This window comes from Macrotis lagotis, chromosome 2, assembly GCF_037893015.1.
Source record: "Macrotis lagotis isolate mMagLag1 chromosome 2, bilby.v1.9.chrom.fasta, whole genome shotgun sequence".
Taxonomy (NCBI): Eukaryota; Metazoa; Chordata; class Mammalia; order Peramelemorphia; family Peramelidae; genus Macrotis; species Macrotis lagotis.
In genome coordinates this window covers 96,773,102-96,845,190 of record NC_133659.1, presented here as the reverse complement: position 1 = coordinate 96,845,190, position 72,089 = coordinate 96,773,102, and the positions used below count along the sequence as shown (strand labels likewise).

General features: G+C 34.8%; 1 protein-coding gene across 1 annotated transcript; it reads left to right on the top strand.

Moving 5' to 3' along the window:
- The first annotated feature begins 21,319 nt into the window (after window positions 1–21,319).
- On the top strand, window positions 21,320–68,853 carry ATP6V1G3 (ATPase H+ transporting V1 subunit G3). Its single transcript, XM_074222294.1, has 4 exons — window positions 21,320–21,335; window positions 36,188–36,312; window positions 59,411–59,511; window positions 68,617–68,853. The coding sequence occupies exons 2-4, from the start codon at window positions 36,228–36,230 to the stop codon at window positions 68,788–68,790; spliced, it is 360 nt and encodes a 119-aa protein (XP_074078395.1). The 5' UTR covers window positions 21,320–21,335; window positions 36,188–36,227; the 3' UTR covers window positions 68,791–68,853.
- Window positions 68,854–72,089: the final 3,236 nt, after the last annotated feature.

Below are 72,089 nucleotides of genomic sequence, written 5' to 3'. Positions count from 1 at the left end.
TCAACCCCATGTTGCTGTTAAGGTGTACAATGTTTTTCTGGTTCTGCTCAACTTCCTCAGCATCCAGGCTTCCCTGAATTCCCATCCCTCCTAGTTTCTAATAAGAACAATAGTGTTCCATGACATACATATACCACAGTTTGTTAAGCCATTCTCCAATTGAAGGACATTTACTTGATTTCCAATTCTTTGCCATCACAATCAGGGCTGCTATGAATATTTTTGTACAAGTGATGTTTTTGCCCTTTTTCATGATCTCTTCAGGGTATAGACCCAGTAGTAGTATTGCTGGATCAAAGGGTATGCATATTTTTGTTGCCCTTTGGACTTAGTTCCAAACTTCTCTGCAGAAAGGTTAGTGAGTTCACAGCTCCACCAACCCACATCCCTTCCAACATTGATCACTGTCCTTTCTGGTCATATTGGCCAGTCTAAGAGAAGGAAGGTGGTACCTCAGAGATACTTTAATTTGCATTTCTCTAATAAGTAATGATTTACAGCAATTTTTCATATGACTATAGATCACTTTGATTTCCTCATCTGTAAATTGCCTTTGTATATCCTTTGACTGTTTGTCAATTGGGGAATGGCTTTTTGCTTCAAAATTTGACTCAGTTCTCTGTATATTTTAGAAATGAGTCCTTTGTCAGAAATACTAGTTGTAAAGTTTGCTTCCAAGTTTACTACATTTCTTTTGATCTTGGTTACAGTAGGCTTGTCTGTGCAAAAGTATTTTATTTTAATGCACTCAAAATCATCTAGTTTGTTTTAGTGATGTTCTCCATCTCTTCCTTAGTCATAAATTGCTTCCATTTCCATAGGTCTGACAGGCAAACTACTCCTTGATCTTTTAGTTTGCTTATAATTTTGTTTTCTATGTCTACATCCTGTAACCATTTAGATCTTATCTTGGTAAGGGTGGGAGGTATTGGTCTAAAGTGGGAGGTATTGGTCTAATCTAAGTTTCTTCCATACTAACTTCCAATTTTCCCAGCAGTTTTTACCAAAGAGAGAGTTTTTATCCCAATAACTGGACTGTTTGGGTTTATCAACGATTTAATCAACGATTACTATAATCATATCCTGCTATAGCACCTAGTCTATTCCACTTGTTCATCACTCTATTTCTTAGCCAATGCCAAATAGTTTTGATGATTGATGCTTTATAATATAATTTTAGATCAGGTAGAGTTAAGCCCTTTTCTTTTGTACTTTTTTTCATTGAATCCCTGGAAATTCTTGACTTCTTATTTCTCCCTATTAAATTCTTACAACTTTTTTCTAACTCATTAAAGTAATTTTTTTGGGAATTTTGATTGGTAGGGCACTAAATAGGTAGTTTAGTTTGGGTAGAATTCTCATTTTTTTTTATATTAGCTCGACCTATCCATGAGCAGTTGATGTTTGACCATTTATTTAAATCTGATTTTATTTGTGTGAGAAGTGTTTTGTAATTGTTTTCAAAAAGTTTCTGAGTCTGCCTTGACAAATAGACCCCCAGGTATATTTTATATTGTCTGTGGTTATTTTGAATGGGATTTTTCTTTCTAGCTCTTCCTGATGTATCTTGTTAGTCATATATAGAAAAGTTGAGAATTTATGAGGGTTTATTTTATATACTGCAACTTTGCTATAGTTGCTAACTGTTTCCAGTAGTTTTTAAGATGAATTTTTGGGATTCTCTAGGCATACCATCATGTCATCTGCAAAGAGTGAGAATTTTGTCTCTTCCTTCCCAATTCTAATTCCTTAAATTTCCTTTTTCTTCTCTTATTGCTGAAGATAACATTTGTATTACAATATTGAATAGTGGTGGTGATAATGGATATCCTTGTTTCACCCCTGATATTATTGGGAATGCCTCTAGCCTATCTCTGTTGAATATAATGCTTGTTGATGGTTTCAGATAGATACTACTTATTATTCTAAGGAACACTTCATTTATTCCTACATGCTCTACTCTTTTTAGTAGGAATGGGTGCTGTATTTAGTCAAAAGCTTTTTCAACATAAATTGATAAAAATCATATGATTTCTGACAGGTTTGTTTTGATATAATTAATTATACTAACAGTTTTCCTAATATTGAGCCAATCCTGTATTCCTGGGATAAATCCTACTTGGTCATAATGTATTATCCTAGAGATAATTTGTAATTGTTTTGCTAAGATTTTATTTAAGATTTTTGCATCTATTTTCATCAGGGAGAGAGGTCTATAATTTTCTTTCCCTGTTTTAATTCTTCTTGTTTTAGGTATCAGCACCATATTGGTGTCATAGAAATAGTTAGACAGAGTTCCGTCTTCACCTGTTTTCCCAAAGAGTTTATACAGAATTGGAACCAATTGTTCTTTAAATGTTTGAAAGAATTCACTTTTGATTCCATCAGACCCTGAAAATTTTTTCTTAGGGAGTTCAATGATGGTTTGTTGAATTTCTTTTTCTGAGATAGGGTTGTTTGGGTAATTAATCTCCTCTTCATTTAACCTGGGCAACATATTTTTTGTAAATATTCATCCATTTCACTTAGATTGTCAGAATTATTGGCATAGAGTTAGGCAAAATAATTCTGAATTTTTACTTTAATTTCCTCCACATTGGTGGTGAGTTCACCTTTTTCATTTATGATACTAGAAATTTGGTTTTCTTCTTTCTTTTTTTAATCAAATTGACCAGAGGTTTATCTATTTTGTTGGTTTTTTTTCATAAAACCAACTCTTGGCTTTATTTATTAATTCAATATTTTTTTGCTTTTGCTTTTATTAATTTCTCCTTTAATTTTTTAGAATTTCTAATTTGGTACTTAATTGGGGGGTTTTAGTTTGCTCTTTCTCTAATATTTTTAGTTGAATATTTAGTTCATTGATTTCCTCTTTCTCTAATTTATTCATGTAAACATTCAAAGATAAAATGTATTCCCTGACAGTCACTTTAAGTGAATCCCATAGGTTTTGGTATGCTGTCTCATTATTGTCATTATCTATAATGAATTCCTTCTATAATTTGTTGCTTGATCCACTCATTTTTTTAAAATGAGGTTATTTAGTTTCCAATTAGTTTTGGGTCTATATCTCCCTGGCCCAATATTGTGTGTGATTTTTATTGTATTATGATCAGAGAAAGATGTATTCCCTATTTCTGCCTTTCTGAAATTTATCAGTATGGTTTATGCCCTAATACATGGTCAATTTTTGTGTAGGTGTCATGTACTACAGAAAAAAAAGTATATTCCTTTCAATCCCCATTCAATTTCTCCTTAAGTCTATCATATCTAGGTTTTCTAACAATCTATTTATCTCCTTAACTTCTTTCTTGTTTATTTTATGATTAGATTTATCTAGATCTGAGAGTGGGAGGTTGAGTTCTCCCACCTTTAGAGTTTTGCTGTCTATGTCTTCCTATAGTTCTTTCAGCTTCTCCTCTAAGAATTTGGATGCTCTACCATTGGGTGCATATATATTCAGTATTGAAATCACTTTATTGTCTATGATATCTTTTAGGAGGATATAGTTTCCTTCCTTATTTCTTTTAATAATATCTATTTTTGTAGCTTCCTTGTCTGAGATAAGGATTGTTACTCCTTCTTTTTTTACTTAAGCTGAAGCAAAAAATATTTTGCTCCAACCTTTTACCTTTACTTTATATGTATCTCTCTGCTTCAGATGAGTTTCTTGTCAGCAGCATATTGTAGGATTCTGGTTTTTAATACACTTTGCTATTCACTTATGTTTTAAGGGAGGGTTCATCCCATTCACATTCAAAGTTATAATTGCTAACTCTTTATTGCCCTCCAAGCTATCTTCCCTCTGTTTGTAGTTTCCCCTTTTTTCACTTTATCCATATTCCCCAGTATTTTGTTTCTGAATACCGCTACCTTCAGTGTGTTTGCCCTTCTCTATCCATCCCCTCCCCTTTCTTTTCCATTTCCCTTTTTTCCTTTTATCCTTCCCTTCCTTCTGTTAGTTCCCCTTTTTCTCCCCCTCCCTGTCTCCATCCCCCTCCCCTTTCCCCCTTTTAATACTTGAAAGGTAAGATGTTTCTTAAGTTAACTGAGTGTGTGTGTGTGTGTGTGTGTGTGTGTGTAAGTTAACTTTAAGCCAAGTCTGATGAAAGGAAGATTCAGGTGTTTCTCATCTCCTCCCTTCTTCCCCTCTATTAGAATAGGTCTTTTCCACATCTTAATGTAATGGGATTTAGCCCATTCAGTCCCTTCCATCCTCCCCTCTCTTTCCTATCCCCTTTTTAAGGAGGTAGTGTTTTCCATTCTGAGTCACAGAAAATCATGAGTATCCATCACTTCTGGCTAAGTATATTCTCTCTTACAATTCTGAAGAGTTATTAGAGTCTTTCTCCCAAGTAGGGAAATAGCCAGTTTCATCCCCTTGGATAGCAATCTCATGGATAGGTCATGAGTGTCCATCACTTCTGGTTAAATATATTCTCTCTGACAGAGTAATAATTCTCAAGAATTATGAGAATCTTTTTCCCATGCTGGGATATAGCCAGTTTCATCTTATTAGATAGCAGTCTTTTTTTTTCCTTTACCCCATCCCCTTTTTTAACCTTTTCATGTATCTCTTGAACCTTCTGTTTGATGTCCAAATTTTCTATTTAGCTCTGGTCCTTTCATCAGGAATTGTTGGAAATCTCCCATTTCATTAAATGAACATCTTTTCCCCCTGGAAGAAAAGGCTCAGTTTTGCTAGATAGTGGATTCTTGGCTGCATTCCAAGGTCCCTTGCTCTTCAAAATATTTCATTCCAGGCCCTTCAATCCCTTAATGTTGATGCAGCTAGGTCCTGCAAAATCCTTATTGTGGCTCCTTGGTATTTACATTTCTTTCTGGCTGCTTGCAGGATTTTCTCTTTTATCTGATAGTTCTGGAATTTGGCCACAACATTCCTTGGTGGTTTCACCTCTTTCTGGATGGAATCTATGTATTCTTTCAATAACTATTTTGCCCTCTGTTTCCATGATATCAGGGCAGCTTTTCATCACTAAATTCTGTAATATTAAGTCCAGGCTTTTTTTTTCTTCAATGTTTTCAGGAAGGCCTATAATTCTCAGGTTGTCCCTTCTCAAGCTATTCTCAAGGTCAGTGGTTTTGCTGATGAGGTATTTTACATTTTATTCTATTTTTTTGATTTTTTGGTTTTGTTTAATAGACTCTTACTGTCTCATGAAGTCATTAGCTTCTACAGACCAGACTGTTCTTTTTTTTTAAAGAAGAATTTTCTTCATTTATCTTTTTCAACTCCTTTTCCAATTGGTCAAATCTATTTCTGAAAGAGTTTTCTATTTGACTAATTGAGGTTTTGAGAGAATTGTTTTCTTGTTGCAAGGTGTTAATTTTCTCTCCCAAATTTTCCAATTGATTTTTAAACTCCTTCCTGATTTCTTCAAGGAAGTCTTTCTGTGCTGGAGAGAAATCATGTTCTCCTCAGAGGTTCTTAAGTCTGAGTTAGTTTCTCTTCCTTCCAAGAATTTTTCTATGTACCCTCCTTTGTGTTGGCCTTTCTCATTATCCTAAGACCTTGTGTTAGGGAGGGGCTGGTTCACAGAGGTTTGGTGTTGGGATCCTTGCTAGGTAAATGAGTTTTGATGCAAGAGAACTAACCTGGTATCACATCCAAATAGCAGCCCTGAAAGAAATTGGGTTGGCAAATGAAGGCCAATTTACTAAAGTCAGAGCTGGATGCCCATTTTTCTGGAGTGGCCACTGTAAAAAAAAAGGATCACTGTGAAGCTGGGGAGGTATTGCAAACAAAATCAATTGAGTCATGACAAGCTCATGACAATGAGATTGCCACTTGCAGAAAAATGCCTCACTATTTTTAGGAGTGCCTGTTCTGCCACCATGACAATCCCTGATAAGGTTGAAAAAATTTTCTAAAGACCTGGAGTCCCTCATCATCAGTGTACCAAAAGAAGATAAACTTCTATTTCTGGGTGATTTTTAAAGCCACTGAAGGCTCAGAATACCAAACATGACAAGAAGTCCTTGGGAGGAATGGAGTCGGAAACAGCAAAAGCAATGGTTACTTACCACTGAATATTTGTGCATCTTATGACCTTCTCATCACCGACACTGTCTTCCATTTAACTAAATACAATAAAACCTCATGAATGCACCCTTGAAGCAAATTTTTTTTAATGTTCACACAGACTATTTGTGCCCAACTTGTGGTAGAGTATTCTGTGTTCATATCGGTCTGATGAGGCACACACACATAATCACAATAAAAGACCATAATATGGATTTTGCTCCTCTTTGAGAACAAAGAACAATACCCAACAGCCATTCTTGAAAATTAGAATTGTGTCCCCCAAAGTTTCTAAACTACACCTATTCTTTGACCCAAGGTTATCCCTGCTAGTACTATTCCCCCAAAACAATCAAAGAAAAGGAGGAAAGAGTTATATGTACCAAAAACTTATGGCAACTATTATATATCCTGCAATATATTGTTAACATGCAACATGAAATATTATTGTGCTGTAAGACATGAAAAAAGGAATGAGTTAGAGAAGGCTGGGAAGACTTGTATGATCTGAATGGAAAATAAAGTGAGAAGGACCAGGGGAACAATTTCAATAATAACCCTATTTTAGAGATAAACAATTGTGAAGATTTAAGAACTCTCATTGATGCAATGAGTAACCATGATTTCAGAGTTCTAATGATAATCAATATCACACACCTCCTTCAAAGAGAGGTGACAGGCTCAAGAAGAATGAAACAAACATTTTTGGACATGAACCATGTTTTGCTTTACTATGCAGATATAAAACAAATGTTTGCTCATTGAAAAATAATATAAAATGGAAAAAAGGGAATGTATTCTCTTCTCTTGTTAACAATCACGCTTCTCAGGAAAGCCTTTTTTCTTTAACTGAATGCCAGTTTCTTAGACCCTCAAACTCAATGCTACTTAAAAAGCAGTAACCTTGCAGTTGCATGATCCCATAAAATGCCTTTTACTAGCTAAATTCTGAGATCAAATTGTCTAGGAAGACTCCATCTCTGATTCCTATACTATGGAAGATGGCTTTCAAAAATGTCATTTGTCAAAATTATGTGTGAAAGCATAGATATACTCATTTTATGTGACTCATAAATGTTTCAATTTATAGTTCCTACACTATAGAGTTCTTTCTAGAAGAAAGGAAAGAAAATGAAAAAAAGAGAGGAGGGGGATGGCATTCACAAAAATGATTTCTTTTTATAAACTATTAAAAAAGTATAGATCCTCCAGCAAGAATCTGTTTCCTCAATAGTTTCAGGCAATCAACTCATGTTGAAAGCAGTCTTAGTCTATGAAATTTAATCAGATGCTTTTAGTTCTCTCAACAAGATGTCAATGGACATGTCCATACCTCCCATGGAAAAGTACAGTCTGAAGTCCCACACAAAAACCTAACTCTTGCTAAACTCATTAAATTATCCACCACATTGGTGGGGAAATCTATTTGTAATAAAATAATCTGTAATCACATTTACCAACCAATAACACAACCTTCCCTGTCTATTTACCATTTCATGTAGATCCTCAGTTTTTAGTCATAACTCAGTTGGCTCCCTGAATTTCATATTCTTTTCCAACTTTCTTACCCCAAATGGAAAAACTTCCTTCTATGTTTGGAACTGTTGTGTATGGGAGCATTGTAAATTATCATCACCTGGTGCCTTTCAGCATCAGAACCTTGTTTTGCTAAATGCCACAGGAGTGGGAGTGGATTAGGCTCTGGGAAGGATATATAAGCACTTTTATTCTGGTGAATAAAAGGAGCTCTTGGAGATCTTGATGGAGTACTTGTCTCCTTTGTAATCCTTGTCTTCCCCCCCCCCCACCCCACCCCCAGCCCCTCCAACACTTGCCTGGGAAAGATTGTAAGAGTAGAGAACTGGGACTTGACACTTCTACATCTCTATCACCTCTATTTTTTATGTGTCCTTTCTTAGAAAATCTCATGAAAATAAGATCTGCCTTGTTTAATTGAATTCATACTCCCAATATTTTGAACAATATATCTAGAACATAAGCACTTACTGAATGCCAAACCTATCTATCTATCATCATATATTTTTCCTCTTTTTTAGTGTTCTTAATTTCATCATACTAGAGCAACAGCAATGTCTGGAAAAAAATCCCTTAGAATATTCCCATCAATAAAGCTAGGTGGCACAATGGATAGACTGCTATGTTAAAAGTCTGAAAGACCTAAGTTCAAATACTTTTTCAGATATTTACCAGCTGTGTGAGACCCTGGGCAAGCCACATTATCTTCTGTTTTTCCGACTTTCCTCATCTGTAAAATGAGGATAAAAATTGCAGGGTTTCTGGGAGGCTAAACAAAAAGTTTAAGCTGTTATATAAGTATCAGATATTATGTTATTTTTAACAAACAGAAAGAATTAAAAGGAGAAATAATTTAAGCTATTTTGCCCTTGGGTGGTATGTTCTTGCTGAGACTACTAGAGTCAATAAGCTATTCCATAGTAATGAGCATGACCTACATTGAACTATGTTTATGAGGGACACAGTAAATAGAAACCAAAGTTGAAAGTGGTACAAAAGAAAAAAGAAATCTTGTCAGCATTAGCTTTGAGACTGTGAAACATATAGTACTGTGGCAGAGTAACTGACAGAGAAAACCCAAACTACTGAATCTGTTTATATGTTATTTTTCAATTTCATTTACTAATTATCACACTCTATAATAACCAAACTATTTGGACCTGTAAATCAGTTGGAAACTACTTCCAGGCCACTGAATTCATTTTGGGAATAAATCATTGGGCATAGCATATCTCTGGGGATGAAATCAATGTACTCCTGGGAGATGTAGTCTCCTTTTTCCATTCTTAACCAGGAAAATTAGATAATTTTTGCTGAACTTGCTTAGGATTGTGCACTACAAATAAATATTGGATGAGTCTAGAGAAAAGGAAGAAATGTATAGAGGATGGGCTAGATAGATGACATAGTATGGTGTGGAATAGTGGTATCAAATAGAGATTCCTGAAGGCCTTATATTGTCTTAAAAAATCATAAAAATCATAAATTAGCAAGATCTACATTGTATTTACTACATTGTACTTTACTATATTGTATTTGCAATTATCTACATTTTATTTATTTTGGTAGACATTTCTCAATTTCATTTTTATCAAGTCCTATCTGTACTGGGGAATTTTTCAGCCTGGTCTGACACCTCTGAAATGGAGTACAGTCAAGTTCCACCAGGGTAGCCAATATCTTCTACTTTAGGGAGACAGAACAGTAGTTACCAGGATAGGAAATAAGTCAAAATTTTATTGAATTTTTCCTAGGAACTCCAGACCTAACATTGAATCCCTCTACTCCTGCCAAGCTACTTCATAATGACATTTTAATTTATATAATGATGATGCGAGGAATTGACATTCTTTAAACTACCTTTCAGGATGAATGTAAAACTATATGATCAGTGTTAACATCTTATTCCTAATGATGCCTAAAATTTATTTCTATTATCCATATGGAGTATTTGGAAATTCCCAGTCATTTCCTTCAGGTAATTTTTTGTTTTTTTAACCTTCTCCTTAAAAATCTAAGATTCTTATCTTTTCATCTTGATGTATTATTCTACTCTCCATAATCTTAACATGAGTTGAGTCATGGAATCAAACTTTAAAACCACCATAAGCATGTGACCAGTGCTATCTTTGGAGTGGTTTTGTATCCTCTCCTATAATTCTCTGCTTCTGTTTATACATTTGTATTCTGTATAGGATTTTATCCTTGAATAAGCATCTTTCTGTATAATACGAGACAATATTTTCTTCCTTGATAAGGTCCCCACCCTGAAAATATGTACTCCAAGTATAATTTTATTTCATATTCACCTCTGCTAATGAAAGAGGAGTGGGGGGGAAGTCTTCTTGAAAAGTCTTCGTGAAAATTTAATTCCATCCTGTGTTTTATATTCATCATCTGGTGTTCTTAAATGATATGGGTGGTCTCCTTACCCCTATCTCATGGTGGCATAGTGGATATTGCACTGGCTCTAAAGTCAGGAGGACCTGAGTTCAAATTTGGCCTCAGATGCTTAATAATTACCTAGGTGTCTGACCTTGAGCAAGTAACTTAACTCCATTTCCTTGTAAAAGACAAAAAAAAAAGTACTAAAGGAGGAAAAATAAGCAAAACCATATATATATATGTATATATATATGTGTGTGTGTGTGTATAATCACTTCCTGATTAGAATGTTCATAAATCTCTATGTGTTCTTAGAATATACATATTAGAACAAGAATTTTATAACATTCTGTTCATAGAGAAAAGTGGTATTTCTACCTTGATAATTTTGTATCTCATATTTCTTCTTTCTCTCCTTTTTCTCCTTCCCCTACTTTCTCTCCTTGTCCTTCTCCACATATCTTCTCTTCCTCCTTCCTCCTCCTCCTTGCCTTCTTTCTTGTTCTTCTTTCTTTTACTGGTCACTGTGGTCATGTCCAAGTCAGTATGCTTTCTCTTGATTTACATTATTCATGGCTTTCATTAATAGGGACTCATCATCATCATCATCATTATTATAACTTTCACTAATAGAATTTTTGCTAGGAAACACATTATTCTTGATCTTTAATAATCTTTTGCTAGGAAAACCACACTGCTTAGGGGGTTCATATTATTTTGGCTTTTACCAGTGGGGACCCCACAATAGTAGAGAAATATGAGTAGCAGCATCAACTACAATCAGGTCATTGAGCTCCACCCGGTTTGACCAGGGCAGTATCTGTTTCAGATAGATGAATCCAACCCCACCCCAGCTGAAGCGTATTAAACTATATTACAGTTTCCACTCCACCGCCTCTGCTTCCTCTCTACTTTCTCAGCCAACACCCATCTCTTGCTGTGTTAAGAAGGAACGAGAAGGCTTTCCTTAGTTCCTCCTCCTAACACCCCTTTAAGTGTCACTTAGCATAAGTCTCTAAAATAGTGATACTCTAGTGTCACCCTTAGGTCTTTCATCCATAAAGTACAGTTCTTTGAGACTATCTTTAATAGAATAGAATATTATATTAAACTTGTAGGATACATAGGTCAAATGGTAGATAGTGGTTCATACCAAAACTCCTGAGCACAAAACTTTCAAGTTTACTATTCTAGGGAATGGAAAAAAATAAATGGAATGTAAAGCAGATCAAGACTAGCTCAAATGTTTCTGCACCTGACCATGCCTTGATGATACTCTCCTTTTATCACCCTTACTCCACTCTCCAGCTTTCCTGCTCTCATTCTCATTTCATTCTCTCATTCTCTCAATTTCTCAGTCTCTCTCTCTCTCTCTCTCTCTCTCTCTCTCTCTCTCTCTCTCTCTCTCTCTCTCTCACACACACACACACACACACACACACACACACACATACACACACACAGACCCTTTTTCTTTAGAAAATACTGGGATAATCCATCATGGTATGGATCTTCTTATATAGAAGTGAAATCCCATTAAATACATGAGATAATTCTAGCCCTCTCTTTCCCTTAGGATTGGACCAAGTTGAATCCCTTTCCATTGCCCTGGGGTAGCTTTCTCCCAAACTTTTTTTTTTCCCTCTCAGGTATTAAACTAAATTAGGGTCCTTTCTTTCAGTCCATGTATTATCTTTTACTGTGGTCACCAGATTCTTACTTTCTTCTATAATTGGTCTTAATTTTGAAGTCCTTTCCTTGGGAGAAAAAAAAGACTTTTCCTACAATCTACCATTAAGTCATAGGTTGCTCCTCCCCTGTTGGAACAATAGTTTCTAAGGCATTATTCTTGGAGGGAGAGAATATAGTGGGGAAGAAGAATTTTTTTTTAATTCCCTCACAACCTAAGGATTCCTTCTTTTCTTCCTTCTTACTGAGCCTTTTGCTGACACTAAGGTTAGGTTTGATTTAGTTTTCACTTGTAGAAATCATAGGGATCTGGATCATATCTATAGTTAGTGGGGGTAGGGGGTTATGAAATAGTACAGTTGTTTTGTAGTAGTGACAAACTTAGATTCCTATTTCTCTTAGAAAAATAGATTTGTGTTTAAAATGAGACTCCTTTTTATTAGCATAAAAAATCTCAATCAATATTTATTTTGTAAACAATTATAAACTTCATTTAATCCAGTTGGAGCTAGACTTGGGGCTTTTTCCACCACCCCAGCCTATCAGGTTTGACACTTCTTGTTAAAATAGTAGCAAAGAAATGAGCTATATAGTTTTCTTCTTTTTAGTCATTTTGGTCCTTTAAATATCCCTGATGTGCAAAATATTCCCAGATTCAGGAAGACAGAGGATGAGTGATTTTCCCACAGTCCAACACCATTAAGAGTCCGAAGCTAGATTAAACTCAAGCTTTCTTGATATTGCACTACATAGTTTCTAGTTTTAAGCCTCTTCAAAAAAAAAAGGAATAAAAAGAGGCAATTTTATACATCAAGGACCTTCTTTCTTTTATTTTTTTTTCTTTCTCTTCTTTCTTTTGGAATAGAAGCCAAACAGTGATACAGCTAGGTCAAAACATTTAGGGTGTGTGTGTGGGGGGGTTGTGTGTGTGTGTGTGTGTGTGTGTGTGTGTACTGCCAAAAAGTATGGTTGGTCCTTTACACAGGTTTATCATTTGCAAACACATCAATATTTTTGTTTTGTCACAGTAGTTCTATAATTTTCTTTTTTTAATCACCTTCAGAAATCTGATGGATGTGAGGTGGAAGCTCAAAGTTGTTATACTTTGTATTTCTCTAATAGAGAATAATATTAATACCTACCTTTCAGGATTGTTATGATGAACAAAAGACATAATATTTAAAAAGTGATTCACATAATGCTTCGTGTTTAACAGGAACTTATTCATCTTTTTCATTTTTGATACTGGTAATTTGGTTTTCTTCTTTCCTTTTTATATCAAATTAAACAAACAAAAATTTATCTTTTTCATAAAATCAACTCTTAGTTTTATTTATTCAAAAGTTTTCCTCCTTTTGATTTTTATTAATTTTTCCTTTGATTTTCAGAATTTCTAATTTGATATTTAATTGGGGATATTTTAATTTGTTCTTCCTCTAGCTTTTTTAATTATATGACCATTTCACTGATTTCCTCTTTCACTATTTTATTCATATAAGTATTTAGAGATATAAAATTTCCCCTAATAACTGCTTTGATTTTATCCCACAAGTACTACTATGTTGTCTCCTTGTCATTGTCTTGAATGAAATTATTGATTAATTCTATGATTTATTGTTTTGTCCCACTCATTCTTTAAAATGAGGTTAGTTTATTTAATTTCAGCTCTGTCTCTCCATGTCCCTTTATTGCATGTGATTTTATTGCATTATGATCTAAAAAGGATGCATTCAATATTTCTACCTTTCTGCATCTGATCATGTGTTTTTTAAATATCCTAATAAATGGTTTTCTAGCATCCTATTCACCTCCTTAGCTTCCTTCTTGTTTATTTTATGATTAGATTTCTGTATATCTCTCTGCTTCAAAACAGTATGTTGTAAGATTCTGGTTTTTAATCCACTCTACTGTCCCCTTTTGTTTCATGGGAGAGTTCATCCCATTCACATTCACAGTTATAATTGCTAACTCTTTATTCCCCTCCTTGCTATCCTCCATTTCTAACCCTTCTCATCAGTGTTTTCCTTCTGAATACTGCCTCCCTCATTCTGTGCCACCCTCTCTTTTCTTCCCCTTTTCCCCTTTTCCTTCCCTCCCTTCTATGAGTCCCTCCTTCATTTCCCCCCCTTCCCCCCCCATACTTGAAGAGTACGATAAATTTCTAAATCCATCTGGTTGTATGTGTTATTCCCATTTTGAGCTAAATCCAAGGAAAGTAAGATTCTAGCAGTTCTCACCCCTCTTGTCTTACCCTCTATTTTAATAGGTCCTTTGCACCTCTTTATGTGTTGTAATTTGTCTCATTCTGTCTCTCCTTCTTCCTGTCCCATTACAATTCCCCTTTTTTATAATGTCTTAAATTTTTTTAAATCATCCCATCAAAATCAACTTTTGTCCATTCCTTCAGCCTAAATGCATTCCCTCTAACAAAGTTATAATCCTCAAGAATTATAATAATCTTCCTACCAGATAGAGCTGTGTAACCCATTTCATCTTACTGAATTGCAGCTTCTTTCTTTTCCCTTGCTTTCCTTTTCATGTATCTTTTGAGAGTCTCCTGTTTGAAGCTCAGATTTTCTGTTCAACTCTGGTCTTTCATCAGGAAAGTTAGAAAGTCACCTATTTCATTAAATGTCCATCTTCTGAAAGAGTGAGTTCAGTTTTGCTGTGTAGTTGATTCTTGGTTGTAACCCAAACTCCCTTGCCCTCTGGAATATTATATTCCCTACCCTTCTATCCTCTAAAGTTGATACAGCCAGGTCCTGTATAATCCTGAATAGCTCCTCAGTATTTGAAATTCTTCTTTCTGTCCACTTGCAGGATTTTCTTCTTGATCTGATAATTATGGAGTTTGGTTACAATATTCCTTGGCATTTTGATTTAGGGAACCCTTTCAGGAGTTGGTCAATGGATTCTTTCAATTATTATTATGCCTCTGGTTCCAGGGTATCAGAGCAGTTTTCATTGACAATTTCTTGAAGAATGCTATTCAGGGTTTTTTTTAAGCATGACTTTAAGGTAGTACAATAATTCTTAATTTTATCTTTCCTGGATCTATTTTCCAGATCACTTGTTTTACCAATGAGGTATTTTACATTTTCCTCTATATTTTCATATTCGTGTGTGTGTGTGTGTGTGTGTGTGTGTGTGTGTGTGTGTGTGTAACTGATTCTTGACCTTTCATGGAGAGACTAGCTTCCACTAGTTCCAACCTATTCTTCAAGGCTTTTTTCTTCATTTAGCATTTGCATCTCTTTTTTCCATTTGGTCAATTCTATTTTTTTAATTTCTTTTTAGGTTTTTTTTTTTTTTTTGCAAGGCAATGGAGTTAAGTGGCTGGCTTGCCCAAGGCCACACAGCTAATTAATTATTAAGTGTCTGAGACCGGATTTGAACTCACATACTCCTGACTCCAGGGCTGGTACTTTATCTACTATGCCATCTAGCTGCTCCTGGTCAATTCTATTTTTAAAGAAGCTGTTAACTTTTCCCCCTTTTCCAAATTGCATTTTTGAAGGAATTAATTCCTTTTTGCATTTACCCAATTGTCATTTTTAAAGCGGATCACTCCCAAGATGGTTGGGAAATGTTAGAACACCTGGGGCTGTCTTTGGGCAATCTGTGCCATAACACCAGCCCTTACTGATTGGGAATCTCAAGGTTTTGCTGGTTAGATCTGGCAGTCCAGACTGCTGGTTAATTGGAGGGTCCTGGGCACCCATTCTGGAGCTTTCCAGTGCATCCACTGCACAGCTGATCCAACTCAAAACTGCAAAAGCCTCAGCTAGAGATGGCCCCAACAGCTAAGGATCTCAGCTTAGTCCTTGCCTTGCCCTACCATCTATACACTAACTTTTTGTTGTCAGTTCTGGGTACCCTAACACTCACACTCCAAGACAGACGTTGCTGAAAGATAGTCTTCTCTGTTCTTTTGTGGGTTCTGTTGTTCCAAAATCTTTTAAGAGGCTTTATTAATGTTTCTGAAAGAAACCAAGAAAATTTTAAGAAAGTTCCTAGTCTCTCACCTTCATCTTGGCCAGAATACATAGCAGGAACTTATTAAATATGCTTATTTTTCCTTCCCCATCCAACGTACTTGCCCATCAACTGAGGAATGGTTGAATAAATTATGAAATGCGAATGTAATAGAATAAAACATGAGGAAAAAGAAAGATTCAAAGACTCACAAAAAAGGATTATATGAACTAATACAGAATGAAGTAAGCAGTACCAGGCCAAAAATTTATTGTATAGCATTAATACCATAAAAAGACATTAGCAAGTGAAATAGTATAGAAAGGTAAATGCCTTTGCATATCTGTTGGGGCAGGAGACAAGTGATTAGGTAATCCATGATCACTTGAATTTCCCCCAATTCAGCTGGTGAACTCACAGAAGATGAAGGGAAAGTAATCAGGACAAGAGACTTAGTTCTTAAATTCAGAATGCAGAATGACTTATACCTTGCCTCCTTTTGTCCTTTGTAGTTCTGTAGTCAAAATCAATCAAATTAGAGGGGTATCATCTCTGATATCAGAGAAGAGAATTTTATATGAAAGAAGACAACTCTTGAGAAGGATTCATTCTTTCCCTATCAAATAAAGGTGAGAGGAAGCAAAACTTTTTCCCTCCATTCCCTTTGGACCACAATTTCTTACAACAGAACTATTTGCCTAATCGGGTACAATATAGCTGACTGAACACAGGCATAATGAAACAAAACAAAATACCTAAAGGAGATTCCTGAATTGAAAGACAGCTATCCCTAGTTATTGGGAGTTGATCTACTGAGAGAAGCAAACCAATGGAACCCAGCTGAATGATCTGTCCAATAGAGAAACATCTCATTCATCCAGAAAAATAGAACAAAGAATCCACTAGATGAAAAAGACCTCAGATCCCTGAAGTACATAGCGTTTAGTTTCCCTGAGGTAATTCTGTTCCTTCTATATATGCTTCTCTTCTAGATAAATTTTTGTATGTCTCTATTTTTCCTCATTGATGCTATATGCATTAGTGGATGAGAGTGCCTGAGATTAAAGGAAGGAGAGGGGATATTTTATTACTACTACTACTACTACTACTACTACTACTACTACTACTACTATTACTACTACTACTACTACTACTGATTTTAGTAGTAATTATTGTATTATATATTATTAATTATTATATATCAATTATTATATTAATATATTAATTATAATTATGTTTTTCTTGAGGATTGCTCATTTTTTTATCTTCATATATCTAGTCCCTTGCATAGTGCCTGTTTTTATTATTTTTCTGTCCATACCTATGATTTCATCAGCTTAAAGAGCTCCTTATTCTACCAGTGAAGATCCACATATTTGGGCAACTTTTAGACTTAGAGGATTTTCTAAGATATTAAGTGATTTGTACCTTTCCACAAAGCAAATATGCATCAGAGATTAGACTTGAACCTGAGGCATTGGGATCTCTCCATCAGCAAATATTTACTAAATGCCTTTTGATTTGAACTGAATTGTATTCCCACATTATCACTGCAGAAACTGAGTTTCAAAGAGATAACAGCCCCATAACCACATTACTAATTAGTTTTGGATAATTCTGGATTTAAATCTAGATCTTTTCTGATGGCAAATCAAATGAAAACTTGATTATATATGTATTATATGTATGTATTTGAGAGGGGCGGCTAGGTTGCGCAGTGGATAGAGCACTGGCCCTGGAGTCAGTTGTACCTGAGTTCAAATCCAACCTCAGACACTTAATTACCTAGCTGTGTGGCTTTGGACAAGCTACTTAACCCCATTTGCCTTGCAAAAACCTAAAAAAAAAACTTATTGTGAAATTATATTGACTTTAATTCTAATGAAGAGATATAGGGATGTACCGGGAGCAGTAAAGTGGCAAAGTAAATAGAGTGCTAAGATTGGAGTCAGGAAAAGTTGAGTTTAAATCTGGCCTCAGGCATCCACTAATTGTGTGATCCTGTACAAGTCCCTGTTTGCCTCAGTTTTCTCAACCATAAAATGAAGATAATAACAGCACCTATCTCACAAGGTTGTTAGAAGGATCTAATGAAATGATTTGCGATACTTAGTAACAAATTTAAATGTTAGTTATAATAATGATAATAAAAAACTGGTATTTTATTATATTCCTTTTTTTCTTGTCAGTGTAAAGACTGGAGTGGAACAGATTTTAATATCAGATTGGTTGATCCTTGATAAGTTTTGTTGATCTAGTTTATATCTTTCTTTTTGTATTCTTATAAAAAATAAGAGATGAAGAAGTCACATAAAAGAGAAGGGAAAGAGATATAAAGGAGGGGAATATATAGAGAAATTATATGTGATATGAGAACAAAATTTCTAAATAAAAAACTTAAAAGAAAGTAAAATGGACATATCACTCAGTTTTTCCTTCTCTCCAGACAATTTTGTGGAGCCACAAGTTACATAATAATTTCAATCTGAACTGGTAAAGGGAATTTCCTTACAGAACTTTGTATCTAATGAAATCACATGCAAAGACATGCAAAAAAAGTATCAGCTATAATAAATTAAAAGTAAACATTTTTATTTTGATAAATCAGTTAGTTAGATTTGAGAGATAAAATAAAGTAGGGGTTGTAGAGAAGGACCCATCCTTCTCCATCCCTCACTGAAGACACATCTTACCATCTGGAGAATTATAAGCAAGATGTTATAAGGTTGGGAGCCACTCCTTTTTTATATGCACTGTTTTATAAGTTTTATATGGATCAGTTCTTCTGACATAGAAGCCAAGTAGAGAACTCTATCATAGGCAGCTAGGTGGCCTGGGGCATGTATTTACTAGCTGTGTGATCCTGAGCAAGTCACTTAACCCTATTTGCCTCAGTTGTCTCAATTGTAAAATGAGCTGGAGTCAGAAATGGCAAGTCAACATGGTACCTTGTCAAGCCCAAATGAGTCAGATATGACTGGAACAACTGAAAACACACACACACACACACACACACACACAAACACACAAAGCCCCTCAGCAATGAATCTTTGCTGGTCTCCCAAAGTAGGGTCTAAGGCTTTCAAACAGTTGACCAGGAAAAGGAAGGGGATTCTGACAGTGTTCTTGATTGTTCATGCTATGTAAGACTTGATAGTATGGTATGGGAGCAAGATTATTATATTTGGGGTCAGAGCAGCTGGGCTCAAATACTCAACCTATGACTTAGTAACTGGATGACCTCAGAAAATCCAGTTACCTCAATTATTTCAAATTGGGCCTCAATTTCCTTATTTGTAATATGAGCTATTTGGATAAGATGGCTTCTAAGTTCTCTCTAAAACTATACATGAACCATCTTTCCTTAGAGATGGCATGACTGTTCAATCTGCACCTAGAGCATACTGGAGGCAGATATCTAGAATGGCAAGAGTAAATAAAAACCAGACCAAAGTTGAGAAATCCAGAGTAACAATAAGGAGATCTTCCCATTAGCTTTGAACTCCTCCTATGAGCATAAGGGTAGAGAATGAGAGAGAGGGAAGAAGAGTACTAAAAATAAGTCAAATAAGAAAGGGAAGTGGGCAACTAGTTGTGCAACTTTTTTTTCTGGAATGATCAACATTCTATGATGTGACTTTAATAGAGGCATAGATTAGAAATAGAGAAACTGGTCACTTGGTAACACAGCTTAATGCCAAAGAATCTCTAAGGATAATTAAAAGACTTTTCTTTTTAAATGTCTCGAAAATTTTTCAAAAGGCAGACAAGAAAATAAACATCAGATATAGAAATTTCTTATTAAAATATAATGAAGAGGCTTTACCTTTTCACCTTTTAGGATCTCTACCTAAGGTGAAAAGCCTAAGGAAACTCAAGGTAGTGGTTTAAATGGTAAAACTTTAAGATAAAACAATACTTTAGAAGAGGATAACCATAGAGAAGCAGTATGGTCAAAGGGAAAACAGATTTGCAATCATAAGAGCCCTCTGACCTTTACTTGGTGTCCCTGGGCAAGTGGGACCATAAGAGATAATTTCTTTATCTTCATCTAAAAGAGATAATGATACCTGGAGTTTCCAATTCATACATCTGCTCAGAGGATCACATAAGATAAAACTCTCCTTCATAAGAAAGAAATACAGTCATTGATGTTGCTCTTAAAACTTGCATATTCATATATATATATAATATTTAAAAATCTACATCATTCATATATATGTATGTATAATATAATCTATATTTGAACATGAATATCTCATTCTATAACTATATCACCTCTCTGCCTGAAGAAGTTTGCCTATTTATCATTCTTTTGGAGTTATACTCAATTCCTTAATTGTTCAAGGATTTTAAGCCTTTCAAAATAATTTTCTTATATAATGTTGTAGTCATTATCTTGGGCAGCTGGGTGGCACAGCAGGTAGAGTACTGAACCTGGTGTCAAGAACTCATCTTCCTTAGTTCGAACTTGGTCACTAGCTAGGTGACCCTGGGCAAATCATATAAACTGTTTTACCTTAGCTTCCTCATCTGTAAAATGATCTGGAGAATGAAATGGTCAATCACTTCAGTATCTTTGCCAAGAATATACGAAATGGGATCTTGAAGAGTCAGACACAGCTAAAAATGACTGAATAGCAACTATTATTATATTAATTGTTCTCTTTCATCTGCTAATTTCACTCTATCATTTCAAACAAGCTTTCCCAGATTTCTCTGAATCTATCCCTTTTGTCATTTCTTACAATATAATAATAGTTTATTATAGTCATGTACTATAATTTGATTAGTCATTCCCCAATTTTTGGACAGCCACTTTTCCCCAATTCTTTGCTACAATAAAAAATGTTGCCAAAAACATTTTTTGTACTTATGGGTCTTACATATCTGAGGTTTTGAGAGAGGCTTTAATCTACCCAGATTCACAGACAGTATATGTCAGAGTTTGAACATCCCAGTTCATCTTAACTGCCTTTATTACATATAGTCTGTATTATTTTAAAACTTTAGTTACCTTGGCAAAGGTCACTAGCCATTAAAGAGAGAGAGAGAATTGTAACTGAAGGCCTCCAAAGCATATATTTATATACTCATATCTTTATAAGATGAGATAAGTTCAAAAAGAGAGATCTAGCAATGTCTTACAAAAATGGGAAGAGATTGACTTCATTAGGGGAAAGAGGTATTCCCCAAACAAAGCCTTAAAGATCAAGAGAACATCAATAGACATTTGTACAAGGACTATATGCTATGCTTGTGTGAGCACCTCAAGATGGGAAAGAACAAAATAATATGAGGCAACAAGAAGCAATTTTAATTGACTAGTACCCAGAATGCATGAAAAACTGTATTTTGAAATTAAGCTGGAAAATCAAATTGGAACCAATTTGTGAATCAACTTAAATACCACACTATCAAGAATTTATATTTTATCCTATGTTGATAGGGAGTTTTTTTAATAGAGTATGACATAGCAAGTGTCATAGTTAGAAAACCATTATTCAGGTGGTATTCACTGTTTCTGTGGATTCAAAGACTGAAGTTGAAACAGTTCCTGACCCCAAGGAGCTTCTATCTCAATGGGGAAGACTGCTTGCACAACCATAAAAACATGCAAAACACAAATAGAGCAGATGATACAAAGGAATCTTGGAGGGGAAATTGAACTGACATTTGAGGAAACAAGAGATTCCAGGAGATGGAGGTAAGAAGGAGATCTACTCCATGCATGAGAGGTTGCCATTGCAAGGGCAAGAGGAACATTAAGGTAGTTTGATTGGGCTAAAAGAATGTGTGGAGAAGAATATACAGTAAGGCCAGGAAAGTCAGTAATGGATAATATATGAAGAGTTTTCATTACCATGGAGGTACTAAAAAACCACTGGAATTTGTTGAGTAAGGGAGGTGATTTGCTAAGTCTGACTCTAGAAGGAATACTTTTGTAGCTGTAGGGAGAAAAGAATGGTGATAAAAGAGATTAGGGACAAGAAGATCACTATGAAGCTATTGCAATAATCCAGGAGTGAGATGTTGAAGCTGGGACTAAGCTGCCAAGTGTGTAAGTTAGGGATGTCATAAATAAGTGAAAGTAATGGCATTTATTTAACAGCTTAACATCTGTATGGAGTGAATAAGAGTGAAAAGATGAGGAAGACCCTGAATCTGCAAACCCAGGCTAATGGCCAGATCAGGGTAACTTTTGCAGAAATAGAGAAGTTATAGAAGAGGGGTGTGTTTGGAGGAAAGATATGAGACTGTGAAGACTATTTTAACAACTACATCAAAGAGTGAAGAAAGTAAAGATAAGCGCCCCATTAGGAGGTCATTTCTATAGTCTAGAAGAAAAGTAATGAGTGATAGCAGAGAGAGAAGGAGGGAGGAATCAAAATGGAAGAGTATAGAGAAATGAAAAGGGAGATCAGCCCTGAGGGTTCTCACAGCAAATGCTGCTGCTTGACTAGCAGATGGCTGAAGAATTAGTCATTCAGAGTTCTGGAGTCTAATTCTGACTTGTATTCAGATTCAAGAGCTGTTTCAAAGGAGGTCTTACAAATGGAACTAGGAGAAAAGAGGCATATGGTAGGTGATAAGAGATAGGGGCAATGAGGACATGGCTATGTAAGGGGAAGTATGAGTAGAAATGAAACTGCAGAAAAAGGGAAATTATTAAAAATATACTGAACAGCTGCTAAATTTACAAATGTAACTTTTCAAAACATTAGTCATTAAGCTTTCAACATTGCAATAAGCAAACATGAGAGGAATTTATCAACAATTAACTGAAACAATATCAGAAAGCATGGATTTTTAGATGTCTTTTTTTTTTAAAGTTCTAAATTAAGGAAGGAAATTGAAAGCAGGTTCCTGAAATATATAATTTAGTCCCATATTGAGATGTTTCTACAATAGAGAACATGAAGAGGGAGATTAGGGTTGGAATTCAGTATCTCAATCTGCATTTTCTTTCTACTATATTGTAGATGACTGAGGGCAGAGGCTATGTCTTATTTCTCTCTGTATCTCTTTGTATAACTTCAGTCAGTCAGTCAATACACATTTATTAAGAATGGGTCAAGAAGGGCAGCTAAGTGGTGCGGTGAATAGAGCACTGGCCCTGGAGTCAGGAGTACCTGAGTTCAAATCCAGTCTCAGACACTTAAAAACTTGCCTAGCTGTGTGACCTTGGGTAAGTCACTTAACCCCAATGCCTTAAATAAAATTATTTTTTAAAAAAAGAATGAGTCAAACACTGTGTTAGAAATTGGGGGATACAAAATAAGTTCAAAAACTGCTCCCTTACAGTCTAAGGTAGCTTACAGTGTAATGGGGGAGACAATATGCCAACAACTATGTATAAACAAGCTATATACATATATATATATATATATATATATATATATATATATATATATATAGGATAAATAGGAAATAATTAGCAAAGACAATAAGGGAGGTCAATACCATAGAGTGCCAGGTCTAAAATCAGGAAAAATCATCTTCCTGAGTGCAAATATGACCTCAAATCCTATCTAGCTCTGTGATCTTGGACAAGTCATTTCACCCTGTTTACCTCTGTTTCCTTATCTATAAAATGATTTGGAAAAAGAAATGGGAAGCTTTTGCAGTATCTCTGCCAAGAAAACTCCAAAAGGGGTCACAAAGAGTTAACACAAAACTAAAGCAAATGAATAACAAAAATAGCAGAAATAATTTAAGCAGTATAATTTAGCAGGATAGTAATTAAGAAATAGTAGTATTAAGATGAATCAAGTATAGTATACTTGTACATTGTTCATTTCATTGGCATCTTAGTACTGATTTTCTTTATACTATATTTGGAGGGCAATGAAAATAATACATAGACAATTCTTTTTTTATTTTTGCATCTTCTTTCATGATATGTCTTGCACATTTCACACTGACACTCAATAATTAGTTTTCTGTCATATTGAAGTAAATCACCAAATAACTAAACCAAGCTATGCTCCTAACTATGTATTCTTAGGCAAAGCACTACATCTCAATTTCCTCACTTGTAAAATAAGAGGATTGAATTATTTTATCTCTAAGATATTGATTGAAATTATCATCTTGTATTTGTATCAACTTGTATTTGTATAACATATTAAGATTTGCCAAGCAAAAAATCTTGCTTGCTTTGACTTAAAAGGGCAATTTCAGCATCTCTATATTAAAAAATTCCTCCTACCCTAGTGATATTGTAAAGATATATGACTAAATGCTCGATTTCTTGTTACTCTAACCCTTTAATGATTATTTTGTAAGGTAGAAAAAATATTTTATATCTACTTTGATAATACTGAAACACTCAAATTATTGAGAAATGGTGACAGCTAATGTAATATTTATTCAAACAAATTATATTTCATATGATAACAGGATCTTAGAATATTAAAATTGGACCCCAGAGGACTTACAGTTCAAATTCTACCTACAGAATGTCTACCCTCTAAAATTTTGGACTGAAGTGAAAAAAAAATAAATCTATCTTTCAACTTAAACTTCCCTTTTGAAATATTAAGCCAATGATGAAATTCACCTGGAATTCAGGGCATATTTGACCTTCAATGGGGCAAAAAAAAAATCCATCTTTATTTTCACAAGTCTTTATCTGAAATTTAACATTTATTTCCATTAAAAAAAATTACCCTGAGAAGAGACCTATAGACTTCACCAGAAAGCCAGAGAGTCTAAGGTGCCCAAAGAATTGAGAACCCCTGCTGTAATGGCTCCCTTCACTGTGCTGTTCAGCAATAGGATCCTACAATAGATTGGGTCTTCTGATCAATATCTGAATTGCCTTCAGGGACCTATAGCAGATTCGGTTAAGAATTAAGAAGTCATGCTAAGGAGTGTGAATGAAACTTAATATTCAACTTGAGTGGTGCTGGTCCAGAGGAACAACAGAGGAGAGTAGTGCCATCTTCTGGAAGCTACTCAAAACTGCACAAAGAGGAAACATCTTTCAGGTAGCTAGGTAGACTCTAAGATATAGTCAGGAAAAACTAAATTTAAATCATGCATTAGACATTTACTAGCTCTTTGTGCCTCAGTTTCCTGATCTCTAAAACGAATGCTTGGGCTAAATAGACTCTAACATCCTTTTGCTGTTTTTTAATCTTTAATTCTATGAACCTATTGGAGTCAGGAGGACCTGAGTTCAAATCTAACCTCTTATAATTACTAGCTGTGTGGCCTTGAACAAGTCACTCAACCTCCTCATCGATAAAATGGAGGTGAGAATAGCACCTATCTCCCAGGTATTTGTTAGGATCTAATGAAATCATTAAAGCTTTATATGAATACTAGTTGCTGATTGTTGTTATTAATGACTTTGAAGTGATTGAAACCCCATACAAAATACTGATGTTCTGATGAATGTTACTGAATGTTTATAAGGGCACCACTTAAAAGACCCTGCAGACTGCTTTGGAATCTAGGCATCAGGAATAGAATGCTAAAGAAAGGACTATAGACTTACAAATAACACATTATATGAGTTTTCTAAGGCAATAGAGTTTCCCAGGTTTCCTGTATAAGTGTCTAGAGGGGGAGGTAAATGAAAAGTCAACACATGCTAAAAACTGAAACAATTGACTTTCCTAGTAAAGGAAAAGAAAAGGGAGAACCAAGTCAGAAATGGAAGAACCGTCAGACTGAGACAACTCCCTACCAGGCATAAAGGGAACTATGGTGCCGGATGTAAGGGGACAAGTCTTTAGTCCTTACAAGTGCCAGAAGTGGTATAAACATTTTTTACCAGCATAGATAATTTTCATAACTAAGGGTCTCCTAATTTGGAACTTTCTCTACCATGCAAATGGGATTTTCTTGGCAAAGATACTGGAGGGGTTTGCCATATCCTTTTCCAACACAATGTGTCTTTGTGTGAGTGTGTATGTCTAACAGGTTTTCTAGACTCTCTCTTTTCTTTTTTGCCTTTTTCTTTTTTTGTTAAATTTATTTAAGGCAATGGGGTTAAGTGACTTGCCCAAGGTCAATTATTAAGTGTTGACATTGGATCTGAACTCAGGTCCTCCTGACTCCAGGGCTGGTGCTCTAACCACTGTTCCATCCAACTGCCCCTAGACTCTCTCTTCAACATTTCTAAATTCTAAGTGATTCTAAGTCTGCCCCATGATTCCAAAGCAGTCTGAAAGTTCTTCTAAATTTCAGTTTCATTCATCCCAAAGCATTTATTTATACAATTATACTAAGGTCAAAATTAGGATTGTTTTGGGTAGGGTGAACTAGATTCCTATTAATGGCATTTAGAGATTTTTTCTGAATTATCATGGACTTTACTTACCTGTTGTTTAGGCATATTAAAGTGTAAGTCTGGAATATCTGTCATTTAAGCCTGAGTTCAGAAATCTAAACCTTGTTTTTAAACCAAACCCTCTTAACCAGGTCTTAATTTATGAATATATCTTTCTCTTCTGAAACCAGTACCTCCAGTATCAGTGATTACATTGATTACATTACATGTCTGTAAGGTCATTAATTTCTTGCCCAATAGTTGGAAATTTTAAGTGATGCTTCCTGGATTTCTTCCGGCAACTTCTTATCCCTATGAATCACTGAAATAGGTAGAAGGTTTATAGTTTTTAAAGTCTCCAGAGGCTCACAATCAGATCTTTAATATATTCACAAGGAAGACATTAGATCTTTGCATTGTTGTTAGGGGCACAGCTAACTGCCTCAATATCCCTCAGCAAGGAATCACCATTTCTACTACTCATCTCTTCTTCCTCCATTAGAGTTGCAGGAAGATGACATATTGCTGAACAAGAGAAATTTGGCAGATATTTGAGCTGAACTCAACTGAAACCAAACTCCTACTTTGAGAACAGCAGAAAAACTGAAAATTACTAATGAATAGTTGCATAAGAGATGCTTAACAAAGTGAATATAGGCAATTTTCTATAACTTTTCCCACACTGACTAGTTCCATTTTTTGTCATCTTTGCCAGTTTGCTGCATGTAAGGTAAAATATAAAAGTTGTCTTGATGTGATTATTCTTTTAGTTATTTGGAACAATCATGATTGTTAATAATTTGCGATTCATATTTTCAGAATTATTTATCTACTTTAACCAAATATCCACTGGAATATGACTTTTTTTGGTGTTATATATTTGGGTTGGTTTCATACATGTATTGGATATCAGACCAAGGGATATTTTAACAATAAATGCTTTGGGGGGTAAAAAGTTAATGTAGGCAATCTGTGCTATTTGGTTAATAGCTGTGAAAGCCTCACAGGATTCCACCTTACACAAGTCAAAAGAAAACTCTAGATGAGGTATGGAGCCAATCCTATCAGCAACAAATGGCAGACAACTCAGATAAGATTGTGAAACTTTAGCTAGGTATATTCAGAGAAAGGTTTTTTGCCAATTTGAACTGCTAGCCTAAAGAGATAAGCAGCAGAGTATCTTTGGAGTTGGTATGTGTGGTGTTCTCTTGGGAAAGAAATCAAAATATGAAGAGAGCAGTGATAAACCACTTCATACAACATATGTACACATAACCATTCAACCCAGAATCAAGTAGCTACCCAGTGACCAAAGTATCATAAGATTAATTATGCCTCATGCTATCAATTCCCAAAAAAGATTTACTTAAATCTCAGTTGAGATTTTGAAAGCAAATTGATGGGCATTCAACTTTGCTTCAGATAGATGATAGATTGATAGATAGACAGACAGACAAAAAGACTGACAGACCATTTTTCAGGCATTTATTCTGTACCAAGTACTATGTTAAGCTCCATATATATAAGTATAAGCAAGAAGAAAAGATTTTGCCCTTTAAAGCCTACATTCCAATAGGAGAAGACACATCATGGATAGCTGGAAAACTGGTGGAGGGTTTGGGGGAGCATGGAGAGAAGGCTTCAGGAAGTTTCATGGTGGCCTTTTTGCATAAGGCAAAAAACTCAAGTACCAAAGCTGGGAGGAGGCCAGGACTGGAGTGGGTTGGAGATTGAAGTCAGGGAGGTTAGTTCAGGAGGTGGGTCGTGGAGGCTAGTGGTTCTGATGTATGTTAGATAAGGCAAAAAGCTTATCTATCACAGACAAGGATTTAACTTTGGGGAGTTTGGAAAATTCTACCCAATTGCCTCAGAGAGATTCTTGGAGACATAAGAGATTTAAATCAGGAAGAATCAGGATGTTTTCCAGTTCTTGGACAGGTAACAAGTGTACAAGTATGGGGAAAGGGAGAGATATTGCTATTCTCCCCAGGTATCTGAAGGAGGACAGACATTAAAATTTATAAGATCCATGTCTGAACCTGGTGTTAATAACTGAGATCCTCATGAAGTAAAGGAACAGCAAGATTCCTGGCTCCTGGATCAAGATCTATAATCATCATTAGGAGTAGTATTAAAGGAGGAGAAATGACCCAGCATAAAGCAGATAAAACAGTTATCTTCAACCAAACCAGGAATATCCATGGAGGCATTCTCTCCAGGAGTGGGCAAAGATAGTATTTAAAGAAGACCAGGTCTGTGTAATATATAACCCTCCCTGATGGCTCTAGGGAGGATCCATGACAAGAAACAACACCTGGTAGGAGCTGGAGCCTCAGATGAAGGACTGACCAGGAATCTGCATGCAGAGCTACAGGAGAAACTGCTTTGAGGAACATTGTCTATTGGGAAGTAGGACTGCCTAGAGCAACACATCTGCTATTAGTTGTGAAGACCTGAAGGAAAAACCTCTAAGGGGAACTTCGGAGAACTTCAGGAATTGGCAGTTTGCTATGACTCTGGCGTTGTCTGGACGGACCACAGGCTTTTGGGAGGAGGTTATTCACCAGAGAGTGCTTCTTTTTTCCAAAGTTCTAGTTCATTTCCTCAGATCTTTCAATAAAATTTTACTTTCTTTGCTTTGTTATATGATTATCCTGCAAAGGTTGACACCAAAAAAACATGGAATATTAGGTAGAAATTTCCTCAGATTTTTCGAGTTGGGGCTATGAATGAGAGAAATGAGAAATTCTATAATTCCAGCAATCTATATGTTGAAACCATTTCACACAAGATTTATATATTTTGATTGGCTTGTTTATATACTTTTACTTAAGTGAACATTTACTAAGTAAGCACCTAAACTTAAATACCATACTAATGGAACCTATATCTTTGTCTCTAATTTTCCACAAAACTATAAATTAAATATTACTTTATATACTCAGCAACTATGAGAAAAGAGTGGCAAATACTCAAAATATTCTGAAATGCCGTACAATTTCAATTGCTGTCAGTATATATCTTTGTACCACCTGGAAATTCGTGTTTGGTGACTAAGTTTCACAATCGACTTCCTTCTTGTCTTGTCTATGGATCTGTCTGAGTTTATGTATTTAATTGCAAAATCTTGGTGAAAATAGAAACAGATTTTTTTTAAATGACAGCTTCTTGACAATAAATGCTGAAGTGTAGAAGGAAGGCAAATACAGCAGTTGAAATGATAACCCTGATAATTGCATAATAAATAGCCAGGAACATTACCTATTGTAACCATCCTACATCAGTCCTGCTGTCAACATTGTCTTCTGGTGACAACCTCCAGCTATAACTAAATTGTTCTTTAACTGAAATTGTACCAAGATAGCTAAATGACTTGCTTGAGGTGACCCAGTGAGAGGGGAAAAACATTTTTAAAATGTTTTAATACTTTCTTTAATAGTTTAGATAATTAAGATGAAGCAAGATGTTCAACAGTGATGCATACTATGTTGGTAGTAGTAGATCCAAATTAGCCATATCTTCCTAGGTTCTATTCTCTTCTTGAAATAAACAAGACTAGATACAGAATGAGTTTAAAAGCATTGAGAATGAACACTATCATGAAGCCTTTCATCATATTATGACAGAAGAAATCATTTCCTTGGTCTTGTATCTTGATCCTTCACTCCATCCTTCACAAAATAATTATAATTTTTAAAAAATTGAATTAAAGTTTTAACAAATATTTTGGAAGGATCTAATATACATTCAGACTAGAAAACTCAGGTATGAGAACCTTTCCACTAATGCAGATGATTTACTGCTTTTAAAGTTGTTTTTTCAGTCATCTCTAACTCTTTGTGATCTAATTTGCAATTTCCTTGGCAAAGATATAGAAATGGCTTGCCATTTCCTCTCCAGCTCATTTTATATATCAGGAAATTGAGACAAACAGGATAAAGTTATTTGTCTCAGATCACACAGCTTGTAAATAACTGAAACCAGATTTGAACTCATGAAGATGAATATTCCTGACTTCAAGACCAGCACTCTATCCACTACCTGCCTAGATGAATAGTAGATGAATGGATAGATGGGTAGATGAATGAATGAAAAAGCATTTTATTTACAGAGCTAGTCTTTCTTTTAGCTATTAATATTTGCAAAGTACTTTATTGTACTATTTCATTTGAGCCATGTAGAAAACCTGGAAGGAAGGTGTTATTATTATCCTCATATTACAAATGAGGGAACTGTAGCTGAGATTTGCTCAAGATCACACAACTAGTAAATATCTGAGGCAGAATTTGAACTCATGGCTTCTGAAATCAAATTCATCACACTCTGTGCATTGAATCATCTAGCTGTAATGACTGTGTACCAAAAATATTATAATAAATGGAATACAAATAGAAAGGAAAGACTACCCTTATTCTAATGAAAATCATCTCCTACTATGGTGACACAACCCATGTGAAAGTTCAGTGTCAGGATATATGGAAAAGATTAGTACTCATTAAAATTCAGGAATAAGGCAGATAGCAGTGTACATGCTTTAGCATCATTTCTGTTTAATTGCCAAAAACTGGTAGCAAGAATTATTTTCTTCTGGGTCTCCAGTACCTGTAAAGCCTTTATTTACAAGGGCTTCTAAAATCGGCAGTTATGACTACCCTTTACCTCTCTACCTCATTACTCTTTACTTCACTACTTCCCCAAGGGATCTTCTCTTATAAGAAGAGAAATCACACATGCACACACAGACACACACACACTTTGGGGAAATGTTGTCATACCAATTGTTCTTGCCATATCATTTTGGTAAATAATTGTCTAAAAAGTTAATTGAGGTTACTGGCTGATAATCACTAGAAAATATACTGATAGCTCTTGAAAAGGACAAAACTAGAAACACAACCTCACCAGAGTTACTCTCAGAACTCTGAGGGAGAATACTAGCCACACACACTAGGAACCCCAGCTGCCAGAGTTGAGTAAGTTGGGAGTGCAAGGGCAAAAAAGATAAATATAATACTAATTGTGTAGTTTAATGTCCTTCTATTACCAAAAAAGATGACCTAAAATACAATAATAATTAAACATTGACACTTTTGCTGTCTATTTGACCTTAAGCAAGTTTTTAATTTATCTGAGGTTCAGTTTCCTCATTCTTAATATGAAGGGTTTGAAGTAGAGACAAACTCACTGAAAAATTAATTCTCAAAAAAACTGTGATTAATATTAGGTTCGTGTATTTGTGGGAGAAGATGAATTAAGGCTAGACTGAAGTCAGAAATCACACAATTTTATCCAGGCAATGCTGTCTTTTCATTATCCTCCATTATGCCCCCAAAATTGCGTTAACAACTACTGTTTGGCTGACCCCTAGTCCCAGCTTCTCTTTCTTTCTCTTCCTTTCCTTTGCTTCCTTATCTCTTTTTCTTTCTCTCCTTTCCTCTCTTTCTCTTTTCTCTCTCTCTCTCTCTCTCTCTCTCTCTCTCTCTCTCTCTCTCTCTCTCTCTCTCTCTCTCTCTCCCATTTTTCTCCCCTCCCTTCCTTCCTCCTTTGTTTCCTTTCTTCCCTGTTTCTTTTCTTCCTTCCTTCCTTTCTTCACCTAGTTTGCCTGGGGTGAAAATCTTCATAGGTTTAAACCCTCTGTTGATCAAACACAGATGATTTGACCCTGCTTCCTTGGACAGTCTGATGCCTTTTTTTTACTCCAGTCCCAGAGACTCACCATATTAGTGCCAGAAAACACGTGATTTTGACTTTTTTCCTTTTCAATTCAAAACTTCCCAACCTCAAGCTATCCAGCAGTTTCATCCTCTTCATTAGCAGGAACTACAGGCATGTGACACTATCCCTGATCCCAGACCAAATTTCTCTAAGGCAAAGAATCCCTAATTTATGGTCCATCCATGAATTCATTTTTTAAAAATAGTTTGTTAACTGCATTTCAATATAATTTCCTTTCATTTCTTTATTTATTCCTTTATTTTATGTGTTTGAAAGTACAATTACTGAAAAGGGGTCCATAAGTTTCTCCAGGCTGCCACAGTGGTTCATGAATCAACAAAACAGTCAATAAACATTTATAAGACATCTGTAATGTATTAGGCATCATGCTTAACACTTGAAATACAAAAAGGAAGCAAAAGACAATTCCTGCCCTCCAGGAGTACACAATCTCATTGATGAGACAACAAAAAACTGTGACCCAAAAGAAGGTCAAGAACCTTTAGCTCTAAGGGTATAGTTGACAATAAGGCTAATTATAAAAGGTTGGTCAATATTCAGGAATTTAAATATGTCCAACATTTTTAATGTTAAAACATGTATATGTATATGGCAGAGGTTACAATTATAACTTACAAAGGCATATTATTAAAGGTCTGTAGTTAGTAATGCATATGGAAATCTCAAAATAGAAAATGACATTCTCCTTTTGAACTCTGCTTCCTGTGTTAAGCTATTGATTTATATTTAGCTTCTCAATTCTATCTAGCACCATTGCTTTCCAGTATACAACAGCCCCCATCCATAGTTCTTATCTTCCGTAATTAGAGCAACATCCAACCCCCATCCTCTTTGGAATCAGATGAATCTGTGTCTAGGCTGAATATCCTATTCTCTCTATTGTTTTCAATACAAATTTATTGAATGTGTGCCTACACTGCACTCCATACACTAATGATATTTACTATTTTCTCAACAAAACTCCCCTCAGCTCCAAACTTCACTCCCTCCCTCCCTCTTTCCAACTATTTCACCTCTATTAGCAGCAACATTGTCACCTCATTTTCCAGTCTCATTCCCAATGTAATTACTTTTCATTTAACCAATCAGCAAGCATTTATGAAGCACCTATTATATATTATAGACACTGAGATTGAAGAATACTTGCCTCCAAGGAGCCTGCATTCTATCAGAGAAAAGACTCTATCTCTGTCTCTGTCTCTCTCTCTCTCTCTCTCTCTGTTTCTGTGTGTGTGCGTGCCTCTTTCACTCACATTGTATATATCTATGTTTATGTATACATGCTGAAAATTAAACAAAACTTAAATAAATAAAAGGTGATTTGAAGTTGGGATAAGAAAGTTCTTCTATTTATTTCATTTTCAGAACTGTCAATTTTCCTGTAACATTTCTCAGAATAATTTCTTCTCACTCTAAATAGTACTCTTGTGAAATAGAACTTCTTTTCTGTCTCATAAACACTTTGCAATATTTTAATTTAGATTTATGATATCACTTTGAACATCTGAAAAACCCGCCATATTCTTCAGTGCTTCTTTGCTTTTCACTTTATGTAAAATGCTGATCCAGATTCATCTCCACCTTATAATTTCTTCAACTGGATGGTCCACTGGAGAGCTGGATCTGGAATCAGAAAGATAGTTCAAATATGACTTCAGACATTTACTAGCTATGTAACACATTTAAAGTCTATCTGTCTCAGTTTCTTCAACTGAAAATGAGGAAAATAATATAACATACTTCAGAGGATTGTTATGAGGGTAAAAATGAAGTAATTTTTTTTGTAAAGTGCTTTGCACAGTGCCTTGAACATAGTAGTCTCTAGTAAATGCTTATTTCTTTCCTCTTTCCCTTCTTCAAGCAAACTATTTTGCCTTCAGCCCACCTTTCTTCAGTCCCAGTTTCCTGATGATTTCTCTGACTTTTGTCACTGAGAACTGTACTTCTTAACCTTGGCCTCTAGAGGTATAAACACTAATTATTGTTATTTATAATAATAGGCAATATTCAGAGAGTGCTTTAAGGTTTGCAAAGAACTTTGCATACATATGAGTTGTGTGATTGAGCATGAAAGAGTCAGGATCAATATAATGGGAGGGGGAGGGGAAGGGGGAGACGGGGGGGGGGAATGCCAGGTATAGGTTTTCCTAGGTTTTCTGGGTTGGGGCTATAACCCTAAGCAAGAGGGTAGGAAAATAACCCGACTCTACTTGGTATCTGAGACTCATAAGTGTTTGATACAAAGAACACCTTTTTTTGGATTCCCTGTTCTCTTAAAATTGTAGCATTCTACTCTGTAACAATAATTAATGCTTGTATAGGGTTTAAAGGTTGTAAAGTACTTTAAATATACATACATATATACATACACACACACATATATATACATATATATATATATGTATGTATATAGGTTTTTGCAAGGCAATGGGGTTAAATGACTTGCTCAGGGTCACACAGCTAGGTAATTATTAAGTGTCTGAGACCAGATTTGAACTCAGGTACTCCTGACTCCAGGGCCGGTACTCTATCTACTGTGCCACCTAGCCACCCTCTACTTTGAATATATTGTCTCATGCGTCACTCAAAGCATCCCTAACAGGTACTTTTTATTGTTTTTCAGTCATATTCAACTCTTCATGACCCCTTTGGGGGGTTTCTTGGCAAAGATATTAGAGTGGTTTTTCCATTTCCTTCTCCAACTCATTTTACAGATGAGAAACTGAGGCAGAAAGGGTGAAGTAACTTATCCAGGTTCACACAATTAGTGTCTGAGGCCAGATTGGAACAGAGTAAGAGGAGTCTTCTTGATTCCAGGCCTGGCATGCTAGCCTCTATGGCACCTGGCCAATAAGTACCATATGTGTTACTAAAACCTTCATTTTATAGATTAGGGAGATTGAGCCTAAAACACCAGCATAGTGGCAGTCTTAGAGGAGAAGAGGAGATGTATGTTGAAAAATACAATTGACCGGACTTGGCAATAGACATGAGTTCAAATTCTTCCTCCAGAAATCACTAGTGACATTTCAGGCCTCATTATTAACAATATTGCCCATTAATAAAAATGCCATACAATGTCACTTCTATATTCATTTTTTTAGATTCTAATTTACTTTCTTCATTCCATTATTTCCTATGGCAAAAATTTCAAAGAAGAATATCACAAATTCCATAATAAGAGTTATAAAGAATGCTTACATGCTACATGTCAACAGATATTCAAAGAAAATTTAGCAGCTCTAACCTCTGAGGACTAGAAGAAGAAAGAAAAAAAATAAATATCCTTCCACTTCCAAATTTTAAAAAATCAAGTATTGCCTTCCTTTTCCAATTTTTAACATGCCTGCATCAAATAGATTAGTCATACTAAGCAAATAACTGAAGAAAAATTTGAAATTTATGATATTTGGGCAAATAAATAGATCTTAAACAATGATTTCTACAGAACTTTAAGGGGGTTCTGGGTAGCACAATGAATAGAGTTTGCAGTCTAGAGTCAAGAAGACTCATCTTTCTGAGTTTTAATCTGACTTCAGATTCTTACTAGCTATATGACCCTGGACAAGTCATTTAACCCTATCTGCTTTAGTTCCTCATATTTAAAATGAGCTGGAGAAGGAAATGGCAAACTAATCCAATATCTTTGCCAAGAAAGTCCCAAAGTGGTCCTGAAATGCTCTGTACAGCTGAACAACAACAAAGAGAACTTCAACCCAGTTCCCACTTGACAATTTGCTTCACCAATAAAGTTTAAGGATTGTGTTTACCCTGTTGCCGGTTGCTTAGATTTACCCTCATCAAGTTCATATTAGTCATTTCCTATATGACCATATTCATTCAAATCTAGTTTAATACTTCAGGCTACAAAACTCTAGAAAAGCATTGCTTTGGGAGTCAAATGACCTAGGTTCAAATACTGTCTTTGTCATTTATTATTTGACCTTGGACAAGTCACTCAATCTTTTTGTCCTCAATTTCTTATCTATAAAATGATAGGTTGGACCAGATACTAAGGTCTCTTCCAGTTCTAAATATATAAATAGATAGTAATGATGACTGACGTTTAGATTTTGCTTCAGACATTGCAAAGCACTTTATACTCATTATTTCATTTGACCCTAATAATGTCTATAGGTTTGCATTTCAGGTATCCACATTTACAAACAAGAAAATTGAGACTTGGAAAGATTAAATGTCTTGTCTGTGGTCACACACACTAGTGTTCTGTCTAAATGGAATTTGAATCCATATCTTCCTCCTGCCAAACTCAACATTCTACTCTTATGCTACCTTTCCTATTAACTGAGGTTTTTTTTTTCGTCATAAAAAGACAATTCCTCAAACTGCAAGTTCTAAAAGTCCCTAGAAATGAATTACCTTGATGTTTTGAACTACTCTCTGCTTTTTATGCATGCTTTGGCTATCTGACCTGAGCTAACTAGTATGATGCAGGATAGCTATGCCCAGAATCTGTTTGCAAAACATTCCAAGCGATGTGATGATAACTGAAAGTATAAATCTCCCTCACCACCTTCCAGGGTTCAGAGCTCGTCAAGATAACTTGATCCCAAGGACACAATGATGGCCAGTCAGTCTCAGGGAATCCAGCAACTCTTGCAGGCAGAAAAACGAGCCAAAGATAAGCTGGATGAAGCCAAAAAGAGTAAGTTCTCATTCGTCTTGATGGTTTTTGCTTTTCTAATGTTCAGTGAATGCCTAGTTTCTAAATTCTGATCTGCTCTGACTCTATGGAATTCCTTGAACCCAACCCAAAGTTTTGAAATTGAGATCTCACTGGGAGGCAAAGACTGTCTATGTCCCTACTGCTGTATGCTCCAGTTCAGTTTTCCAAGAGGGCTTGTAACTAAATCCTTAAACAGATTCCCCTCTTAATAGCTTTTCATTCCAAGATTTAAAAATATTCCAATCACATGGTTCAGCTGTCAGGAAGCTAAAATCCAGTGCTAAAATTTCTAATTCTAACTGTTTCTCTAACTGTTTCTAAATGGTTCTTCTAATTTTCTCTCCTTCATATGATAATATTGGTATAGTGCACTTGTGATTAAGTCTTTTGAGCAAATAAGTCTCTTACCTTTTGTCAGGCTCAACTTCCTCATCTGTATGAAAAGAATAGGTTGTCATGAAGGTCAAGTAAGGTCATTCAGAAAAAGTTCTTTGCAAAAATTAAAATATTTTATTGTCAGTTATTATTTTTATTGTTGTCATTTTGTTCTCTTACTTTTCAATTCAGTTCAGAAAAAATTATGCTAGAAATTATTATTCTTTTCTATATAACTAGAAATGTAGTACGAATTCTGCAATAATTAGTGTTACTATCTTAATGGGTCTGTCAAAAACTATAGAAGAAAAACTTAATAACAAGGTAACCTATTTAAAATATTCTTAGGAGGCAAGAACATGTAGTTGTACAGAGAGATGGACTCATATTAATAATAAGAGTTTTTGAAAGGCAGATGGGCTAAATTTCTCACAATTAGGATTATGATAAGTTGGAATGTGTTACCATAGGAAGGAGGGAGTGTATTCTTCTTCCTTTAAACTTAGAGGTCTTCAAGCAAAGACTGAAAGATCAATTACTGGAGGTATCATAGAAAGGAATATGGGTCGGTTTCATTGTTAATGTTGTCCAAGATCCTTTGCAACTCTGATCCTGGATTTATAAAACCTGGATTAAAATTCCCTTATTTACTATTACTATTTGATCTTGGGCAAACCACTCAAACTTAGTTTCCCTCATCTTTATAATAAGGATAATAAACAATAGCTCACTTTTTTTCTATTGCATGTTAAGGTTTATAAAGTGCTATGAGGTAAACAAGGCATAAAACATAAGATTCTGGCCCCTAGCTATTTCATATTATAATCAATGAGATAATAATGGCTATAAATGATTTTATCTCATAAGCACCATATATATGCTATATAAGTAAGGTTTTCTGTACTATAACAAATATATTAGTAAGTGCTTAATTATGAGAATAATGGCAATATTTTAACAGCATGATTGAATTCAAATTAAAATCAAATTTTAATTTGGAAAAAAATATATCATAGGAATCAACTTCATGACTTTGGGACACAAACCAGGAATTGGAAATGTTTAAAAGCATAATCAAACACAATTGAAAAATGACTAAAATTATTTTCTTCTTTCTCCTTCTAGTCTTCCGGGAATGGGAGAGATAAACTTTCAACCACAGGACTAGGTTTTAATAAATTGGTAGAATAGGCAGGGGGTGGGAGTGAGGGAATTGTTAGAAAGTCCTCAGAAACCAAAAACTTAAGAGCTCTGAAATGGTCCATATTTGAGTCATGAATTAATCACCTTCTGGAGACCCACAGATTCTGAATTGTGCTAGTCTACTAGTAAAGACAGATAGAAGAAACTATCACATAGTGATTTAGGGGATCATATTAAATTATTGACATAAAAGTTCTTTGTAGTTAGACATTATTTATAAGCTATTATCTAATTATATGACCCTAAGATTTCCAAGCAAGGCGCACATAGACCTAACTTCTATCTGACTAGTTCTTGAAGATCCACAGGAGCATAAGTCCATAGATCCAGGGTTAAAAAGGACCAAAGGTCCCTTCATTCTATACATTAATGGATAGACTTGAAATCAGGAAGTTGAGTTCAAATCCTGTCTTGGAAACTCTCATCCATGTGACCCTGGACATATTTAATCACTTTCAGACTCAGTTTTCCCATATACAAAATTATACAGATAATAATGGTATTCATTTCACAGGATTACTTTGAGGATCAATATGATTAACTTTGTAAAATGTTTTCAAACCTGCTACTACTACTACTACTACTACTACTACTACTACTACTACTACTACTATACATGAGACAATATTAGTTCATTTATAATTTTGCATATATGATCTGACCAGGTCACTTCCCTGTTCGATAAACTATGACTTCCAGGACCAAATAGAAAATCGTCTCTTTAGTTTTTAAAGTCCTTCATAGTCTGGCCTCTCCCTGTTTTTCCAGTCTTATACCATACCTCTCTCCCTTCATTCTTCCATCCAGTGCCACTGGTCTCTTTGCTGTTCCCAGTTCATTCCACTCCATTGTCTGACTTCATGCATTTTTCTTTGCCTATCTATCCTCTATGCCTTTCCAGCTCCCTCTTCATGTTCACCTCCTGAATTTTTCTAACTCCAAATCTTAACTGAAGCTCCCCTTTCAACAAGAAGCTGTTCTCAATCTTCCTTAACCATATTGCCTTCCCTCTGTGATAAACAAGGCCTTTCCCAATCAACTTTCATTCTATTTACCTTTATTAATAATATCTAATTTTTTCTGTATACATATATGTGTGTGTGTATATATATATATATACATATACACACACACACACACACACACACACACACACACATATATATATATATCTTGATTGTAATTATATGTTACAATGCGTACTAGCCTTCATGGGCCAATTTGGGGTTTTCTTGGCAAAGACACTGAAGTGATTTGTCATTTCCTTCTCTCATTTTATAGATAAGGAAGCTGAGCCAAAAAGGGCTCAGTGCCCTGCCCAGGTACATATAGCTAGTATGGCTATATGGCTATATTAGAACTCACAAAGTCTAAAGGCTCAGTGCTTAATCCATTGTGCCATCTAGCTATCCCTATATATACCTAGGTGTTTGCATATTGTCTCTCCCCATCCCCTTAGACTGTGAGCTCCTTGAAAATAATCTTCTGCCTTTCTTGTACTTAGCACAGTCTTTAGCATAGAATAAGTAATTCCTAATAAATATTTATTGACTTAATAGCACAAATACACAAACATGTATAACATTTAAAAGTTAACAAAGAAAGGGGCTGCTAAGTGGTGCAGTAGATAGCACACCAGCCCTACAATCAGGAATACCCAAGTTCAAATCCAATCTCAGATACTTGATACTTACTAGCTGTGTGCCCTAGGGCAAGTCACTAAACCCCACTGTCTTGGGAAAAAAAATTAACAAAGTGTTTTATTTCCTCAACATCATATTTTCAGGCAGCTAGTACAGGTATTATTTTCCTTATTTTTCAAATGAGAAAACTAAGACTCAGCATGGTTAAGGGACCTGTCCAGTGTTATACAGCTAAGGGATAAAGTTAGGAATCAAACCCAGGTTTTCAGCAATCTAGCACTCTATTGATTATGAGAATATTATGAATGTGAAATAATTTTGAAGATGAGCCAAACTTTGAAGCTGAGTGCATGGATTTTTTTATATTTTCTTTTTTCTACTAAAATTAAAATAATTTCAAATGTTCAAAGGAAGTCAATTCTTTCACAGACATGATATTCATTTATCTGTGTTTCCTGGAGCCCCCAAAATGTGACAATAAACTCAATTTTAATCAATATCATTGTCTTTTCAAATGTCTTTAATTATTCTTGTCCAAACTTACTGGTGAAAAGAGAAAATATTTTTCTCACTGATCATGTGGACTACTGGGAGGGGGAACAGCTTCAAATTCCAATGTAATGGCAAACAATAACCTCTTTTCTTTTTTAAATTGCTGGGAAGTTAGTGTTCTCTCCTCCCTCAAATAATCATGCACATTCTTATCTGTTTACACACTGAATCCTCCTCTGTAAAGTATAGACTATTTAAAGGCAGAAAGTGTTTTGAGTTTTGCTTTGAGAAGTATGACCTCTTAACCAGAAAGATCTAGATTCAAATTTAACCTCAGACACCTTACTCCTGTGACCTTGGGCAGGTCACTTAATTTCTCAGTGTCTTCATGTTTTCTTACTGAGGAGTTCCCTTTTAGAGAGAAATTACAGGTCTCATCTCTATCCATTCACTGTATCCCCAGGGCTTTGCACTCACAGAAGGACTTGAAAAGGTTTGACTATACAAATACAAATACAATTGAATGTATTTATAGATATTTCATTCTGGAGAATCATTTATGCGAAATTATAAAAATTGTATCAATATTTGTCTGTAATATGAACATTTTCCATGCCCACAATCTAAAACAAAAATAGGTATTTTGTTTTTTGCCAGGATTCTCTTTGAGTCATGTCTGAGTTTCTGAAAATAAAGTCAAGGAGAGTCAATAGCTGGCCCTCCTCAAAGGCCTTTCAGGAAATGTTTTGACTTCTAACAGGTAACCTTTGTTCTTGGTTTTACCCAGTGGGTGAAGGTATGCTGTTCTGCCCCAGAAAGCAGGAGCTTGGAGACAGTTTTCACTGCCTATGGCCAGATTTTCCCACACAAAAGTGGGCAGGCAACAGTTTACAGTAGCTACATAAAATACCCAACCCATACCATCCAAAGCAATGCAATTCATTCCATAGCAAATATAAATAAAACCTGACCTTCACAGCATAATAAATCTGTTATTATATAACTAACCTTTGATGTTTTACTGTCTTGTTTTTCTTTCTTTTCTGTACTAAACAGAAGTGGAATCACAAAGTAAAAGCCAAAAGGGACTTTAGCTATCATGTTTTAAAATTTTCTTCCCTATGAAGGCAAGATCAAGAGCTTGAATAATTTAAACCAGCTAACTTAGCTGAACTGAGTATTAAAATAAGTGCAGACAATATAAAAATACTTGGAAGTCTATCTGCCAAGACAAACTCAGGGATTATATGAAAACATTTACTAAACACTTTTCACACAATTAAAGAAAAGTCTTAACAACTGTAGAAATATTAATTTCTTATGAGCAGGCTGAACCAATATGGTGAAAACGACAATTTTACCCAAGTTAATTTGCTTATTTAGTTCCTTACCAATCAAAATATCAAAGAATTATTTTATAGAGCTAGAAAAAATAAATGCAACATACATCTGGAAGAACAAAAGGTCAAAAATATCAAGGGAATCAATGAAAAAATTGTGAAGGAAGGTAACAGTGCCAGATTTCAAACTAAAAGTCAAAGTCATAATCTTCAAAACAATCAGGTGCTGATTAAGAAAGAGAATGGTGGATCAATGAAATATATTATTTCACTGTAGTAAAAAGATCATAGTAATCTAATTTTGACAAATCAAAGATACAGACTTTTAGGATATGAACTTACCTTTTGACAAAAATGTCTGGAAATACTAGAAAGAAATTTGGCATACCAAATTCTCACACTATTTGTTTATCAAGATAAAGTCAAAATGGTGAAATGATTCAAACATAAAAAGTAACATCATAAGTAAACTGGGGGGCATGGAAAAACATACTTGTCTAATCAATTGTTAAGAGTTTATGACCACATAAGATATAGAAAACATCACAAGAAGTAAAATAGATAATTTTGATTACATTAAATTAAAAGGCATTTCTATAAACAAAACTAATGCAGTCAAAATTGGAAGGAAAACAGGAAACTAGGGGAAAATTAAAGCAAATTTCTCTAGTAAAAATGTCATTTCTCAAAGAGACAGGGAATTGTCACAACTTTATAAAAATAAGAGTCATTTCCCAGTTGATAAATGGTCAAAGCACATAAATATTCAGTTTTCAGAAGAAATCAAAGTCACATGAAAAAATTCTTCAAATTAGTATTGAATAGAGAAATACAAATTCAAACAACTCTGAATTACCACCTCATACTTCAGAATAGCTTCCATGACAGAAAAAAAATGACAAATGTTGAAGGGGATGTAGAAAAATTAAAATACTAATGTACTATTGGTGGAATTATAAACTAGTCTGACCATTCTGGAGACTGATTTGGAACTGTGCCCAAATGGTATAAAATTGTGCATGCCCTCTGACCTAGCAATACAACTTCTAAGTCTATATCATGAAAAGATGAAAGAAAAGGGAAAAGGACATATTTTTATACCCCAAAATATTATTATAACGTCTTTTTTGTGGTGACAAAGAATTTGAAATTGAGGGGGATGACCATCAATTGACAAATTACTGAGTGAGTGGTGGTATGATTGTAATGTATGGTGTTTTAAAAATGACAAGTAGGATGGTTTCAGAAAACCTTGGGAAAACTTATATGAACCCATGCAAAGTGCCATGAGCAGGATGAGGGAGAAACGTGAAGTTGTATATTCCTCAAATTCAAAGACTGACCACCAAAGGATAAAGATCTTTTTAAACAATCATTTATTGTAAAAATAGTACAAAAATCACTTTCTTCAAATCCCCTAGGGTTTTTAGCAATCAGCCAGCTCAAAATTGAGTTAGGGATATTATTGTCCCAAAAACCAACACAATTTAAATGTCATTCAGAGAATAGTGTTTGACACAAGAGAGATATAATTCCTCTGTACAGTATTTTCAGGACTGGTTACTCCACACCAGGGTAGTCCCCAGTGATTTCTACTTCACTGTAATGAAGTCTAGGACTAGAAAAATCCAGTTATCTTCTTATTTCGACCAATCAAGGATGTGATTCATTGGCTTAAACAATGCCTTTGTTTTTGATCTGTGGGTGTATTACTTCATTTCACTGCTTTGAAGGAAAATTCTGTGCATTTGCACTAATTTATTTTATTTCACTTTTATTTAGTCCCTCTTTACCTACCTGGAGAAGGGCAAGAGAGAACAAAACAATCAACAAACATCAATGAATATATTGTGCCAAGAACTGTAAATTTTTTTTCTTATTTTAAGTTGACCTAGAAGTTCACTGCCTAGAAGTCTAAGGAATTTTGTGAGTTCAATGAATCCTGGCAAGAATTCAATGTGATATTTAACAGTGAGTAAAACACTAAGCGATGTGTTATAAGGTCTTGGGCTTTTTCTTGCTTATATGCATATTTTGCCCTAAATATCCTTTTGTTTAATCTTCTTTGTGTAATGATTCTCAGAATATTATTTCAAAAATTTTTTAAATGCATAATTGAAGGAAATGCTAATTAAGAGTTAGAAATTAGCAAATATAGAGATGTAATTTGTTTTTTCATCCAAGATCTCTGACTCTCTGAAATGGAACCTCAAAAGATCTGTGTACCCCAGCTTAAGAATTCCTGGCTGAAGTCAATTTTCTTACTCCTAATTTTTAGTAGTACACTTTAGAAAGCATTATTAATTACATATATGTTTTACACAAAAGGTTTTTTTCCCTTTAGAAACAGCAGTAGCAAACCAGTTATATTCATGATAGATGGTTGCAGTGATTATCAAGTTCCACCATAGATTTAATTCAACTCAAGGATCATCTATTGCTACAGAGCACTTGTGAAATAAAAAAGAGAAAAATAAAACAATATAAAAAAGAGATCCTTCCTTCCCTTAGGGAGCTTACATCCTACTTTTCAGAGTTTATAGACCCCTCTGTCTTCTCAGTTTGTAAGTGAACTAGAGTAAGTCTTCTAAGATGAAAAGAAAAAATTCATCATTCTAGAGCACTCTTTCCCTTAGCTCTACACAAACCAAAGCCTGGCAAGGCCCTTATTTTGAAGGGGAAAATATTCCCTCCACTCTACTATGAAATCTATGGCAGAGGCCAAAAGCATATTGGTCCAAGATACCTTAACAAAAGGGGGATTATTATATGGATGAAGAGCTTTCAAAACAGACAGAGAAAGCTAAGCCTGAGAACTTGGAACATTTAACCAGAGGATTTGTCCTCCCAGTTGCGATTGACCCCAGTACCCCTTTGCCATTGTACTTTGCCATTGCCATCTATCTCTACTAATGCTCTCCAAGTTTAAGTTTCTCTCCCATATCTAGAGCTTGATACTTACCCTGTATGTTGTGTTTTTATTGGGTTGTTTGAGTTATGTCCAACTCTTCATGACACCATTTTGGTGTTTTCTTGGCAATGTTACTGGAGTGGTTTGCCATTTCTTTCTCCATGTCTGCTGCACACTATTTTTAATGTATTTCAATTTATCTTGTTAAATATTTTTCAGTAACCCAGTTTTAAAATTTAACATTCTTTTTTTTTAATTTTAAGTTCTAAATCCTTTCCTTCCTCCCTTCTCCCACCATTTCAGAAAACAAGCAATATGATATCAATTATACATGTGAAGTCATGCAAATCATTTTCTGCCATATATATGCTTGCCACATCTTAAAGTTCAGAAAGAGGAGTATCTTTCATTTGTCTGCCACCTAGGAAGATTGGGGGATTGTGACAATTGTGGGAATAAACAAAATCTAGATTCCATAAGGGTAGGTTAACCCTCCCCCAACACGAGCATACCCAATTCATGAGGGATTTTATTGGAACAAGGGAACCCCCAATCCCAAGGTCTCCTCATATCCCAGATAAGTTCCTTTAGAGTGTAGCCCCATCTTGCTTCCTTCCCACAACTGAGCTCACCACATCTTCAAAACCTGACCCTAATTCCTATTACATCAGACATCAGAATTCTTAGTTATTCGTCTGGCACATTCCAATCTAGTTGAAATATGAGGTACATGAAGAGGAATAATAGGAAACACGTATGGAAAGACAGGCCAGTGCCAATTTTCAATAGGCTTTAAAACCACAGTAAGCCGTGTGTATTTTGTTCTAGAGACAATAATTAGATATTGAAAACTCTTGAGCATATAGGTTATATAGTGTGACCTATGTTTAAGGAAATTTTTTGGCATCTGTGTGGGTGGAATTAGATGAGGATACCGGAAGGAAGGTGATTTAAAAAAAAAAAGGAGGCTTACACTGAGGACCTGAAATAGAAGGAATGGGATGCACCAGTCAATCAAGGAGTTTTTATTAAGTAACTTCAAGGAGTTTTTATTTAGTATTTTAAGTATTTATTAAGTACTTATTAAGTATCTGCAATGATCCAGACACTACTTGGTGCTGGCAATACCAAAAAAAAAAATCCCTGCCTTCAAAAAGTTTTTACTCTCTAGGAGGCATTAACAATCTGTTGGAAAGATGTGAGAGAGATTGTAGGAGCAAGCTTGGCAAAACTTAACAAATGATTGGATATGAGAACTAAGTGACCTGGAAGAATGAAATATTACTTTGAGGCTATACATCTGACTTCTTGGAAAGATGGTAATGTTCTCAATAGAATTCAAGAAATTAGAGAAAGAGTAAGTTAGAGGAAAGATCATCCTCATCCTTTTGGTCAATATCTGAATTTACTGAACTTTTTGCTTTTTTATGTGTAGGTTTTGATTTAGGAAAATGTCCTCTTTTATGGAAATTACTTTTTGTGACCTTCTTGGTCACAAAAGTTTCAAATATGAACATAAATAAACATTCAGAGGATAACTCCTCTATAACTCAGTCTCACCTATATGCTCCCTAGATTCCTTGCCTGGTTCATTGTCCATAGCTAATGGTCTTTTTTTTTCATGCTTTCTAAAATCCCTATATGTGTCATCTTTTTTCCAGTAGAACATAAACTCCTTGAGATCGGGGTCTATTTTGTTGACTTGGCATTTCAATCTCTCATCACTTACCACAGTGCCTGGCAGAGAGAGTAAGAATTTAATGAATGTTTCTTCTCTCTCTCTCTCTCTCTCTCTCTCTCTCTCTCCCCCTCTGTTTCTCTATCTGTCTCAGTCTCTCCTCTCTCTGCTTAAGACACACACAGTTTTTCTAGGGTCATGGAAAAGTAGATATCAGACATGAAACTTAAACCAGGTCTCACTGACTTTAAGTTCAGCACTGTACCCACTAGACTACCCATCCTTCCTCATCATGTGTACACATTCATTATTATTGTTATTATTATTATTATATAATCTCACAATAATATAGCCCTTTAAAACTTATGCAGTTATTTCCCACAGTAACCCTATACAAAACATTTCTTATAGACAAAACATTTCTTAAGCAGCCATTATATGTAAGTCTCCAAGCTATATCCATATGATTTTACTTCATATTAAGAGCATTGCTGTCAGTATAACACAACTTGATTTTATAGTTTGTCTTAAGATTAAAACAATGGAAAAATCTACATGATCGTGCTGCACTATAATATGTTTATAATCAAGGACCTCAAATAAGTCAGGCAAGATCAGATAGATAGTCAATGATAATCTGCATGACATTTCAGAGTTTTCAAAGCCTTTTATCTTAGTAATCCTATGAGGTAAGTTCTGCAAGTATTTTTATCCTCATTTTATAAAGAAAACAAGATGAGGGCAGCTAGGTGATGCAGTGGTTAGAGCACTGGCCCTGGATTCAAGAGGACCTAAGTTCAAATCCAGTCTCAGACACTAATTACCTAGCTTTGTGACCTTGGGCAAGTCACTTAACCCCATTTCCTTGGGAAAAAAAAGAAATGAAAAGAAAAGTCTTTTATATATGACTATTCATGTTTACAAAGTTATCGTGTACTTTAGGTAGAGTTTGAACTGGCTTATGACTGGAAGACAAAGACTCCTTAAAGGAAAAAGCCCCTTTCTGAGAAACAGAATGGATTAATGTCCAAATAAGATATACACAGAGTAAAATCTGGAATAATGACATAGTATTAATGTTTTGAAAAGAAAAGATTTCGCCTTTTATATATGTATATATATATATATATATATATATATATATGATATATGTAAAAATTTGGGGTGAACTATTATTACTGTTATTTTATTATTATAGAAGTTAATGCATCTGCAATGAAGAAGAATATTCCTCAAAGTTCTAGCAAGTGTTTAAGAACATATACAATTTAATATATATATATAAATATATATATATGCATTTCTTTATGTTCAATTTTTCTTTAAAAACTAATAAACGCCAATAATAATCCTGGAGACCAGATGAGGAAATATACATTACTTACTCCACAAAAAAATGAGCAACCAAAAGAGTAGAATGGTGCCTATTTTGCCAAACATGGTAGCTCTACCCATCATTTGTGCTTTGCAGATTTTATTTTATTGTGAGAGAATTTGATTCAAAAATAGGGGAATATGCAGAAAATACTTTGATATAAAAAAACCAGTTACCCTTAGCATATTTTTAAAAAAAATATTAAGAATAGCTATTGAAAAGATCATTGTGATTTTTTGTTGTTGTTGTTGTTGTTTGTTTTTGTTTTAGGTTTTTGCAAGGCAAATGGGGTTAAGTGGCTTGCCCAAGGCCACACGGCTAGGTAATTATTAAGTGTCTGAGTCTGGATTTGAACTCAGGTACTCCTGACTCCAGGACAGGTGCTCTATCCACTACAACACCTAGCCGCCCCAATCATTGTGATTCTTGCACAGTATATTTCCTCATCAGTTTTTCTGACCCTTTTCCCTCCCCTCCATCAATTCCAGAAAATTGAGTCTTTCTTTTTTTCCACCTTAAAAATGTGATGCAGTAGCACTGAACATACTAACCATTACCATAAATTTCACAATTCAAATATAACTGGGGTTTTTTGTTTGTTTGTTTGTTTTTTCAAGGCAATGGGGTTAAGAGACTAGGTAATTACTAATTAAGTATCTGAGGCTGAATTTGAATACAAGTCCTCCTTACTCCAGGACAGGTGCTCTATCCACTGCACTCACTACCTGGCTGCCCCAAATATGTCGGTTCTAAGAGTAAGCCAAGTTTGTCTTGGTAATCACTAAACTCTATGAACAAAGATCATTTCTCGTTCACATTTGTTTTTTCCCTAGTAGTCAACACATTCTATTTTCACATTATAGGTTCTTGTTAAAGTTTATTAAATTTAACTTTACTGGGGCAGCTAAATGAAATATTCTGGTGGAGAGAATACCATGTCTGGAATCAGGAAGACCTGAGTTCAAATCCAGAACCAAGCATTCACTAGCTATGTGGTCCTCTGCAAGTCACTTAACCTCTCTTTATAGATTACTTATAAAATGGAAATAATAACAACCCCTACACCCCAAGGTTGTTCTAAGAATCAAATGAGATAGAATTTGTAAATTGCTTAATATATTGCCTGAGGCATAGAAAGTACCACATAAATATTACCATTATTAATAATTGAATTATTGGCATAGCAAGAAGTATACTATAATTAGATTTTGCTTCTAATGAAGCAAGGTTATGGCTATGACTATGCCTGGATTTTAAGTTTAAATTCTATATTCTCATAGAAAATTTTCATTAAGGAAACTCTTACATGGTAGACTGAAATGAGCACTACAGAGAGTCATAAGAACCAGGTTTGACCATAGAAAAGAATGGGATGTCCACATGGAGGATAGTAACCGAGAGTGTTCTTTTGGAATCAGATGATGAGGTAAACTGTGGCCTCACTTCCAAGCTAATCTCTTCTATTATTATCAATAAGATACTGGAGAACTTACTTACTCTCCCTAGTTCTTGATTCTCTTATATATAAAATATCTCAAGATTTGATGCTCATTTCAAAAATTAAAGTAATATGATTATATTTTTAAACTAATTTTTTGATAATTGATATTTCATTTTGTTTTTCCAATTACATATTATGAAAGCTTCTCAATATTCGTCCACATGCATATTTATGTTACATAATTTTGTTTTACTCTCCCTTCTCATCCCCCTTCCCTCAGCAGCAAACAGTCTAGTGTACATATTTGTGCTAAACATGTCTACTTGTAGTCATTTTCTGTTTGAGGGACTGGGACTAAGGGAAAAGAAAAAAACCATGAATAGGAATTTAAAATAAATTTTAAAAATATCTTTTGCTTTTTTGTTACATCAAAAACAATTCTCTAGTACCTTTCCCCATCTCTCCAGAGAGTCATCTCATGAAACACATATTTTTTTTGAAGCAATCAAAATTAAGTGACTTATCCAGGGTTATTTAAATAACAAATGACTGAGGGCATATTTGAACTCAGGTCTTCCTGACTCCAGGGGTTGGAGATCCTCTGTTCCATCTAGCTGTCCCTGTAGCACATATTTTTAAAAGGGAAAAAATAGTCAAGTCAGTAAAACTGATCAATAGAATGAAAAGTCTTAAATTACATTCATGGGTCTCCTACTTCTATAAAGGCATGGGATGGCAGTTTTCTCACATCTCTTTGGAGGAATGCTTTGTAATTTTACTAATAGTCACTATACTTATTCATGATTGTTTTGTGGTTGCCCTTAAGTATAATATGACTGCATTATTTCTACCGACTGCATTTAGCTGTTGTAAGAATCAAAGGATAATGTAAGTGAAATGCCTATGTAAACCCTAATATTATTGTTATTTTCTCAACTGAGAAGATAATGCCTCTTCCTCCAATGGGGAGAAGTTCTCCCCAAAGCTCTAGCAGGTGCTTAAATCTAGTGTAGCACATACTCCGTAGCTCTCCTTGATTTCCAAGGACAGCTGAAAGACTATAAGGTAGACTCTTTCCCTTCTTGGTTGACTCCTCTGCTGCCACTTCCAAGGCAGTGGTGTCCATCTTCAGATTTGAAGATCCAATTTCACAGATAGAGCAGCAAAAAAGAGGTTCGTAGAAGTGAACCCCATTTATTCATTTTTATTTTCACCTAATGAAACAGTGATTACTAGAGATAGTTCCTTCAATGGAATGTAATTAGTGTCAACATATGCAGCATCACAAACAGTGGCAGCTGCCATGTCAATCCAGAAAATTGCTGAGCCAGCAACTCTCTCCAGACAACTTTCCCACTTAATTAAATAAGAAGCAGCAGGTGCCTGGTGTGATGATAGGTGGATATCATGGACACACTGAGAGACTGTCACTGGAATATGATATGTGGCATTTTGTAGGAAGCCTTGATTCAGGTCTCAAATGAAGCAAATATTACCTTTTTCCAAAATCTTCTTTCTTTGCTAATACATATTTGTTTTAAGTCTGTAGATCCAACATCTTTACACTGAAAAAGAGAGGGAAGATGTGTCCAAATCTGATAATAATATATGATTTTTTTACTACTCTATTTTAAGCTAAAATAGAATATTTAATTCAATTTCAATAAATACATATTGAGTGCCTATTGGATGCAAGGCACATTTTAGGAACTGCAAGACAATGATGAATAAGAATTGCTAAAATTTTATAAAATATTTTAAATTATGAATACAACCCTATTAACTCTCAATATTTTGAAGATATCCCTGCTCTCAAAGAACTTACATATCTAGTCAGTGGAGAGGTGACAAATATACCATTGACTATTCTGCAAAGTAGATTATGATGACTATAATAAATACTATAAGAGAGGCACAAGCAGAATGTTATTGGGGTTCAGGAAAGGGAGAGGGCATCTCATTGGAGATAATAACAATAGGTTTAAGGTTTAAATGTTCTTTACAAACACCTAATTTTATCCTCACAACTAATCTGGGAAGTAACTACTATTGACATAGTCATTTTACAAATGAGAAAACAGATTAACTTGTCCTTGGTCACAAAGCTAATAAATGTCTATGAATGGATTTGAAGTCAGGTTTTCCTCACTCTAAATACTTGCACTTAATGAATGGTATTATGGAAGGTTTCATTGTGGAGCTGGCATATGAGATGATCCTTCATTTTAGTTATTCAACACACATTTGTCAAGCCCTACTATGTTCTAGATATGATTCCAGGCAATGAGAAAACAAAGACAAACAAAAAACTATGCTTATCCTTATGGAGCATATATTCTCTTGAGTGAAAACAACTTGCACATTAAAATATATATAAGATACTAACAGTTGGAAAGGATTAGATAGACGTTGTAGGTGACATCAAGCTTTGAAGGAAAGCAGGGATTCAATGAGTTAGAATTGAAAAGGGAGTTCATTCCAGGCTTGGGGGGATTATTTATATAAAAACATGGTTATAGGATATCAAAAGTCATTTATAAGGAATAGCAAGCAAACTGACTTGGAATTGACTGGAATATAAAATTCAATAAGACTAATACGTAATAAACTAAGAAAGGCATTAAATTTATCCATTAAATTTATCCTAGAGTAAGAGAAAGGGACTAGCATAGGGGAGTGGAATGAGCAGACTTGTGTCTTAAGAATATCAGTATGATTGCTTTATGGACTATGGATAAGAAAAGAGAGAGTTTAGATATATGGATACCAATTAGGAGTACTGTCATAATCTAGAAAAGAGATGATGAGGGTCTGAACCAGAGGGTGATATCAGTTGAAGAGAAGGGAAGGAGGGAAAAGAAAATTATATGTTGTGAAAGTAGACCTGGCAACTGATTGAGTTTGAACTGTAACAGATACTCTAGTGAAAAAGGGGTTGGAGGAACCAACCATACAATCGGGATATCAAACAAGTATTCTATATAATCCAAGATTTGAATGAAAACATACATATTATATGTATTTATACATACACATAAATGATACAAAATACTACTATTTAATCGGCATAGATACTTTCTCCACTTTGCAGTATTAACCCCTTCATGCCTTAGCAGATTCCATAAAATACTGTAATTAAAAAAATCAGAAATATTTTTATTGTTCAATTTAATGGTGATATTTTTCTTAAAATAGCTAGTCTGGCCCTTGAATCAGAAATAACCTCTCACTCAAAGCCTTTCTTACTTGGTCAAGCTTGCCAGAGCTTGGATTCTGGTGGAATAGCCACTAAAACTCTGTGAACTCTTTATTTTATAATGAGAAATGAATAGATGTTCAAGTACAAACAATCTTTTGGCAATAACCTCTAAATCTTTGCTTTTAAAAAAATAACAATTAAAAAGTTCACTTATATGAAAATTCTAACTATACATATGAATATACAATTGTTTGTTTTATCTAATTTTACTCAAATTCAGCCTTTACAAAATTCAATAAAGTATGTGTGTTTTTCTATATGGTTCCTACAAACATCGCTACTTAATTTGAGCATTCCCAATTCAAATATACTTTATAGGGAACAGCTCTTAAAAATGTTTCCTAACAAGTAAAAATTTCAGGGACCATAAAATTTCAGAACTTGTTTCCTGAAAATAAAAAAGGTCACATGAACATTTATTTCAGTAACAAATTCTCTATGTTCACATATAAAATGAGAAACTGTTCCTTCCTTTATGCTTACATTAAGATATATATATTGTATTAGAAGTGTGTATAGGTAACATGGTTTCAGATTGTCATTTACTTGGATTTCTCATTATCCCCACATCTTGCTGTCTCCACAAAATATAGGTTCTTAGTGTAAGATTATAGATTCTTTAATACTTCAGACTTCAAAATATAAGAGATTTTCATAAGTGTGGGTGCTCATTCTCTCTCTCTCTCTCTCTCTCTCTCTCTCTCTCTCTCTCTCTCTCTCTCTCTCTCTCTCTCTCTCTCTGTGTGTGTGTGTGTGTGTGTGTGTGTGTGTGTGTGTGTATATAAATCCCACTATTTCTTTGTTATAATTCATGGACTCCAGTTTAACCCCTTGCCCACACGTAGCCAATTATCATCTGCTTGCTAACTTTCTGATGATGAGCTTCAGTGCACTTAACTAGGTTGATCCTCTGAACAGTAATCCATGCTGTGTCATATCCAGGTTGTTCTGACTTTGTAGAACCTGTCAGAGAAACTATTTATCCAATATGCCATACTGCTTCTAATATCTCTATTATTAGAGATATATGTAGAGTATTAAATCTCTTCATTTTCTTAGGAAGCCTTAAACAGAGTAAGTGATTTGCCAAAAACCTTACTGACAAACTATTAAATGAATTCAAAACTAGAATCTAGAGTTATGGATTCCTAAGGTTTATGTTTTTAAAAATTCTTTATAATAAACATGCCTCCCTTCCATTTAAATCCTTTTCCTATGTCATGATATGGTGGTGAACTTTCTCCTCTTAGGGCACCTGGAAAGTTTTCAACCTTTCCAAGAAAGTTTACTAACTGAGGACAGATTGTGTTTCTATTATCTAAAGACTAACCTTTATCTCCAGAAAATAGAGAAATTCAATAGGATTTATTCAGTTTGCAAACAATAGAGTTACTTTGAACCTTTACAGAATGTTGGGTGACTACATTGTCAGATCTGTTCTATTTATACAGAGCTAGGATACATATGTTTATCTGTTGGTTTGATGACAACCCTTATCTACTAAATTTCTGCCTTTACTTTGGGGGAAAAAAATCCTAGCAATTCTATCTTTTACCTCCCCCACCTCCCAAACAAAATAACGTGTGGAAGAATCATTCCACCACCCCCCAATCTATTTAAAATATAGAATTAATGGATCTGAACAGTAACCTGACTTCAAAAATATTGGTGAAGATTCTAGTGGTTTTCTACCCTTAATACTTTGGGGAGTTCCCCTAGGAACTTGGAACAACTCTGAGGTTCAAGGACCCTCCCAGAAGTTCCACATTCTCAAAAAGTTCAGGAGGTCCAAGTAAAGTGTTTATCTTTAAAAGTCAACCAAAAAACCCAATTAATTCAAACAAATATTTAATAAATGAAATAGAAATAAAAGTAACAACAAAATATTTCCCTAATAAAATTAGGGTATATTATCCCACAAATTCATACACAGGTTTAGAAACATATGGATTAGAGAATATCATGGAGAAAAACACATATAAAGAAGACCTATGTTGAGGGCACAAATATGGCAGAGTACACATATAGGGAGAATAAGTGACCAGGTTAAATACATGTGTATGCACACATATAAGAAATAAATATGGCCAGGACATACACATATGGAAGAACAATGAATACTTTCAATGGTCTTTTAATAATTTTATTATGCTTCTTCCTTGGACTCTTTCCCCTCTGGTCTTGTATTCTTCAGTTGATAGGTCTCATAGCATATATTGGAATTACTGCTCTGCAGTGATCTTTCCTAGACATCGCTCCATAAAATGCAGCTTAGCTGGACTCTTACCCCTTGGACATTGCTTACTGAATAAGTATTTTTCCACTTGGCTAGACTACTTTGATGATGCTTTTGGTCTATCTTAATTATGTGGCTACCTTTTCAAGAGAGAAAAAATGGATATTCTGATATTTTATATATATCCTCATCAGGAATATCTCAGTTTTAGGTTCAAAGCTCTTAAAAACAAATAGCATGGAGCAGCTAGGTGGCCCAGAGTACTGGCCCTGGAATCAGGAAGACCTGAGTTCAAATCTACCCTCAGACACTTGATAATTTCCTAGCTGTGTGACCTTGAGCAAGTGACTTAATCCCACTGCCTTGCAAAAAAAATTTAAAAATTAAAAAAAACAAATAGCATGGTCCTCCCAGCTAACAAATGCTTTTCATATTAATCTTTATTTAGTGCTCCTATTTCTGTATTCAGAAACCTCATCCATGTTCATTGTGAACATGTCAATACTTCCCAAATTTCAATCTCTTAAGGCTAAGCTATACCAGGTAATGGTTATTTCTGTAATAACTACCAAACATCACTAGGGTTCAAGGTTCCCTAGTTTGTGAAATCTGAGTTTCTTCTATTCTGTCATATAAATGAGAGCTTGAATAAAAAGATACTGAGATAAGATAAGCACAGCGGATAGGGTCACATTGCCATTTCTACCTGTCTACATTACATACTTGTCCCAGAGAGATACAGACAGCACCAAAACTTTAGAGGGCCTTTGAAGCAAATCATCAGGAATTTAAAGTTTCCCCTAGAGTGATAGTAGCATGTAATCTTTTAAAAATAATGTGTAAATATGTATGTATTTATATCCCTTTATACATCATAAAATTTATATCACTTGCATTTCTGCCAGTAACCCTCCCTAACCCTTTCATAGAGCAATCTCAGATAAGAAATGTATATAATATATATATATATATATATATATATATATATATATATATATATATATATATGAAAAGTAGAGGGAAAAATCAGCAAAATCGATCAATATATTGAAAAAGTCTAAAAAATGCATGCAATATTCCACATTTGTGAACCTTCCATTTAGGCAAAGAAACATGGTGAAACTAACTTCTCTTAATTCTTCTTTGGGGCTTTGCTTATTCTTTGTAGTTTTCAACATTCACTTTTGTTTGTTTTATAGTTGTTCTTTCTTCTGACATTGTTGTAATCATTATGTAGGATGTTTTCTTAACTATTCATTTTGAATCAAATCATATGAAGCTCTCCATGCTTCTCTGCATTCATCATTTCTGTTTCTTATAACATAATAGTACTCCACAATAATCATTTACCACAATTCATTAAACCATTTCATTTTACTCTGTTTCTAAATCTATTACAATATCCTGTTCCTAAATCTTAAAAGAGAGAAGGGATTGCAAAGATAATATATCAATGATTCACTAAAGTATATGCTACATCCTTGGGGATGGACTAGGCAAGCTTCGATTGGAGACCTCAGATGAAAAGGAATTCTTGGTCTTCCTTGGCAGTCTATATTGTTCTTTTAGACCTAAGCAATTCTTAGACATTTCTTCTTTATTATGAGTTGAAATCTGCCTACTTGTAACTTCTGTTGATCTAGTTGTGCCCTTGGGTGCTATGAAGAGATCTCTTCAGGGCTATGTACTACAGAGGAAAGACTGGTAGGCTATAAGATAGGAGACCTGGGTTCTAGTTCCATGTCTTTATTGTATCATTACACCAAATATATTACATCTCATAATCTCAGGATCTTTCTAGACACTGGACATTAAAAAACCTGCTGGGCTCAACCTTACTAAAAGCAGAAACATGATTTTGCTCAAGCAAGGTAAGTTAATAAAGAATGTCATAAACAATTAAAGTAATGCTTATTTCAGTACAAAAATGCACATACATTAGAAAACAACTAAAATGAAAATGAAATTCTTGCCTATAACCCCAAAGATATTATATGCAAGTATTGCCCCAAAAGTAGATGAGATGGATTATTATCAATCTTTGTCCTAGGTATTTTATCAATGCTCATTTACTAATTAGACCCCAAAGAAGCTTCTTATGAAGCCATTAGAGATGAATGTGAAAGCAAAACTGAAGCCTGCTCATCTGTGCACCAGAAAAGATAACTAGAAGCAAGAGATTCAGAACAAGGATTCTCTTCTCACTGGGCAGACAAAGGAAAAGGAAGTCAGGAGTGGAAATGGGAAGAGAAAGAAGGGAGATAGTATGGGAGGGAAGTAGATAAGCAGAAAGAAGAGAGGGAAATAGGAAAGCAAGGAAGGGGGAAAGGGAGGAGGGAAGAAAAAGGAAAGAAAAAAGGAAGAAAGAAAAAAGAAGTAAGGAGGAATAGAAAATGGAAGGAGAAAAGGAAGGTGGAAGGAAGAAAAGAAGTACCACCTACTCTACTGTCAGCCAAGAAGTAGAAAAGCTAAAAGGATTCTGACTTAGCATCTAAATGGAAAGAGAGCTAAAGGAAAGAGAGCTTAGAAGATTTGTGTCCTATAGCTAAGTCACAGATTTTAAGAGTTCAATTGTAGTGATATGTCCTGAAAATATGAGGCAAAGCAATTTAAATATTATAAGCAATCATAGAAAAATGGATATTTTCTACTCATTATCCAGGAAATAGAATTTTTGTCATAAAAACTATTCAGTGATTAACAAAATATTCCACATAAAGGAAGAGTGAGTATTAGTTGTCTTTTTCTGAAAAATCAGAGTTATTAAAAATAATATTCTCTTGATTATATACTTATATAAATGGCATAGTAGACAGGGAGATGAAATTGAATGAAGAGAAAACTGGGTTTAAATCTTGCCTCTGACATTTGCTCATTTATGTGATTATTGCCAATTTATCCAAGTTTCTTAATCTTTGTCTTCTTCACTCAACTTTCTAGAACTCATCTACCATTTTATATTTGGACTGTGTAATACTAGTGTTCTCCTTATCCTCGGTAACATGACTTGGGGTAATTTTGCCTCCCTTGACACAGCTTCCAGCTGTCCTCTCACTGTAAGGATGTGCTTACCTATTCACTTAAGGGTATTAAATAAAGATCAACCTATGTAGAGCTGGATGTCCTTCAGACTTGGTAGAAGCCCCAAGATGGGGTAAGTCACCACAGGCTACAGATGTATTTCCATATGAACACAAAGGGGTCACCATTAATCAAACAAATGTTGGAGTTTCCTTATTGAAAATCCTTTCTTTGCTATGGTTAGGAAAACTTCTTTTTGCTAACTATTGAAAGACATATATGTATAATTTTGTTCTAAAATCTAACAGCATGCAGATCAGATTCAACCTTGCCTCTTATAGGCTATATCCTATGTTATGAAAGGAAGTTTCCCATACTGACAAGGTCACAGAACCTTCCTACATACCAAGTTCTTATCCTATGCTATGATATCATTATGGATGAGTGACATGGTTTAGTGGAAAGAATATTGTTCTGGGCAAAAGTTCTGGCTCTAACATTTATTATTGCGTGACCATGGACAAATTGCTTAACCTCTCTGAGCATCGGTTGTCAGTCCCACTTTGTCAAGTCACAATACTATCATTTCCACTTACCCACTTGAAGCATCACTAAGACGGAAGCACACTTTAAGTCTTCAATCTTTACAGGAATATGAGCCACTATCACTATTAAAAAAACTAATTTAACTAAAATCTACCCAACAGACCATGTTAGAAGAGAGGAGTAAAGAAGTAACATTCCATTGTCTTAAGAGAAGAACAGAATGAATATTACCTGGACAAGATATGTGGATTGTAAAAGACCAGAAATAAGAAAGATTCACAACATGGGGCAGGGATTCTAAAAATGTTTAATCATAGCAATGACTAAGGAGTGCTGCATTGTTACCATTGAGCTCCTAGAACTGGAGATGGGAAGGATTTAAGCTTTGTTTGGTTCTCTGATCTACAGAGCCAATTCCAGTAGTCCAAAACATTAATTTCAGGTTTTAACCAAAGCTAACCAAAACATTACCTTTATACTAAAACTTTACAGTACAGTCTGCCAGTCTTTGGATTTAATGCTTATACCCTTGGCCTTAATAAAAGTGAGGGGCCATTTAACTGAATCTCTTTGCCATTAAAAAAAATTGGTTTTACAATCCCTTTCAAGTCTCCCCATAGAAAGTTAGTATACAGGACCTACTTTGATGTGCTCTTAATCTTAATCACTCATTCTACAGGCAGAAAAATGTTAAGGGAAAATTCCCAATAAAATACAAAAATAAAAATGTAAGCCAGTTTGGTAGAGTCTGAGTTGAAGGTTTGTAGGGAGTTGGCTAGCTGCCAGTGTTAAATAGAATCCAGTTGGTAGGGACAACAGGGTTCCTGGCAGCAAATCAGCACCGAAAATCTGACCAAATAATGTCTTTCCCAACCAATGACAGCTAAAATCTGCTCTCTAGCTGTTATTGCTGTGAATAAAAGAGACAGATATTTTACTTAAACATGAAAGTGCAAAAGCAAATTGTCATTTCCATCACATTAAAGAAATCCAGTGGAAAATGTTTCAGGTTTCTTTTTGCAAGCTTCCAACATTTCTGCAGTATATGGTAATGTGATTCTACTGATTCCCACCTTTAAAATAATCTGATCTGCTCATTCTCTGTATACATACACATACATACATATGTGTGTATATATATATATATATGTGTGTGTGTGTGTGTGTGTGTGTGTGTGTGTATAAAAGCTAACATTTATATAATGCTTACTAGGAGACTGGCACTGTGCTAATTATAATTTTATTTAATCCTCACAACAACCTATCATTATAATACTCATTTTACAGATGAAGAAACTAAGACAGAGATTTAAAAAACTTCCCTTGTCACACAGTCAGTGATACCTGAGGCTGGATTTGAACTCATGTCCTACTGATCCACAGCCTGTTGCTCTATCCACTCTGCCATCTCATTATATATGCATATATATATGCACACATATATAAACTTATTATATTTTATCAAATCATGGCTTATAGGCTTTCTGACTCCAAATATAATTCATTTTAAAGGAACTTCGCTTTCAGTTTCTCTCAGATACCTCTTTTGATTTTCAGGAAAAGGCAAAAGGTTAAAACAAGCAAAAGAAGAAGCAATGGCTGAAATAGACCAGTATAGAATGCAGAAAGAAAAGGAATTTCAGGAAAAGCAATCTTTGGTAAGTATGAATATCAATTGATTTCTTATGAAACATTTCAAGTAGAACCCCATGACAGACATACTTAAAAGAACATTGAAGAGGGTATAAGATCAAGATGCTAGAGCTGATTTCTATATTCGACTTGGTGGCATACTGCCTCAGTGTCAATTTCTTCACTGATAGAAAGAACCAATCCAAATCAATTAAATTCAACATTTATTTAAGTGCCTACTCTGTATAGAACAGAGCCCTTATTTTATTCCAATGGAGAAAAAAGACATGTGTGTAGATTAACACACATGTGGAGTAGCAGTGTAGCCTACTGGATATGGAGCTGGCCCTGGAATCAGGAATACCTGAGTTCATATTTGATCTCAGACACTTCTGAACTACGTGTGTCTAGGCAAGTCAGTTCTCTCTCACTTTCTACATCTGTCAAATGAGGATAATAGCGCCTACTTTCCAGGGTTGTTGTGAGGCTCAAATGAAATGATGATTGTCAAGCTCTTAGCATAATACCTATAATATAATGAATGTTATGCAAATTCCAACTGTAGTAGTTATAGTAAAAAGGAAGAGCAGCAGCAGCAGTAGCAGCGATACTGCATGCTAAAGGAATAAAATAAAAGATGATCCTCTAGTTGTATTGGGACAGGGAATTTCCTGACTAGAATTTCCCTATACCGATGAAACATCACATTCTGTTATTTTTTCTTATTCCAAATTTTTAGGGCTTTCCCATGGAAGTTTCTTTTTTAAAAAATCATTCCCTCTAAAGCTAAGTGGTAGCAAAAGTATGACTATGTAAGCAGAATTTATATATTTATTAAAGCAGAAAGAATCTATAAGTTTCTTATTTATTCTTGCTTATGTACAGATCAAAGAGCTCCCTTGAATGACAGAAGTTATAGAAATGACCAAAGCAGAAAAAAAGGCATAGTCTACCTTCTGTTGTCATTTGATACTCCCCAAAAAACAATGATAAGCTAAACAAAACTAAAGGAAACAGTTGCACAGGAATATAATATAAATATATCAGTGCAATGAAAGAGATTTTGTAACATACATTGTGATAGGACTTGATTATAATGTGCAAATGATGTCCTGGGAAACCATATTCTTAGGATCAATAATCAGTATATGTAGTACTTAGAGTTTGAGGGGGTGAAAAGGTCATCTGATACTTCCTTAATCTTGCACCAAACTACCTTTGATTTAATTGTATTTATCATATATATTCTTATTTATGTACATAATATCTCCCACATTTTACTGAAAACTCCATATAAGTAGGGATTGTTTCCTTCATTATAGTTGTGCATCTTGTATCTACCAAAGAGTAGATATTTAATAAATTCTAACTTATCAATTGGTTTCTTTTAGGTATATGTTGTAAAAACCAGGGGATTTACATATGATTTTTGTTTTTGTGAATGGTATTGATTTGGCATGAAAGGATCCTAAAGGGTCTGTTCAGAGGCCATAAAGCCCAACCCCCATAATAATTATAACAATAATAACTAATATTTAGATACTGTATTCCAGACACTATTCTAAGGGCTTTATAGATCATTATATCATTTGGTCTTCACAATAATACTGGGAGATAAGTGGTGTTATTATTCCCATTTTTACAAAAGGGAAAACTAAGTGCTCAAGATCACAGAGCTAGTGGGTTTCTGAGAGAGAGGCCAGAATTGAATTAAGGTCTTCCAGTCTCCTAGTCTGAAGCACTGCATAAGAAGGCACCATCTAACTGCCTAAGGCACAAAAATGATTAACAGACTTAGGATCACAGTCTGTAGGTGGATTTGAACCCAAATCTTGCCAATTCCATGCCCTGTGCCCTATCCACTATGCTGCACTGTGCCTCCTTTTCTTCCTTTTGGTAAGAAGCAAAAAATCAACCTTCACAAGAAAGAAGTTACTTAACACAAATCACATGTTTCTTTTTTATATAAAAATAATTATTATCCCTTAGGACATAAATAAAAATAAAATTGCAAAAGAATAGTATGTAGTAGAGTAGAAAATGTCTTGAATTTGGAGTCAAAGAGATTCAATTAGAAGTGTAAATCTGTGATTTGCTCCTTTGAGAATCTGGCAAGTTGCTTTGCTTTCCTGGGACCTCAGCTTCCTAATCTCTAAAATGAGAGGTTTGAACTAGATGCCAACTAAATAAATTCTTTTACATATAAATCCATGATTTATGATTGCCTCCTAGCTTCCTCTAGGTCTTATCTAAAATTCAACCTTCTTCAAGAAGCCTTTTCCAGTCCTCTTTAATCTTAGTGCCTTCCATCTGAGTTAACTCCCAATTGATCTAGAATATATCTTATTCATGTTTAGTTGATTGTATATTGTCTTCTTCAGTAGATGATGAGTCTCAAGAAAGGGTATTATTTATTTTTTTGCCATTTTTTGTATCCCCTTTACATAACACAGAGTGAGGAGTTACCTCATGTGTCTGGAAATGTTGATCAGAAAGTAATGCAGAGGCCTGGTTCCAGACAAGAAAAGATAAAAGTTCACTTATCAGAATCTAAGAGGGTCCCAAGGGTTCAAGGTTCTGGAGAAAGAGAGGCAGGGAAAGGTAGTGAAGGAAGAGAAAATAAGAGATTGATAGTCAGACTACCTACAATATGGTTTAGAAATGGTAGTTGGGAAGTGCCCCAAACTAATAGACTAACCCCTTTAGATCTATCATTAATCGAGGAGTATCTATCAGTCAGAATCAAATGTCTTGAGCGATATTTCTTCTCTGGCTCTTTCATAATCACTTCAACTATGATGAGCCCATTAGACAAAATTATCTGGGAATGCAGTCTCCCAACTATTACCACCTTTGGTTACCTTATTGAGGAAAAAAAAAAGTAAAGTTTAATTTTTTTGTATCAAAAAAGAAACAAAAACACACAACCATCCTAATACTGCATACATAGCATGGGATTGTAGGGTACAGAATCTCTTGATGTGCAACAACTAAGAAAGTTCTTCCCTAGGAGCTGCATAAGTTGTAAATCTAGTCCAGGAAATTAACCATCGGTATTGAACTTGAATAAAAACTCTTCTTTTTCACAATTCAAGCCTAAGCCAATTTCACAGCTGACTGATCAAACTGCATTCAAAGAGAAAGGCCAGGGTGCGCAGGGCTGCTCTGCTAAAGCTTATTATAAAAACTATCTCAGCACTTCTACTCTTGGTGTGACCTCACAGTATTCTTTGTATTGTTATTCTAGGAGAGACTCATCATGATTAACCTAAGCCTAGGGTCAAGCAGGAAGATCTGCTTAGAGCCTGAAGAAGAAAAGTCTTTGGAACAATCATACTGAGTTCTTTGCATTGCTTCCAAAATATATACAAAGACATTTATGGTCCCACATCCATCATAATCCATTAAATTTAATATTCTGTATGTGGCTTCTCAAGAGGATATGATGATCTTTATTACAATAAACAATGTAGTATCAACAAAACTTTTTCATTAAACAACCAAAATGTAAAAGTGATTAAAATGTCTAAAGATTACAGAGTAGCAAATAGAGATATAGAGAAAAAGAGATGATAGATTACAGATGATAAACATATGTGCCTATGTGTGTATTTATTTAGTTCAGTAATTTTTCATTGTTTGACTCTTCATGGCTCAAATTGGGAGTTTTCTTGGTAGAAATAACTGGAGAAGTTCGCCATTCCCTTCTCCAACTCATTTTTTTATATATGAGGAAACTGAGGCAAACAGAATTAAGAGACTTGCCCAGAATCACATTTGAAACCAAATTTGAACTCTTGAAGATTAGCCTTCCTGACTCCAGGCCTGGTGTCCTATCTACTTGTGTATCTATCCATTCACACACACAAATACACACAAAGTCAATATTCAGTTATTATCAATATTGTTATTATTAATATTCACAGTTTAACACATAAGAAAACTGGCACCAGGACAGGTTAATGACTTGTCAGGTTCCGTAGCTAGAGTGCGGTAGGATTTGCATTGTCTTCTTAATGCACCACTCGCTACTCCAGGAACCACAGGGGAGAGGAGTAAGGAGGGAGTTCAAAATTCATCCAAACCATTTTTGCCAGGGATGTAATTAGCCGTGTTTTTGCCTGGAGAGGAGGCTTACACTGCAGTCGCACCGGTTAGGAAGGATATCCTGTGTACCCCAGGGTTTCCTACTCTGCTGAAAAGTAAAAAGGGAATAGAATTTCCCATCAGTGACTAAGGGGAAAAAAAGTGACGACCACTACAAAAGCTGAATGAGAGACAAAGGTGCTATAAATCTCCCACCACCAACCCCACCATTGAGTAGGGCCTCTGGGTGCCCTCAATTTGAATTGTATTGAATTAGTTAAATTCTATTTCAAGAGAGAGAAAACTGATAACTTCACATGTTAAGAAGAAAATAGGAATCAGCTCAGCTTTGTAAAATGTTCCACTTGCCCCCAACCTAATAACAACTAAGCAAACTTTTTGCTAGCATCCTGAGGGTTATTATTCCTGAAAATGTAACCTGTAATAAAACATGTAAAATGGCTTCCAAACAACAGTTCTCTGTCAAGTAGATATTTCTAATTATTGAAGTTTTTTTTTCATTTCATTATAAGGTCATTATCTGACAGCCTTGGTGGATCTGAAATCCTTGAAAATTCAGGAAATTCCCCCAAATTATTTTCCAAATGTGTTTGGGGTGTGACCAAACCCCAAAAGCATTTTGATAAGTCATCTCCCCCTTATTTTTAAAACCATATGAGCAACAAGGAAAACACAATCCATATGGTTCTGATTCATTTATACTTAACTCATCAAAATGTTATTTTGAATAAGCTATTGGATGTCTAAAGAGCTATAATATCCTTTCAAAGCTATTTTTCTTTGAACTGGGAAGTTAACTTTAGCCTGCACTATAAACAGAACAGGACTAGAACCTGGATAGACTCAAACTCATTTGATTTCAAATTTAGGACTCAGGAAGATCAAATGGGCACCGAAGTTCACTAAACTTTCACAGCCCTCCCAAAGGTTTACTCTGATTTTCCTGGACTAAATACCTTGTATATCTTTTCGAAATGCACATAGAAAAGAAAAGAAAAAAAAAAAAAAAAAAAAAAAAGAAAGGGCACATACACTTAAATCAAACTGAAATATGAAACTGACCTTTCTAAACAGATAAATTAGGATACAGTGGTTGTCTCTACAGAAGAATGCCTAATTTTACAACATACAGAATTCCTTTAAATCAGGGGTTCTTGACATTTGAATCTTTTTGACAATCTAGGGAATTCTATCGACTACTTCTTAGAATAATGTTTGCCCCTTTCGTTCCTAATTGAAGAAAATGTGAAATTTCAATTAGAGGTTAGTGAAATAGAAATATAATTTATTTCCCACCTAAGTTCATGGATCCCTGAAATGTAATAGCCACTTTAAATGGTGAGTTCCCTCATACTGTTTCAGTTTTAATTGACAGATTCTTAACTTATCTAAGATTCTAGGATTATTAAAGAGGTAAATTCAGCATTGAGGAACACTGAGAATTGAAATAAGGAAATAAAGATTAAAGTGTCTCTAAAAATGATACTGCAAGTTGTCCAACTCTCATCTATCCACATCATTACCAAAGCAGTCTTCTTAATATCTATGCTGTAATAAAAAAAAAAAGTCAAATTTAGATTCAGGCAACATTGTTAATTTTCTAAAAAGAGTATATGAAGTTCAATAACTAGTGTTTAATCTTGGCCCTGTAAATTACTATCTCTGTGATTTTTAAAAAGGGGATTTCACCTCTCTGAGACTCAGTTTCTGTACCATGTGAAATAATGATCTTCTACCTCTAAATCTATGGCTACTCCTATGACTAAGGTTTATATCTTATATCAGATGCTTGGTAGTTTTTTGATTATGAAAAAGTCACTTGACTACCCAGAACATCATCATTTTCCTTATGCATAAAATGGAAATAAGAACAGATATCCTACCTATCCTAGAGTTTTTGTGAAAAAATGTTTTTGCAAATCTTAAAGTATTAGAGAATTCTGAGTTTTAATTAATTTATTTTTATTAATAATTATTATAATTAATTATTATTATAATGTATAGGTCTGAGAATGTCACTTCTGTACTCAAAAATCTTTGAAATTCTCCATTTCAAATATACCAATACTTTCAATAATATGACTCCAAATTCCATTGCCAAATTATCCAGCAGTTCTCCTCTGTGTACACTTGGTACTGCAGGCAAGCTGGACTACTTAATGCTTCACAAGTATTGTCTTATTCTTTCAAACTCTCATGCCTTTAAACATGCTCAATTCAATAATTTTAATAAAATCCATCCCCTCCCCCACTCACCCTGTCTTCCTATATTCCTTTCCTCCTTACTTCCTAGAGCAGGTATCAGAGTGAGCCTTCTTTTTTTCCCTGGGTAGAAAAGTTCCTCCCTCCTTAGATGGCATCTAAAGTTTGATCTCTCCATGCACACAATCCCTTTCTAACTTTTATTGTAGTTATTTATGTATATGAATCATAAACATGCCTACCTCACAATTCACTGGGGAGGGGACCATGATGCAGTGCACTGGTTCTGAAGTCAGGAAGACCTGAGTGAAAATTCAGCCTGAGATACTTTACTAACTCTGAAATCTTGGGCAAGTCCCTTAATATCTGCCTCAGCTTTTCAGCTGTAGGTGATAATAGCACCTACCTCCCAAGGCTCATGATAAGTATAAATTGAGACAAATTTTTTTAAAGTGCTTAGCATAGTACCTCACACGTGGCTATAAGCCCATTTGGGGTTTTCTTGACAAAGATACTGGATTGGTTGCTATTTCCTTCTTCAACTCATTTTATAGATAAGGAAACTAAGGCAAATGGGATTAAGTGACTTGTCTAGGGACACACAGTTAATTAGTGTCCAGAGTTATATTTGAACTCATGAAGATGAATCATCCTCACTTCAGGCGCAGAACTCTATCCACTGTATCACCCAGAATTTATGTATGTATATAAACAGAAAGACAGCAGATGTTCATATATTTTCAATGTAATAATTAAACATTTCCTTTTACAGGAGGTTCACTTTGCTTTTTAGAAAATATATATATATATATATATATATATGAGATACATCTATATCAAAATCTATATCTGTATTATATATATATATATATATAATATATATATATATATATATATATATATATATATATATCAATGGAAATGGTGTGGTCAAGGTACCTAACTAATTCATTAAATTCAGCAAAAACACCACCTATCAATATATATATATATATATCAATTCAATAGTTTTTCTTTTGACTCTGGAAAATGGGTTAAATGAATTTTTCAGTAGGCATTATATACATATAGCTATTTTTTTGCTAAATGGAAATATCATTGAAAAATGTCATGGGAAATATGGTAATTTTTTATTTTGTTTTTTGGGGTTTTTTTAAGGCAAGTTAAGTGACTTATCCAAGATCACACAGATAGTTAATTATTAAGTATCTGAGACTGGATTTGAACTTAGGACCTCCTGATTCCAGGGCCAGTGCCCAAATATCCTAATTTTTAACATGATTATCTTTCTCTCCTAGTAGTTTTACTATATCATAAATTCTATCTTTGTGGTTTTCTCACTTCCTTACATCTTACTCAATTTAATATTTAATTATTAAATTAATACTTCACAAGTTTTATAATTCTTTTAGGTATGTAAGGGTAGGGTAATTGATTTGTTTGACCTCACCCCCTACCCAATGAGATCATTCCTTCAAAGGCCTTAGACTAAGTATGGAAAAAACCTTTGAAGTAAAATGACCTGCAAGAATTGTTCATTTAGACTGAAAAAACTTGGCTATGACTTGGACATCTTCTATAAATTATCAAGGTGGTTGAGAAGGGAGTCATTCCAAAAACTGAAGTGAGTTAACATTCTAGCTGAAACTACTGTAAAGGAGGTAAGGAGAAACCCCCAACCTCAGTTTTGGTGAGTTCTTCTTACCCAGGTAGACCCTCCTGATTTAGGTAAGCTGAGAAAGGTCTTAAAGGGTTTTGGACTTCCCTCCAGTGGCCTAATCAGCTGCATCCACAGACTGTAGTATCGGAATTAGGAGCCTAGGTCACCAGGACACAAATTTACTTATTTACATAGAACTTAAGTGAGTACCCCTCAAATGGAAGGAAAAAATCTTTGCCACAAGTAATCTCTAAGCTTGAGCCCACTGTCCCTGGAGGATATTTTGTATCAATTGTTCTTAATGCTGAATGACTGAGTGTCAGTCAATTATCTTTGGGCAAAACCACCAATGAAGACTGGAGTCACTGGCATTAAAGAAACTTGTAACGCCCACTAAAAGTCTAAAAATGAAGATTTTTGCCTTTCTTTGGGACCCGATTAATTTTGAGAGTGGAAGTTGGTATAAGAATCCTCAGCTACATGGGTTATAGCTGTAAGGGGCATTAATGAAGATGACAAGTCCACCAACTTTGGAAGTTGACTTTATGAGTTCCTATGGAAAAGAAATGGCCATTCATGGTCTGGTCATTAAAATCCAGTGGGGGTTGGAAGTGACTCGGGGTGCAATATCTTAGTTAGCCACCAGGTGGTAGCCCAAGCCCAAGTTGTTTCTTTATGTGGAATGGCCAGCTACTTGGCCTTTCACTGTCTGTAGCTGAAAATAGTTCTTTCCTTTCTGCATTTGGAGGATTCCTAAGTTCACATCTAAAAATAATTAACATTAATTAGTATTTATTTAATTTAAAAATAGTAATGCTTTCACAATCTCAGTTCATCTTTCTTCCTTGTTATATCTAGCCTTAGTCTGGTTCTTGGACTGTCACTGTGACTATACTTGAAACTCTTCTCACTTGCTGGGGCTCGCCAAAACCTCTTTTTTTTGACATAGCCTTGACCATTTTGGGTCATCTCAGAGTGGGACTTCAGTCACAATGATTTATTCAGTGGGTATTCAATATATGTTCTTTTAGTTGAATTGAATTTCTCGGCATCATTCATAGATTTCTAAAGTATTTATCATAAAAAAATGTCACTGACAAATTGGGGAGGTAACAATAAATGACTCTTGTCTCATTGAGTTTCATTCTTTTTGATTTTGCAGGTAATGGGTTCCCAAAGTAATCTCTCGGTTGAAATAGATGAAGAAACAGTAGGAAAGATTAAAAATCTTACCGGTAATTACAATGAGAGCCTGGAAAATGTGATGAAGCAACTTCTGAGCATGGTTTGTGACTTGAAACCTGAAATCCATAAGAACTTCAGAATCACAAATTAAACATTGTTCAGATTAATCAATAAATAGTGTATGTCTATCATCTGGTGGTTTTGAGTCCAGCATTTGTATCATACGGCTGTGATTGTGCCTTTCAAATTATATAGGCTCTGACAGATTTTGAAATGACATAATTCACACACAGGCTTGTTATTACTTTTCCTCTATAGTAGTTATGACCCTGTCATTTAACAGGGCCAAGTCAGCCAGGCAGAGTCACTTATCATTCGACACATTACATAAGAAGGCCAGACTGACAACTCTTAGTGGGTGTTGGGGGGTTTCTTTCTGCCTTCAAAAAAATGTGTTATTTGAGAGTGTTGGGTCACATCAGTCTCAGTCTGCAATGGGTTCAACATAACATAATCTAAAACTGAAATAATTTATTTATATTACAGCAGATTTCTTTGTGGGGATGGAATGAGTTAACTTGAATTAGAATCAGACCAATGAACAAACTCTGTTAAAATTTAAAAGTGCATACACAAAATAGTTTATACCTGCTCATCCAATATACACAGAAAGACAGAGAAAGAGAGACAGAGAGGCATCCCTCAGGGTTACAGAACTCGTCCTGCCATTATCCTCAGTTCTTCAAATAAGAATTTTTTTTATCCAGACTGAACTAAAGTTTTAGGCAAAAGAGATAAATGAGATACTATTAAAATTTTGAATGAGTTTCTTTTTGTTAGAGTAATTTGTTTGTTCATTTTTGCTTTGAATAAAAAATTAAAAGCTCCTGAAGGATGTCTTGATGTCAGTAAACATTCTCCCCAATCTACAGCACCAAAAACCAAGGACCATTGCTCAGAATGCAGACCTGTAGGTGCCAAAATATTCTTGATTATCAAAGAATAAATGCAAATCTTCTTAACATCTGCTCAGTAAAATTAAAAAAATATTAGTAATGTTTATCTCTTACTTTAAAAAATTCAGATAATGGATTTTAAAATACAAATAGAAGAGATATTTTTATTAAGCATCATTTTGAATGGACTATCAGAAGGGAAAATCCAGAGTCGTCTATATTTTTTAATAAAAACTAAATATAACCTCTTAAAGAAAAAATAAAAGATAGAGTGAAAAGAATTGTTATTCTGAAGTCATAAGACCTAATATCAAATACTACCTCTGCAAGCTTGGGAACATCACTTAACTTCCTTGGGCCTCAGTTTCCTCATTTGTTAAATGAAAGAGTTGCTTTAGATGATCTTTTTACCTGTGACTTTATGAAATCTACAGTATCTAATCAGAAGTAAGAGAGAACCAAGTAATTTTCAGGTGAGATAAGTTTTTTAAAAGATAATTTATTTCTATATTTGTACTCCCATGGCACATAATAGGCATTTGGGGGGAGGTGTGATTAAAGATGCATTTTGACATTTCCTTAGGTACTTTGAAGTCAACTCTCCTTTATTAAATGCAACAGACAGTTTTCCAAGAAATGGGGCTGCAAAGAAAGGTTTAAAAAAACTGTCTCTGCCCTCAAGGGGCTCACAATCTAATGGAGAAGACAACATGAAAACAATTACACACAAGCAAGATATGCACAGGATAAACTGAAGATTGTCACAAAGGAAAAGTACCAAGATAAACTAAGATAAGAAAATGTTTCTTGTGGAAGGTGGAATTCTAGTTAAGACTTGAAGGAAGTTAGAGAAAGTAGAAGACAGAGACAAGGATGAAGAGAATCCAAAGTATAGGCAACGGCCAAAAATCTTTCTTCTATTTTTTCCATATTATGGATTAATGATTGATATGAGCTATTTTAATAGGAAAGCTTTCTATAAGATCATGTTGGAAAACTCTCTGTAAGTTCATGTTGGAAGTGAAAAAATTTGGTTCTTCCTTAGAAAGGAGTACCCCAGAATAGATTTTTCTCTCTTCCACTAATTTGGAGTGTTCTATTGCTGTATCTTTAAGGGCTAGAATGGGAGAAGCAGATTCATATCAATACTTCAATAGTGTATTCTCACTTATGGGAGTGTTACAGGGCAGAGATGACAAGCTAATCAAAACTCATCCTGCCCTATTCATTTTTTCCCCTCCCATAAATTCCCCAGAGGCCTCCATCCTAAGGTTTCTTCTATGTCTTCTAGGTATCAATGTAACATGTGTGCTCTTGCTTTTACAACATGACGCACCTCCATTTTTTTCCTGTTATACATCACTTGAATGACATATTTTGTGCTGATTTGGACACCTAATTCACTATTGTGTTGGACATCTGCTGTACCCTTTGTCCATTGAGCTTTGGATGACCCATAATTCCAGTTCTTCCAAGTTTATAGTATATATTGATTCATAGCATGTAGCATAATTATTTAAGCATTAGTTAGAACATGGAATTTTCCTGCTTGATAAACCCATTGCACCTTATTTTTTTCTCATAGGATCAATTACAAAGACCTCTGTTGTACATTTTAAGCCCTTTACAATCTGGTTCCTGTGAACCCCATTCACATTGTTGTTCAGCTAAACTAACCTTCTTTCCCTTCTTCAAATTTAACAATTCAGCTCCCAACTCTGGATCTTTCCACAGGCTGTATCTCCTTCCTGAAATTCATTTCTTCCTTTCCTCCAGTTATTAGAATCCCTAACTTCCTTTAAAATTAAGTTTAGATATCACCTCCTACATGAATTTCTATTCTGATCCTTCCAGCTACTAGGAGTTTCCCAAACCCCAGTTCCAAATTACCATGCATTTCTTTTGTCCACATTTCATACACACTTAGATATGAATTTTTTTTTTCTGAAGAGAATATGAGGGCAGCTAGGTGGCGCAGTGGATAAAGCACAGGCCCTGGAGTCAGGAGTACCTGGGTTCAAATCTGGTCTCAGACACTTGCTAATTATCTAGCTGTGTGGCCTTGGGCAAGCCACTAAACCTAAAAAAAAAAAGAGAGAGAGAGAGAGAGAGAGAGAGAGAGAATATGAGTTCTTGGAAAGCAGAGACTATTTCGTTTCTTCTTTGAATTACCAGTATTTAAAGTAAAGCCTAGCATGTAGAGCATTTGATAAATGCTTTTTAAACTGATTAATTAGTTATTGATGACATCTAAAATCATATTAAAACAAAATAACAAGACTTTTTTTAAGTTTTACTACTTAGAAAATCAGTGTTAAAGTAAGAGATCTTTAATTTTGGCCCTAAAGATTAAGAAAAAGTTTTATATTTTTCCCTATTAAATTTCAGATGCTCTTTGGATAAATGTTCTAACCTGACAAAATCTTTCTTCATCCTAACTTTCTTATCTAGCTTGATAACTATCCAGATTTATATCACTTATAAATTTGATAAG

Coding starts and splice junctions, on each gene's coding strand:
- ATP6V1G3 (XM_074222294.1), top strand. CDS start 36,228: ATGATGGCCAGTCAGTCTCAGGGAATCCAGCAACTCTTGCAGGCAGAA. Junction 36,313..59,410: donor GCTGGATGAAGCCAAAAAGA/GTAAGTTCTCAT, acceptor TTTGATTTTCAG/GAAAAGGCAAAAGGTTAAAA. Junction 59,512..68,616: donor TTCAGGAAAAGCAATCTTTG/GTAAGTATGAAT, acceptor TTGATTTTGCAG/GTAATGGGTTCCCAAAGTAA.